The sequence below is a fragment of the Rana temporaria genome, chromosome 8 (assembly GCF_905171775.1).
Source record: "Rana temporaria chromosome 8, aRanTem1.1, whole genome shotgun sequence".
Taxonomy (NCBI): domain Eukaryota; kingdom Metazoa; phylum Chordata; class Amphibia; order Anura; family Ranidae; genus Rana; species Rana temporaria.
Genome location: NC_053496.1, coordinates 153,476,015 through 153,548,103, shown reverse-complemented (window position 1 = coordinate 153,548,103; position 72,089 = coordinate 153,476,015). Strand labels below are relative to the sequence as shown.

The 72,089-nt window shown below is 44.6% G+C and overlaps 1 protein-coding gene across 1 annotated transcript; it reads left to right on the top strand.

Moving 5' to 3' along the window:
- Positions 1–42,319: 42,319 nt before the first annotated feature.
- On the top strand, positions 42,320–51,581 carry CCDC86 (coiled-coil domain containing 86). Its single transcript, XM_040320896.1, has 4 exons — positions 42,320–42,932; positions 45,174–45,303; positions 46,034–46,108; positions 51,150–51,581. The coding sequence occupies exons 1-4, from the start codon at positions 42,448–42,450 to the stop codon at positions 51,306–51,308; spliced, it is 849 nt and encodes a 282-aa protein (XP_040176830.1). The 5' UTR covers positions 42,320–42,447; the 3' UTR covers positions 51,309–51,581.
- The last annotated feature ends 20,508 nt before the right edge of the window (positions 51,582–72,089 follow it).

The window sequence follows — 72,089 nt, the reverse complement described above, 5'->3', positions numbered from 1 at the left end:
GGCCGAACTCAGAGATACGACGGCATATCAGGAGATACGCCGTCGTATCTCTTTCTGAATCCGGCCCAATATTTTCACAAAAAATATACTAAAATAATTATTAGCAGACACAAACATAAAATAGAACCTGTGTGAATTAACCCTTTTTTAATTGTTTTCTTAATTTTTTTTTTATTTAAATGCATTTTTTTTTTTTAAATGTATACAATTAAAAAATGTTTTATTATTATTATTTTTACAATTTATTTATTTACAAGACATGGAAGCTGGCAGTGCCATGGGAGGGGGGGCAGCACAGTGACAGTGGGGCATACTGGGGGGGGGGGATCAGAAGTGAGCAGAACATTGATGGGGATTGGTGCGGGGGAAGCAATTGCAGGAACGATGCCCTGTGTCTGTGTCTCTCTCTGTAGCAGCTGAAACTGGAACTGCTGCAGAGAGCCGCACATGGCATATTTCTGTAATTGGCCCTCCACCCAACCACACCGATTTCTACTGCTCTTGGGCCCCCCGTGTGCTCGGGCCCCCTACAGGAGGGCTGGTGGTCCCCCCCTATCAGTGGCCCTAGTAGTCAGAACACCCCTAACATTATTAGTCAAGGGGGATAACAGTCTGTGGAACAGTACCGGCAGCAAACCCATAGCACCTATCTTGAGACCTAGGGTACATACTCTACATGCAGGGATCTAGCCACACCCCTGGAGTGGGGCAGGGTTAGAGGTTCTGTCATCTTTTATCGCTGTCTGTGACCTCACGGTGCTGATTTTGCCTTTTTATTCCTGTGGCTATCCCTGTTTACTGTGAAATTAAAGTACAGACAAATAAAGAAACCCCACGGATTTCCTAACCCTTCCCCACGCCAAATACCAACCTACAAGCAACATTTTTTTTTTGTTGCTGTGTTGTCATTGAAGAAATCTACAATCACATCCTTGACTAATGGATATGCAGATGACCGAGGCTCCGAATTTCCCCAAAAGGTTACAAGCAACAAAAAAAACCCATCCTTAAACTCTAAAAATTGACCACTCAACACACACTCCTTTTTGGAGTCGAATGGCCATAGCAGCCATTTGTTTATTACAAAACAACAATACAATACAAACATTTTCACATACAATTTAATGCATATCATACATCTTACATAAACCGTTACAACAAAAATAAACTGAGTTTTTAAACCATCCTGGTCTAGAGATCTTTGAAGGACAATTATTTACATAAATAGTTGTATCTGTACACCCCATTAACCAAAGGCCCCACGCCGTATATTAACCACTTAAGCCCCGGACCATTTTGCAGCTAAATGCCCAGGCCAGGTTTTGCGATTCGGCACTGCGTTGCTTTAACAGACAATTGCGCGGTCGTGCGACGTGGCTCCCAAACAAAGTTGGCGTCCTTTTTTACCCACAAATAGAGCTTTTTTTTGGTGGTATTTGATCACCTCTGCGGTTTTTATTTTTTGCGCTATAAACAAAAATAGAGCGACAATTTTGAAAAAAATTCAATATTTTTTACTTTTTGCTATAATAAATATCCCCCAAAAACATATATACATTTTTTTTTCCTCAGTTTAGGCCGATACGTAGTCTTCTACCTATTTTTGGTAAAAAAAATCGCAATAAGCGTTTATCGATTGGTTTGCGCAAAATGTATAGCGTTTACAAAATAGGGGATCGTTTTATTGCATTTTTATAAAAAAAATTTTTTTACTACTAATGGCGGCGATCAGCGATTTTTTTCATGACTGCGACATTATGGCGGACACTTCGGACAATTTTGACACATTTTTGGGACCATTGTAATTTTCACAGCAAAAAATGCATTTAAATTGCATTGTTTATTGTGAAAATTACAGTTGCAGTTTGGGAGTTAACCACAGGGGGCGCTGTAGGAGTTAGGGTTCACCTAGTGTGTGTTTACAACTCTAGGGGGGTGTGGCTGTAGGACTGACGTCATCGATCGAGTCTCCCTTATAAAAAGGATCACTCGATCGATACGCCGCCACAGTGAAGCACGGGGAAGCCGTGTTTACATACGGCTCTCCCCGTTCTTCAGCTTCGGGGAGCGATCGCGACGGATCGGCTATAAACGAATAGCTGCGCCGTCGTCCCGGATCACTCCCCGAGGCAATCCGCCCGCCGCACGCAGCGGGGGGGTCCTGATCGGACCCCCCACCCGCTAGAAGGCAGGGACGTATATATACGGCTATCTGCCTGTCCGTGCCATTTTGCGGATGTATATAGTCGTGCGGCGGGCGTTAAGGCAGCTCAGGGACAATTACAATTTACCTCCTTCAGATACAACCACCTACCGAAAAACCATTGTTCCCATTGTCTGGTTAGTAAGGGAAGGGACACCCATACCTCCAGATGGGCCCAACCCCCCTAAACCTCCATTATTTTCTCGACACCGCCTTCAAAGACCCCATAGACCTCCCGCTGCTACGACTTAAGAACGCAAGAAACGAAAATTCCACCCATACCAATAGCATAAACCCCGGAAACCCAAAACCACAAAAAAGGCACAAAGAAGTAAAACAATAACTGAAAACCAAAAAAGGGGAGGGTGGGCGGCAAATTTGTTGTTCCCTCTTCGGCCACAAGCTCCGACTGCCCTAACCCAAAACAACATGTCCCAGCAACTAAGAAAAAACTCCCCCTACACCATAATTCTACCTACTCCGCCTCACTGCCCCCCTTAGTCATGCCGGCCCTCCTCCTAGTTGCACTTCTGCTACGGGCCTTTCTTGACTAATGGATGTGCAGATTACCGAGGCTCCGAATTTCCCCAAAAGGTTACAAGCAACAAAAAAAAACATCCTTAAACTCTAAAAATTGACCAATCGACACACACTCCTTTTTGGAGTCGAATGGCCAATAGCAGCCATTTGTTTATTACAAAACAACAATACAATACAAACATTTTCACATACAATTTAATGCATACCATACATCTTACATAAACCGTTACAAAAAAAATAAACAGAGTTTTTAAACCATCCTGGTCTAGAGATCTTTGAAGGACAATTATTTACATAAATAGTTGTATCTGTACACCCCATTAACCAAAGGCCCCACGCCGTATATTACGCCAGCTCAGGGACAATTACAATTGACCTCCTTCAGATACAACCACCTACGGAAAAAACATTGTTCCCATTGTCTGGTTTGTAAGGGAAGGGACACCCATAACTCCAGATTGGCCCAACCCCCCTAAACCTCCATTATTTTCTCGACACCGCCTTCAAAGACCCCATAGACCTCCCGCCACAGCACACGAACGTGACACTTTACGGACGTGTCGCCCCCCAAAGACGGAGGGCCCGCTGAATACCATCCTGTAAGCCTAGCTGCCACAGGTCAATGCCTATGGCATTCAGATGAACGCCATCCGGACGCAAAAAAACGCCACGTCTCCTCCAAATCCCGATGACGCACGGCTAAGCCCCCATTACGAATGAAAAATTTGGCCACCGCCTTGTTGACCTTGACCCTGGCCCTGTTGATACCCTCCGCCGAGCGAGCCAAACGCCATTCCGACCTGGCCACTATATCGGACCAAATAAAAATGGTGTCCAGGAAAAACAACTGAAGGCGCAACAAGTCAAACTTGATGAGAATACCCCAGCATTAGTAGTCAGAACACCCCTAACATTATTAGTCAAGGGGGATAACGGTCTGTGGAACAGTACCGGCAGCAAACCCACAGCACCTATCTTGAGACCTAGGGTACATACTCTACATGCAGGGATCTAGCAACACCCCTGGAGTGGGGCAGGGTTAGAGGTTTATCGCTGTCTGTGACCTCACTGTGCTGATTTTACCTTTTTATTCCTGTGGCTATCCCTGTTTACTGTGAAATTAAAGTACAGACAAATAAAGAAACCCCACAGATTTCCTAACCCTTCCCCACGCCAAATACCAACCTACAAGAAACATTTATTTTTTTTGCTGTGTTGTCATTGAAGAAATCTACAATCACATCCTGTCCCACTGACTAACAGTCACCGGGACAGAAAGTAAGGGTAAATGTCCCAATTAAGGTAATAAAAATGGTAAAAATGTCAATGGCTGTGCCCTTTCCTCCACTCTATCCAAAGCGAAATAAAAAACGTTTTGGCTAGTGCTGGGCTTTGATACTATTTTAGTTACAGTAGGTGTGGTGGAGCGAAAGTAAAGTTCCTGTTTGGCGTCAGCATTATGCTCACTATACACATCAACCTTTAGGCAAATTTATAAGAAGAACATATGTACTGAAGAAATAATGTATATTATTGTACTTTTACATTGTATTTGTTATATAATAATCTTGTATAATAAAGGCCTTATACCAAAGTTTGGTATATTTTTATGTCCTGCAAAAAGTGTGATCCATGTCATTGCCATCCCTGTACAATAGGAGCTTGTTCACACAGAACCAAATGCAAACCCCAGACTGACCAATTCAGAGTCATCTTGTAATGGTTTGATGTCAGTAAAGTTTATTCTGATTGGTTGCTGTGGATCATTATTTGGTACACATAACACTTGTGTCTATTCAAGCTTTTAATAAGGCCACAGGTACATTTTTGGGTGTTGTTGTTTTTTTCATTAAGGCCCTGTACACACGAGGAGACATGTCCGATGAAATTGGTCCGCGGACCATTTCATCGGACATGTCTCCTGGGATATTTTGGTCTGATGTGTGTACACACCATCAGACCAAAATCCCCGTGGACAGAGAACGCGGTGACGTGACGGTGATGCGGCGACGTGCGCAAACCAGGAAGTTCAATGCTTCCACGCATGCGTCGAATCAATTCGACTCATGCGCGGGATTTTGGTCCGCTGGTTAGACGTACTAACCAGCGGACATGTCCAACGGACAGGTTTCCAGCGGACAAGTTTCTAAGCATGCTAAGAAACTTTTGTGCGCTGGAAAACGGTCCGATAGGCCATACAAACGACCGAACATGGCTTCCGCGGACCAGTTTCATCGGACATGTTTGGTCGTGTGTACGGGACCTTAGAGTTTCCACTTTGTCAGTCTTGCACTGGGTGGTAAAAATGGAAATTGTTGCTGATGTCATTATTAGGAAATAGATCATAAGGTTGGTGTATTCTCCCTAAACAATTGACTGCCTTATTACCAGTGCAAAGAATTTGTTTGCACATACCATACTGGTGACCCCACAATGGGGATAAAACTTTGTTGCGGAAGGGAGTTTAACAAGACACGTGGTCACGCATCAAAATGAGAAGAAAAGAGGTTTAACCTTAAACTACGTAGAGGGTTCTTTACTGTAAGAGTGACAAGGATGTGAAATTCCCTTCCACAGGCAGTGGTCTCAGCAGGGTGGCATCGATAGTTTCAAGAAACTATTAGGTAAGCACCTGAACGACCACAACATACAGGGTTATACAATGTAATACTAACATATAATCACACACATAGGTTGGACTTGATGGACTTGTGTATTTTTTCGACCTCACCTACTTTGTAAATATGTAATATGTAACATAAAATTCCATTCTTCCCATAAAGGTGTTGCAGTGTATTAAAAAAAAAAGTTCTGCATGTTGAATATTTAGTGTGCTTTCCCATTCAAGTCAATAGTCATTGACAATGTATATTAAATGCATCTAAATATGTGATAAATTAAAGCAGAAGGAAAGGCTAATGTTAACCAATATCTCCTCGCACTTCCAACTCTGTTTAGTCTCTTGCTTAACCTCCCTGGCGGTATGATTCTTTCAGATTTTAGGTGCTGTCATAGAATTATTAATAACGCACGTACATAATTAAAAATCAGCGATTCATCGAAATATTAATATCGCACGTAAATAATTAAAATAAGCAATGATAACCTTTTTGTCTATATAAAATTAAAAACAAAGAATAGCGCTGCGAAAAAGAGAAAAATATTACATTTATTGATACAGAGAAGAAACTGGTATTACTACAATATTTACAAGCATAACATAACCTATAACACCTTTAAAACCAAGATGATATCCAAGGCACACAATTATACAAACATGGCTAAACTGGATACATCAGTAAGAAATGACAAGTCATAGGAAAGGAAAAGTTACAGAGATTAAGCTTAGGAAGTGAGAGATAGAGAGAGGGGGGAGAGAGAGAGAGAGAGAGAGAGAGAGAGAGAGGGGCATAGAGATAGATAGATAGATAGATATATAGATAGATAGATAGATAGATAGATAGATAGATAGATAGATAGATAGATAGATAGATAGATAGATAGATAGATAGATAGAAAGATAGATAGATAGATAGATAGATAGATAGATAGATAGATAGATAGATAGATAGATAGATAGATAGATAGATAGATAGATAGAGAGGGAGGGAGAGGGCGAATGAGAGAGAGGGAGGGAGAGGGGGAAGGAGAGAGGATACGTCACCAGTCTGTTAGGTCCACATGTTCAGGGCAAGAGAGAGCTCTGAGAGCTTTCTCTCTGACCTTTAAGGTCCCCTGGCCTCCTCTACCCCCCTTCCTCCAGGCTTCAAAATCCTTAGGATGCTATTGGTGTAAAATTACTTACAACCAGATTGGTTGAATCTCAAACTCAGAAATTCATTGGTCCCGAGTATCAATCAGTATCGGATTGGTTGCATTTTCAAGCCTTAAAGAAATGTTTCTAGTATGCCAAAAACCTCTGTTTGATGTGTCAAGCCAACCTTTGATGTGTAGTCACACCAGTAAGCAAAGGGCTCCTGCTGTGAGCCTGTCCAGCTTCAAAAGGACCATTTGGCTAATGTAAAGGACAGCTGAGCCCTTCCATTTTGTCAGATCACAAACTTGAAGTCCAGTAAAACATACATTCATCTTTTGCACTGGTATAAAATATGAAGTTCAAACTTTCCACCACAGTCCCCCCTGAAGTTCATTCTTGAACTTATGTCCTCCTTCAAGGATCCGGTACCCCCTCACAACGGTCCAGAATCCCTGACCCTTCCCCCACCACCACTGCGGCTTCTTCATTTCTTGAACTCGCCGTAACTCATCAATGTAGACTTGAGACAGTCCTGGTGCCTTTGAGACTTCAGATCCGAACCATGAGTGTGTGTACTGCAATGTTTCATCACCCCTCTGCATTGGAGGAGTGGAACTCCAACATTGATGGCGGGATCCTTACATATTTAGTCCTGTATCCTGGAAATATGGTGTTATGATTGTCACAATTGGATCGGACCGCGAGACAGTACTTTTTCAGCATGATAAAGGAAAGTTCAGGAGAGTCTTCTTCGTGGCAAGTTTGTCTCAAAAAGAATGACTTGGTTGTTGTTGCTTCTTCAGGTGATGGTTGAGTGGGCCTCCGGACAGTCATGTATGAATATAAAAGGAGAAAGGAGAACTTCAGTGTACAGTTACTGGAGGAATGTCAGACAGGAGCAGTGGGTGGCTTTTATGACTATAAAGCCGTAGGTAGACTAGGGGAGGTAGAATTACTTTAAGACATGAAAACCTGGATGTCCAGGGATACTTTGGTCAAATGGGTGTACTATATGGCACTGGCGGGCAGGAATGCTCACGCGCCTTAAAAACAAAATGATATGTCTGATGTCCTAGTTACATTATCCTGAGAAGATGTATGGTAGAAGCCAAAAATAAAAACTTAATGAGCATAATATTAAAGGAGGAAAGGAAGAGAGGTGAGTAATGAAGAAGAATAAGGAAAATAGAAAAAAAAATAATAAACATAAAAAAATAAAAACTACAGATTCAATGCTGCTCCAACCAAGATCTCCAGTTTACATTCCACTTTAGATTGTTAAAGAGCATTGAATCGGTATCCAAAAAAAACTAATACCTAGTTGCCCTGCCAGCTTTAGCTGACAGCAAGAAGAAAAAAAAATATATATATATATATATATATATATATATATATATATATATATATATATATATATTGGCCCAGATTCAAGTAGAATCGCGCAATATTTGCGTGGGCAAAGAGCAAATTTTTTTTTCTGCGCCCACGCAAATATTGCGCTTTGCCCGCGATTCACGGAGCAGTTGCTCCGTAAATTGCGCGGGCAATATGCTAAGCAGCCGGGCGCAAGGCTGCCTAATGTAAATGATCCCGCCGGGGGCGGGAATCATTTAAATTAGGCGCGCTCCCGCGCCGAGCGAACAACGCATGCTCCGTCGGGAAACTTTCCCGACGTGCATTGCGGCAAATGACGTCGCAAGGACGTCATTTGCTTGTAAGTGAACGTGAATGGCGTCCAGCGCCATTCACGGTTCACTTACGTAAACGACGTGAAATTTAAACGTCGCGAGCGGGAGGTGCAGCTATACTTTAGCATTGGCTGCGCCTGCTATTAGCAGGAGCAACCTTATGCTAAAGGCGCCGTACGGAAACTCCGTACCTTGCGTACGCAGGGCCCGCGCAACTTTTGTGAATCAGTGGTAGTATGCAATTTGCATACTACACGCCGATCACAAAGGCCGCGCCCCCTAGCGGCCAACGCAAGAATGCAGCCTGGGATGTGAAGGCATAAGGAGGCTTATGTTTGTCACATCCTAGGCTGCATTCGGTGTAACGAGGTTCCTGAATCAGGAGCACTCGTTACACCGGAGCAAGTAAGCACTTGCGCCGCGCAACTATGGTTGCGCGGGCGCAAGTGCTTCTTGAATCTGGGCCACTGTTCTGTTAAAAACTACTCCTCTCTCCTACTAGTAATTGGTGGTATTTTTGCTGGTCAGGTACAATAACGAGAGAGAGATGATTTAAATTTGTAGAATTTGGGTAAACCTGACCGCACTTTATTATTACAAATTGAAGAGGCTTATTCCTAGATCAACAGGAAAAAATATAGTTCTAGGGTCCTCTCTTAAAAAAAAAAAAAAAATAGACTCTTCTGCCCTATTGGTGATCAACAGGTGAACATGATCATGGTCACTTAACAATGTACAAGTCGAATGCATTATTTATTTTTTCCTTCCAGGTCTATGCACTACTCCCCCCTTCAGGTGGACAAAGTTCAAAGCTTTTGGAACTTTTCTCACCTGAATGGAATGAGAGAGAAAAAAATAATAATAATGAAAAAAACTTAAAAAAAATTAAAAGTAAAAAAATTATAACCATAACACTTCAGGGAGAAAAATGAGAGAAAAAAAATAAAAAAGAATAAAAAATAAAACTGACAAAAATAAAAAAATGAGAAATGAGAAAATTGATTAAAAAAATTAATAATAATTTAAATAAAACCGAGAGAGAAAAAAATGAATAAAAAATAACTTTTACAAAAATTTTAAAAACGTATAAAAAGGAACAGTGAAAAAAAAATGAATAAAAAATGGAAATAAAAAATGACAAAAAAAAATTACACGAACTTGATAAAAATTTAAACTAGGAGTATTAAAACCGGTACATTGGTATTGGTCTGGATTGGAACAGGCTTCTTCAGAAATTTGTTTCTGAGTTAGTGGCTTTTCTGTTCCTTGAGAGAAGATACCTCGTTGAGGTGCACATTCTCATAGTTTTGGCGTTCATTCTCCTGATAGTAATGCACAGTAATGCATCAGGGAGAGCAATAAAGCTACACAGATTAGAACAACAACAGGGCGGAGCAAAATGTTTAGGAAAGCTGAAGCATTAGGACTATACCCAAATATACTCTCCCACCATGAAATCCTAGCGTCTGCCTCTAAAGCGTGGGATACTTGGATCAACTTATTTTGATCATGGGTGAGTCGTATAGTGGCTTCTTTCTCAGCATCTCTCAGCACATTTAATATTTCATCCTGTTGTTCAAAATCTACCAGCCAAGCCTTTAACTCAGCCCCAAATCCCAGAGGAAGTTTCTGTAGATGTATGGGGGTGTCAGGTTTGATATCAAGCCTTTTCTCTGGGGTAACAGGGGTACGTCCTTGTGTCTCGGCTATATCTATTCCCAGGACTGGGGAAGATGTACAGTAGACTCCCTGAGGTAATGTACCCCGTTGAGTACAGTTCAACCCGTATGCAGAATATAGAGCATCATTGGACATTTGATACCAGCACCAATACCCTTGCCCCAAGTATTTTACATAAGGTTGGGACAATTCCTCGGCACCCCTGAGACATGACCCTTCCTTGTGCCAGCATTGTTGTCTCATGATCCTATCCTGTTTCCCTTGACATAACACCACCCCTTCCTTTCTCCAGCACCCACCAGTATCAATCATTTGAGGTTGTTCAGACTCAAAAACCATCAGATTATGATGGACTCGGGGGTGTAACACGGTGGCCCGTTATCAGTCCGGTGAACTTCTGTCTCATTATCTCAGACAATGAGGCAGTAGCATCAATATGAGCATGTTGTAGATTTTCAAGAATATGATTCACATCTAGCTGCACCTCAACCCCTTCCCCAACCTGCTGTGCCAACCTACCTAGCTTGTTTGAAAGCGGTACCATTATTTTGCATGGAAAAATTTGGCATTTTAGATTGCAGGCCTGCAATTCTTAGGAATAACCAGGGCCTTTTTTCAGGGGGAACTTGGCGGAACTCAGTTCCCCCACCTCTGGCTCAGACCCTTTGGTGCCTGCTCACCACAATCACTTGTAAACACAGAAGTCTGGTTTCTGTATTTACAAGTGACAGCTCTACACTGTGTGTAACCCCCTAAACTCTAAATTCTGTATGTAATGCAATCCTGGTATTTAATGCCCCTTTAAGACCCTTCTACTGTTTGTGAAAACTGAATAGGGTCGTGGTTGAGTTCCTGAGAAAAAAAGCTATGGGAATAACTCACCTATCTTAACAAATAATATATTCAGAAAACTCTGATTTTATGGGGGGTCAAACAAGGGTGCAAAATCATTATTCAGTAAACGTCTCGGGTATGAAAATTTTTAAAGCAAGGTACAGCGCAAAGTCCAACGTCGCAGTCGGGACAATAGAAACGCGTTTCTTTACGGATTTTTCTTCCGTTGTCGTTGCGTTTGGAGCAGCAAACCACACACATCCTTGTGGGTGCTGTTTTTTTTTCAGTGGGTGGAATGTGGTCCAAAAAATGACGACCAGTCAGTCGTTCAGGGTTCACAACACCAGCAGCCCGACGTCCAGATCGGTTTACCGCCGTTGGCGTTTGGTGCTTCAGAAAGATTAGTTCTGCCACCTTCCACACAAAGTCCGCATGGACCATAGACCTGTCACTTTTTTTTTCATCAGAATTAAGGAATTCCAGAGGCATTGTTCGAAAAGATGTCGGAATTTTTTTTTATAGTACTTTTTCTGCTGCTTCCTCATCGCTGGGTAAAAGGTCATGGTCTGGTCAGCTCTGTCCACACCTCCCATCGTGTGGTTGTAGTCCAACACAACCTGTGGCTTCATAACATCCTTTCCACCTTTGGTATGTACCATGACGGTCGAGGTGTTATGGGCTGTGCTCATAAGGGACACGTCTTTTTTGTCCCGCCACTTCAGTGCCAACATTTTCCCTTTTTGCCATGCAGCTACTTCAAAGCTTTTTGTTGGAAAATGCTGACGGCATGTCACGCCGGTTAGGCCTCACGGTCCCATAAGCGTCCGTCTTATTTTGGATAAGGAACTCGTACAGTTCTGGGGAGGTATAAAAATTGTCTGTGGTGGCACAGTAGCCCTGGTTCAGCAAGGGTTCTATCAAGGAAATAACTGAAGTGGTTGCCATCCCAAAACCGCTGAATCGCTGGCAGAATTTGGTCCCTTTTTTTTAGTGTACAGGACTGAGTTCCAGATATATCCAGAGCTGGATTCACATAGCATAAATGATTGTATGCCAAAGCGAGCACGCTTTGATGCGATGAACTGTATCCAGCTGAGCCTATCTTTGTAGGCCATGAGACTTCCATCGATGGTAATGTCTCGCTCAGGAATATAGGTCCGCTGGAAATTCTGCAAAATAATCTGGTAAACCTCCCAAATTTTTTTCAGCTTTGGAGCTGGATGAGAACTCTCATCAAAGTCCTCATTATTTTCAAAGTGCAAATACTTCATGATCAATGAAAAGCTGTACTCTGACATGACTGTTTAAAAAAAAGGTGTGGCCAATAATTTATTGGTTGTCCAATACCATTTTTGCAGGGGTTTCCCCACCACTCCCTGTAAAATTATGAGGCCCATAAACTTCCAGATGTCGTCGCTGGTTACAGGCTCCCATTTTCTGCACCTTGAAAATCGCTGATGGGTAGCAGCTTGTTGTTCCTGGTAGCGATTCGTCTCCAAAACTATTTTGGCAATCACTTCAGCGGTCAAAAAAAGTTGGAGGTATTCCAAGGGATTGTCATCCTCAACGTCCACTTTTATCCGCGGTGCTCCTGTAAATGGAAATCTTGGGGGCGCTACGTGCTCTGTACCGCAATCAATTGCGCACCAAGTCCGTGCATCGCTGGGCACAGTCGCAGGATCGTCGCTCAACTCACTTTCTGCGTCTGATGATGAACTTTCCCACGCGTCGCTGTCACTCAGCTCCTCCGCAAGTGATTCCGTATCGCTGTCGCTGTTTTGCAGCAGGTCGCATAGCGATTTTGATGTAGAGTCGCGCCTTGCTATGATCGCTGTGCAGTTTACAGACACAGGTACAGTAAATCCGCTACGCTCACAGGGAAGGGAATCAGGGGAACACAGTGCATCGGGCGGACATCCGGCTGCCGTGCACTGGGGAAATACATCGCTGGATCGCAGGGAAAGGTAAGTAACCTCTTTCTGCATCCAGCGAGGCAAACCCGAGTGTGGTTCAGGGTTACTGATCATAGCATAAAAATCTCACCCCGAGCCACACTCAGGAATACCGCCAGGAGGGTTAAAGCCCAAATGTACCTAAAAAAACATAAAAATCATCACAAAGGACATAATTTACAGTCAGTAGGGTGTGTCCCTTGTGCTGATTCCTCTTCTGTGAAAATCCCCATCCGTGCATGCTACACCTTGCATGCTACTTTTTTTTTTTTTTTCATTTAATTAATCCATCCATCAATCATATGAGCTCCAACGAATCCATTCAAAATTAACAGCATCACTCCTATCTTAAAGTGGGGGTTCACCCTAAAAACTAATTTCTAACATTACATCCAGCTCACTACCGACATTGTCAGTATGCCGATTTTTTTTTTTTTTGCTGTACATACCTTGTAAAGCTATTTTCTTAGCCGGCTTCCGGGTAGTGAATCCCGCGGGAGTGGGCGTTCCTATGCAGCAGTTAGTGATTGACATGATGACAAACACTACCCCCCGTCGCATAAGGAGCGTCACGAGTTGCCGAAAGAATGCCGAACGACGGTGCGCAGGCGCCGTATAGCGCTGACTCGACGTTCGGCTTCTTTCGGCAACTCGTGGCGCTCCTTATGCGACGGGGGGGGGGTTAGTGTTTGTCATCATGTCAATCACTAACTGCGGCATAGGAACGCCCACTCCCGCGGGAGGCACTACCCGGAAGCCGGCTAAGAAAATAGCTTGTACATGTGTACAGCAAAAAAAAACGGCATACTGACAATGTCGGTAGTGAGCTGGATGTAATGTTAGAATTTTTTTTTTAGGGTGAACCCCCGCTTTAAATACATCCACAGAAAAAACAATAACTAGTTATTTGGGATAGTCCCCATTCTGTCTTCCATTAAACCTGCTTCTATTGTATGCCCTGACAACATACTTTACTAAGGCCCCGTACACACGGTCGGACCGAACCGATGAGAATGAACCGAAGTTCAGTTTCATCGGACCAAACCGACCGTGTGTATAGGCCTGTTTTCCTTCGGTCCAAAATTTTAAAACGTGCTTCAAAACCGAACCGATGGACCACTGCCCGATCGGACCAAACCGAAGGTTAGTACAGAAAAGCATCGGTTCAAAACCCGCGCATGCTCAGAATCAAGTCGACGCATGCTTGGAAGCATTGAACTTCGTTTTTTTCAGCACGTCGTGTGTTTTACGTCACCGCGTTCTGACCCGATCGGATTTTGAACTGATGGTGTGTACACACATCAGACCATCAGGCCACTACAGCGGTGAACCGCTGAAAACGAGAAAAATCTCGACATATGAAGAGGAAGAAGGATAAAGTAAAAAGCCACATGAGGGAAAGAATTCCTAAAAAAAAGAAAAAAGAGAGAGAAAAATTATAGAAAGAGAAAAGGAGAAGAAAAAAAAGACCCTGATAGGGTACGGGGAGTCGGAGTTGAAGGGGAAATGTACTGAGGTAAAGGTGAGTTTACTATTTCATTATCCAGAGAAGTGAGGGCACCCCTAAGGGCCCCCCACTCCTCTCTTTTTCAAATACTCTCAGGAGCAAAGAGGGAACTCCCTTCCTCCGAGAATTTAAATGTATTCCATTGTCCCCAAGTTTCAAAATATGTCTCCTTTCGATTTTGAGCCGATAATAACAAACACTCCATCCTATTAACCTCTTCAATTCGTGTGTGTGACCCATGTAAGAATTGTGGGGGGGCTTGTATCTCTCCACTGCTGTACGATACATGATCTAGCACAGTGCTTTAAGTGGGCCAAAAGAGGTGCCGGTACTCTATTAGGCGCCGGTGCTCCCCCCCCCCCCAATACTGAACATGAAAATATATATATTTTACAAACCCTCTCTTAGACGAAACATGTCAGAAACTAAAAAAAGAGAAGATAAAATGGGCACAAAGCATGACAAGGGACAGACACCACAGAAAATAGATAGGAGAAGTGTATACATATCAGTCTGTGAGCTTGCACATGGACTGCTCAGAGTGACTGATGAATAACATCCATTATTCTATCTATTTTCTGTGGTGTCTGTCCCTTGTCATGCTTTGTGCCCATTTTATCTTCTCTTTTTTTAGTTTCTGACATCATCAGCTGGTTTATGTAATTTTAGCAGAAAATGCACCAATATATTGCAAACCATAGCAGCTATGGTTTGCAATATATTGGTGCATTTTCTGCTAAAATTACATAAACCAGCTGATGATGTCAGAAACTAAAAAAAGAGAAGATACAATGGACACAAAGCATGACAAGGGACAGACACCACAGAAAATAGATAGGAGAAGTGTATACATATCAGTCTGTGAGCTTGCACATGGACTGCTCAGAGTGACTGATGAATAACATCCATTATTCTATCTATTTTCTGTGGTGTCTGTCCCTTGTCATGCTTTGTGCCCATTTTATCTTCTCTTTTTTTAGTTTCTGACATCATCAGATGGTTTATGTAGTTTTAGCAGAAAATGCACCAATATATTGCAAACCATAGCAGCTATAGATAGATAGAATAATGGATGTTATTCATCAGTCACTCTGAGCAGTCCATGTGCAAGCTTGCAACAATAATCATACAATGAACATCTTCCTACTTTTCAAGACGGTTTAAAATAAACATAAAAGGAAAATAACAGGGCAAGTCTGCATGGCTGTCTGAAACGAGCCATGATAAATTGATAGGAGAAGTGTATACATATCAGTCTGTGAGCAGCCATAGGTAGCAACAAAACACTCACCAGTACTCTGTACTTCAGAAGTTCAGATCCAAAGCAAAGTCCGGTGTTTTTCACTTTGCTGCACCGTCCTGACTCCTAGGAGGGCCAGTCACCCGCTCACATTCACCACGCCGCACTGATCGCTCCTCACAGGCGCGCGGAAAGGAGTTGACGTCACCTAACGTGAGGTCAACTCCCTGCCTGCGCCTGCACGTACGGCTCAAGCCGTACTCTGCACACGGCCCGCCCCCCTCCACTAGCTGATGGCCGGCCCAGCCAATGACATTATGGAGGAGAGAGACGGTGCGCGATGTAATTCGCCCAGCGCCGGCCAGCCACTACAATGCTGTAGCTAGCTCTCCGCTGCGTTCCGGTACCGGAAACCCACGTACTGGGCGCACGGAGAGGTGCTGGTACTCTCCAGGGCCATTTTTGGAAGTGGCGGTACTGAGTACCGCCGCGTTCCGGCCCACTTAAAGCACTGATCTAGCAGTATTGATAAGATGGCGCAAAATGTATTTACTATATGTTTTCCCCGGGTATGTTTGAGACATGTAACAAAAATAAGGCTGGATCTTCTGGGAGGTTATACTCAGTAAATTTCTGTGCTACCTGCCGTACCTCCCTCTAGAAGTATTTCAGTTTTGGGCAAGACCAAAAAACGTGGAGTAGAGTCCCTCTTTCCTCCTGACACCTCCAACATTAAAATTCATTTTGAAAGCGTTAATCTGAGTCGTAGTCATATACAGTGTTGCCAACCTACCAGATTGAAATTTACTGGCACGACACCCGAAATTTACTGGCGCAGCCACGTTTTTACTGGCATTTCACAAAAGTTACTAAATTACATTTTTAGGTGCAAATTTCAGTATTTAGGCTACAAACAAGTACACTAGGCAAATAGCAATGTGATTTAAGGTAGATATTAAGGTAGAAAAACATATTTTTGTTATTTTCGATATAATAAGGGCAAATTATTTAGTCACATCACCCCCTCTGCCACCAACACCCCCTGCTTCCATCCCCCTCTGCGGTGCCACAATCTCCCCCGTCTCCAATCTCCCCCTGCCTCCAATCTCCCCCTGCCTCCAATCCCCCTGCCTCCAATCTCCCTCTGCCTCCAATCTCCCCTGTCTCCAATCTCCCTCTGCCTTCAATCACCCCCTGCCTCCAATCACCCCCTGCCTCCATTTAGGGTGACCACATTTCCAAACTGCCATTCAGGGACACCCGCCCCGGCCCCCCCGCACCCATGTCCACCCCCCAAAAAATATGATTTTTGATTTTTTTTTTTTTAATTAAGTCTCTTAGTGACAGTGGCGTACTTTGTACTTACGCTGGCAAGTTCATTGCATCGAAGTTATGCTTGAGATTGCTATAAACATAACTGCCTGTGCATTGTTCAGTAATTTGTGATTGTGTCCTGCACACAATCACTGGCTACCTAAAACAGGTCATATTTTTAATGTGTTAGACATCTCTTAAGAAAATAGAAATAAGAAATAGAAAAAACAAACAGAACAAGTTGCAATAAATTAACAGATTTTTTTATTGTTTTTTTTTTTTTTTAATGAGCAAGAACTTTTAGAAACTAGGTATAAACTAGTAACCATATATAAAAAAAACACAAACAAATCCACATATTTCTTAATGTGTAAAAAACAGATATATTACTATAAATATATTCTTGAAAATATATTATTAACAAAACAGTCAACTATAGTAGTAAATACTGTATAATATTTCTGAAATATTAATGCTAATGTGTCTAATTCAGCTCACATGGCAATATGACCATAACCAAATCTTTCCATGTTGGACACCAGCTCAGTATCTTTTGTTTTCAACACTGTCTAAAAGTGTATTTCTTATAACTTCTTGCACATTGCAAGAGTTTTTTATTTATTTTTTTACGAAGCTGTAAAAAGATTGACAGCCCATGTCAAAATTGATTTTAACCTGAAGTTCAGATTTTATTAGATCAATGCTGCATCTGTTTCTTGTGTCAGACCAGCACATTCCCATCATGCTGAAGACCCTTTCAACTGCTGCATTTGAGCAAGGGATGCTAATGATGAATGAAACCACTTTCAAGAGGTTTGGCAGTTTTTCAGGTCCAGCCTTCATGAATATTGTTGACCATTTAACATCTGTGTTCAGATCATTATCCGCTTCAGTACTGGTCAAAAACTTTTGAAAGTGTGGACAAACACAAGTATATTCTTCATAAAGGTCGTCTATTGAAACAGAGTCTAAATTCAGAGCTTCAACTGATGCCACCAGATTGTCAAATGTAAGGTTCTCCTTCAAATTCAAGCATTGAATTTTAGACAAATTGGGCCAGATCCTCAGCCAGCGGTGCAAATTTAGTTTGTCCTAACTTATGTCATTTAAGTTACGTTGCCCTAAGTTGGTGTCGTAAGTGCCGTATCCACAGCGCATTTGCGTCTAAATTTGCGCCAGCGTAACTTAAATTCAGAGGCGTAAGGCGGGGTTTTTGCAAGTGGGAAGGAAGTGAGCGTGCTTCATTGTAATGAGCCGTGACCCCATGCAAATGAGGCGCCGGCCGTACTGCGCATGCGCGCACGAATCGGGACCTCACTGGGCATGTGCAGAACTGGTCTCGGCGCAATCAGTGAGATAGGTAAAAGGCCAAGTGTACTTAGTTTGAGGATCGCCCTGTGTGTAAAAAGCACCACACACACACACTTCCCTTGCAAAAGTATATCCCATTGTTCCCCTTCCATGAGCAATTTGCTTCTGCTCTGTTTGTTTGTGTGTTGGTAAGTTGTGTTTGTGAGAAAAGTGTTTGAGGAGTTGGAGAGTCTAGTTGTTGTTTGTTTTTGCGAAGTGTCTTTATTTAATTTGTTTATTAGTGTTTTTGCTGATTGTTTTTTGGTTTTTGTTTTTTGTTTGTTTGTTGGTGCGTGTTTGTTTTTGAATTACTATTAGCTGTGTCCTTGTGTGTTTAGATTTTGGTTAGTTTTTTGTGGTATATATTTTTGTCAGGTTTTTGGGTGTGTATTGTAGATTGTTTGTCGGGTGTGTTTGTTGTTGCTGGGTGGTGTATGTGATGCCCCCCAAACGCAGGAAGCTTAATTTCACCCTGGGAGAGAAGCAAATTCTTGCTCGGGGCATTGTGAAATATGGGCGATTTCTGCATGGCCCTGAGAGCCAGAACACCACCCCGGCCAGGAGGAGGCAGCTTATAAAAAAAATCACCGACCAGATCAATGCGGCGGGGGGGGGAGACCAGGACCCCCGCTGGCATACAGAAAAAAATAAATGATCTGAGGAGCGTCGTCCGGAATAAGATGGCAAGGATCGACGCCCATACCAGGGGCACTGGAGGAGGGGGACCCTGCCCAGTCAGACTGACGGAGGAGGAATGGGCAGTGGCCCAGTGTTTCCACCCACAGCAGGTGGTGGGCCTGCCTGGCTATACGTCAGATGTTCCTAGGAGGACAGGTACGTTTTTTTGTTTATTCTCTGTTGATTAGCATGTGTGGGTGGGGGAAGGGAAGATGTGCCAAGTGTGTGGTTCCTCAAACATGTGATTGTTTTGTGTCCTCCACAGATGGCCAGGAGGTTGCAGGCCAGGAGGTTACACGCCAGGAGGTTGCACGCCAGGAGGTTGCAGGCCAGGAGGTTGCAGGCCCATCGGGCCAGGCTGCAGCACCACCCCCAAGACAGGCTGATGATGAGTCCCAAGAAGGGCAGGATTCCCCAGGGGAGGGGATTGGCCAAACCTCCACTCATGAGGAGGTTGAGGGGGAGGAGGTTGAGGGGGAGGAGGATGAGTGGGAGGAGGATGATGAGGGGGAGGAGGAAGAAAATATGCAGATTGGCCGGGAAGTCCTCCTGGCCACTGATATGATGACCTTTGAGTCTTCCCCTGAGGCTACCCCTGAGGCTGGCACCAGTCAGGCCACCATCAGGGGTAGCCCCTCCCACTTCTCCCCCAACAGGCCTCCAGTCACCAGGGTCACTCTCTCCCCTCCTCCAGGCCCGCAAGACTCAGCGGCAGCCAGGGGGCCAACCCAGGAGACCGTGGCTGTGGGCGAGCGTCTGTCGGCCAGTGTGGTGAAGGACAATGCCCGGCAGACCCGCACGCTTGGGAAAATACTCACAAATTACGCAGATGGAGCACAGCCAGGGTGAAATGATGGAGGCACTCGGTGATGTGGCCACCAACTCAACGGCGGTCATTACATGTTTGAACGACATACAGACTGCCACAACACGCGTGGCCCATGAGCTGAGTGCCCTGACCCAGGCTGTGCAGGACAATACTAGGTCTGGCCAGGCCAATGCGGCTGCTCCTCCTTCCCCAGCTCACCCCCCCCCAGGAGGCTCCTCCTTCCCCAGCTCACCCCCCCCAGGAGGCTCCTCCTTCCCCAGCTCACCCCCCCCAATGGACATCCTCCGCGACGGCGTGGCCGTGGCCGTGCCCCTGCCCGTGCCCCTGCCCGTGCCCCTGCCCAGCCAAGGCGTAGCAATCGCCGCCGCTAATTAATTTGCTGGGATACTTTTGTTTTTTTGTTTATGCATTTTTTTTTTTTTATTATTTAATTTGGTCTTCTGTACTTATGATTTGATTTATGTGTGTGAATGATGTGTGAATGTGGGGGGGTGGCATTCCTGAGAAATTAAGGGTGTCACCCTCAGTTTTGGTGGAGTAGGGATCCCCAGGACCAGGGAGAAGTGCAATCCCAGGTTCCTGAATGGTGTATGAATGCACAGTGACATAATTGGAGCCGTGGCGTGGCGTTACTGCTCCCAAGTCCCAAAGGGGGGGGGGACTTGTATCTAATCCAATTCGATGTGCATGTGATGTGTCTGTGCTAGGAACCACAGTGGTGTGCATTCATGCATTATCATTGTGACTTTATTGATGTGCATTTACAGGGAAAAGATACATTCTTATTGTGACATTAATCATGTACGTTTACTGGGAAAAAATGCCTTCTGCAAGGCGTCTCCTGGCTGCTGTGCCCTCAGCAGACCGGGTAGAGTTGGTTGGGGGGGTATTGCCTGGGTCAGGGGTCAGGTCATCACATAAGTCAATATGCAGTCCCCTTCTGAGGGCAAAGTTGTGGAGTATACAACATGCCCCAATTATTTGGCACACAAAGTCAGGGGAATACAGCAGTGTACCCCCAGACTTATCCAGGCATCTGAAGCGGGACTTCATAAGCCCAAATGTACGTTCAACCACTCCCCGGGTAGGTATGTGCGCCTGGTTGTAGCGTTGCTCTCCTGTGGTTTGGGGGTTCCTGAATGGGGTCATCATGTGAGGTCCCAAGGCATATCCTGAGTCACCTGTAAGGGAAAAGACAGGAGGATATTAGTCATGCATGTGCCCCTTGTGATGTCAGCATCATGGGGGGGACATACCTGACACACATGTCACTCACCAATCAGCCAGCTGTCTCCATACATGTTCTGGTCCAAATCTCTGGAGATCTGGGTCTGCCGGTAAATATAACTATCATGGCAGGATCCCGGAAATTTAGCACAGACGTGCCAGATGAGGCCATGGGCATCTACGATCACTTGCACATTTATGGAATGCCAGCCTTTACGATTCCGGAACATGTGCTCAGTATCATGGGGTGGTTGTAGTGCCACATGGGTACAATCAATGGCCCCGATGGTGCGTGGAAATCTGGCAATGTGATAGAAGTCTGTCATGGTCTTTAAACGCTGGTCCTCCTGGGTGGGTTTTTGAAACTGATTTCCCATGCGCCACAGGATTGCAGGGACCACTTGGTGCACACACCTGCTGATGGAGGATTGTGCCATCCCAGCCACGCCTCCACTTGTGCGTTGGAATGAGCCAGTGGCAAGAAAATGCAAAGTTGCCAGTACTTTGGTGAGTGGCTGCAGTGCATGGGAGCGTTGTGTTGGGCTGGTAAGATCATCCTGAAGTATTGTTGTTAATTCCAGGATGGCCTCACGGGTAAATCTGTAGTTGCGGAATACTTCAGAAGCAGGCATGCCAAACAAATCTTGGCGTGGGCGGTATACCCTCTCCTGTGCCCTCCTCCTCCTCCTCTGTGCCCTCCTCCTTCTTTGTGCCTCTATAGACACTAATGCAGCTAGGATCATTGATGGTCCTGGCATTTTGGCAGACAGATTTTAGTCCTGAAAGTGTGTGTGTGCTGAGCTCTTCAGCAATGGTGTTGCTTCAGCAGACATTCAGACGGCATGTGTAAAATTAGGGCTGCTTTTATAAAGTGTAAATTCCCACCGGGAAACTAACAGGTGCGCACAGGGCGTAATCTACGGCGCACACACTTAATTCTGTGGATCGCCCTATCTCCCTCATTTGCATCTTTGCCTATCAAATAAAGCGGCGTGCCTAGCGTAATTTGCGCCCGAGAATGCGCCGGTGTAATTATTATAGGTAGGACGGAAAAGCCGGAATTTCAGGCGCTTCTCGTTTTGAGGATCGGGCGCAAAGATACACGCCGTGTAAAATTAGAAAAATCTAGTTAAGTTGGCGTATCTCTTTTGTGGATCTGGCCCATAGTTTTTGTCTGAAAAATCAAACCACTGTTCTAAATACTGAACAGCTCTTTGATAAAATTTTAGGAATTCGGATTCAATTTTTTTTGCTTGCAGATGAGGTAGTTTTTTCAAAGATTTCCCAACTAGATATCCAAAAAAATGATCTATCTGTCGTTGGCTTAGTTTGTTCTTGACTGATGTCATGATCTCATATACATCAACTGCAATCAAGTAATTTCTCTCCAGTTTTAATATGGCTGTGTGAAAAATAGGCAAGCAGTTATGTAAAAAATGCAGATATAACTCAGGAACTGATGGCGTGTCCAGTTCTGTGGTCTCACCGTCTTCATCCACAATAAATTGCCATATTACTTTAGGTGTTTTGTCCTCACCAATACTTTGGAAGCAAGCTTTTACAGCTGGCCAATTTTTTAAAACTCTCTCGATTGCTGGATAAAGAGACAACCATCTTGTTGGTACATGGCGAAGAAGTTCCGACCACTCAAGGTCAACAAAGTCAAACATTTCTTTTAGTGTGGCAACTCTCTTGGCTGATATTGAAAAATAATTGTATAATTTCAAAATTAGACTTTCCACATCAAAATTTAAGACATCTGAAGCTTTTTTAGCTGTATTGTGAAGTATGTGAGCAGGGCAGCCAGCTGGCAATATCCGCTGATTTGCAGCATGAAGCTTCTGGTACACACCGTTATGCTTACCAAAGTTCACACTTGCATTGTCAGCAGAATATGCAGACAACATATCCACAGATAAGCCATTTGTTGTAATCACATGTAAAATTTTCTCTGAAATTGCAGCAGCACTTTCCTCACCTTCATAAAAATCCAACAAGCTTGTTACAACTCCTTTGGAGGGCTGAAAGTAACGCAGAACTAAGGGGAAAAGTTTGGTGTGTCCATGGTTAGATGCATCTGATCCAACACTAAAATAAGCATAATTGTTTTTTAAATCTTTGACTACCATTTCCACACTGTAAGGAGCCAGCACATTTGTTACAATGGCTTCAGCTTTTGTACGACCACATGACATCTTAGTGGCTTTAGCAGAATCCTGAAATATAACAGGAAGTAGTTTCATGGTGCAGTCCAAAGATCTATATGAATGACTGTGGCACACGGAATGGTAAACCATTGATATTTCAGCTGCTATTATGTCATCTTGCATTGCCATATCCTTAGAGGGAATCATGAATTTGGAAAGCATCCCACTTTGTTTTGCAGCCCGATTGGCATTTTTGTGACTTTCGCTAGATATGTGGTTTTTGATATCACCTTCACCACCATTACCTATTCCAAACTCCCGCCTACACAGAGTACAATATGCTCTATGATAGTTACCAGTCACTGCTGTAATGCATGAATACGTAGTTTTCCATAAGTCTCGAAAACGGCACAATCGCTTTATCTTCTTTGATTTAGAAGTCGATGGCCCCTGTTCATCCCCACTGCTATCCATCTTAGCACCAGTTGCACGATGTGTGAATTATCCTATAGTAATGTATGAAATGGGCAAGCCAACTTGTAATACAAAGTATTTATCAACATGCCACAGAGCTCCACAGCCATAAAACTCTACAAGCTAGTCTTTCATTGAAAATTGATCTCACCTGATGTACTGATGGCCTATCTCATTTCTTGAGACACTAATGGCACACAAAGAAAATCGCCAAAATTTCTCGTATGGGAACAGAATGGACCATTTTCGCATGAGAAATAGCAGATACAAAAGACTGCGCATGATCAGAAACAACAAATAACACGAGAATTTCCATGCATTATTTCTATCCTCGGTTCCGACTTGCTGTAAAACATTGATGAAAACCGGCCGATCGTTTGTCAGATTTTTTCATAGTGTGTATAAGGCTTAACAAGCCAGGACTGTACAAATACCCCCCACATGACCCCTTTTTGGAAAGTAGACATTACAAGGTATTTAGTAAGAGGCACGGTCAGTTTTTTCAAGTTGTCATTTTTTGATTGCAAAATAAAGATTTTTTTTGTTTTCACCCAATTGTCATATTCACGGGTTATTTCTCTAACACAGCATATGCATACTTGCAACTACACCTCAAAATACATTCTGCTACTTGTCCTGAGTATGGCGATATCACATATATGAGACTTTTACACAGCCTGGCCACATAAAGAGGCCCAACATGCAGGGAGCACCTAATTTCCTAACTACCTATTACACTTTGGAAGGCCCTGGAGCACCAGGACAATGGAAATGCCCACAAAAAAAAAAAAACATTTTGAAAAGAAAACACCCCAACATATATTCTATGAGACATGACGAGTCTTTTGAACATGTCATTTTTTTTCACACGTTTTTGGAAAATGTGGAAAGAAACTTTTTAACCATGAGGCATCAGTGCAGTTATGTGTAGCCCACAGTGACAGTAATGCTGAAATGTTCATCTTTACACTACAAATATTATGTGACGCAGGATCTGACAGTAAGGCCCCATACACACGGGAGGATTTATCCGCGGATACGGTCCAGCGGACCGTTTCCGCGGATAAATCCTCTCGAGGATTTCAGCAGATTTTAATGCGATGGAGTGTACTCACCATCGCATTGAAATCCGCGCCGAAATACTCTGGCGATGACGTGTCGCGCCGTCGCCGCGATTATGACGCGGCGACGTGCGCGACGCTGTCATATAAGGAATTCCACGCATGCGTCGAATCATTACGACGCATGCGGGGGATCCCTTCGGACGGATGGATCCGGTGAGTCTATACAGACCAGCGGATCCATCCGTTGGGATGGATTCCAGCAGATGGATTTGTTTGGCATGTCAGCAAATATTCGATCTGCTGGAATCCATCCCAGGGGAGAAATATCCGCGGAAACAGATCCGCTGGAGTGTACACACCATAGGATCTATCCGCTGAAACCCATTTGCTGGGATTTTTCAGCGGATGGATTCTATCGTGTGTACGGGGCCTGACAGTTATTTAATGGATAGTAAAATCTCATGGACAAGAAAATATTTTAAACATAATTTTTAACAGGAATTTTTATAAGAAGAAAAAAAAGTCAAAATGTTTTTCAACAACTGAAATTTTTCAGCATGCTCTTAAAGTGGTTGTAAACCCATTTTTATAACTTTATGCTACATGTAAGCCTATATTAAGGCTTACATGTAGCTACCCTGGATATCTCCTAAACCTGTACAGTTTAGGAGCTATCCCCCTGTGTGTGCATGTGCCAAAGTGATCGGCATATGCACACTGAAGCAATGGCACGTTGTGCTGTTGCTTCAGTTAGATGTGCTGTTACCGGCGGCTCACTTTAAATAATTTGACAAATAGGTCAGTTTTCCATCGCCAATAATGGTAATATGTTTTTTTTTTTTTTTTTAACAAGAGACATGGCAATATGTTTAATTGCCAATTACCTGTACTGACCTGTAGATAAGCAGATAACACACGACCACCCCAGGTGGAATATTGGCAATTGCTCCTGTCGACCGAAATCTCCTCTGTACTTATCTGCCAGCTGGTAAGATCTTCTCGAGAGACATATATAAAGAGAGAGAAATACGGAAGGTGCTCAGTCTTTTATAAAATTGTCATGAGAGAAACACATGGTCTGCCATTGCTGACCTCTCCTCCTGAAAAAGCTGTTAGTCTAGCATGGTGATTCTCTGGCCTTGAAACATTCAGGCACTGACAAGTATGCAACAAATAAAGCAATAACAAAGTAAATAGGATGAAAACGGGGTAAGGGAAATTTAGAAGAAAGAATGGGGGAATGGAGTGAAAGGGAGGAAATCAGCCAATGAGGCTCAAAGGGATTACTTTAGGCAACACTGTAGTGATCAATGGTAAGGACAAAGATACATTTTAATAAATTTATTTGTATCAAAAATATGAAAAATAGGCGTTAAATGTTACAAGTTACATAATGGGTACTAGGTTGCCATAAAGATAAATTGAATGTGGCTACCTTAAAAATTCAGATAAACACTAAAAATTAATGGACAAGACAGAGACAAACATTTAACAAGAAACGTGATCCGGACACGTGGTGTTCAGACCGATCATGTATTGGCACTCAAAAGTATATGAATTTTAGTGCAGTAATCAAATAGTAGGATAGAAGCAGAAATGCAATGTTTATCCACTCTGCAAGATCAATAAAGTGTCAATAATAAATGATGGGGCTGAACACTGGCATGGTGGAGGACAGGAGGTGGGAGGGTTAGGTGAGTTGGGGTGGATATGCACGAATCATGCACATATTGTTGGTCGACTTTGCGCTTGATGGTTTGTTAGTTCACAAAGAGTTCAGTATTCAGAAGTTTTGACAATAATTGAAATTAAATTATAATAATTAGTGAAAAAAGAATTGTATTGAACAACTGGATATTGATCATTTGTCAATGTGACATTTAGGAGAGCACTGATGAATTGCCTAGTATTGGTTAGTATATGTAAACAAACCCGTGGTTGGTCCAGAGAAATGAACATGTACTAGGCAATAGAAATTGGTGTGCCAGCAGAGGAGAAACGGGATCATTCATGCACAGAAAGAAGTCCAACCCGTATTAATGTAGTTAACCAAACACCAGACTCAAAAATAGCAGCTGGTAAGAGTGTTGAGAAATGACATGACTGGCCGTCCCAGGGAAGGGAGGCATATACATTACCAGTCCGCTGCTTGTGGAGTTAGTGGGATAAGTCCATCCATGAGATGCGGCCTTTTGTCAGATCCACTCTGGTGCTCTACTTATTGCTGGCTGGTTAGTTGCGATGTGCAGTTGTCACATCAGTGACATGCCGTACCAGGTTCTGTGAGGTGCGTTCATCCCTTGATAGTAATCCACTTCAGGTCTCCTCTGTGCCGTTTGACGGCTCCCGACATCAGGCGCCACTTACAGGTCGACCAAGACCATCCATCCGATGCGGATGCCCGTAGGCTTCCGTCCTCCGTCCGGCCGGACAAACTTCCGGGGTCACGTGATCACGTTGTTTAGGTGACGTCAACGCGTTTCGCCATGCGCACTGGCGTAGCTTCGTCTTGGACGTGTTAGGCGCAGGCAGCGGTGCTTTAATTTATGCAAACCGCTTGTCAACGCCCATCACCAATCGGGAAAAAAGGGAAGTACAGCTGTCCTGTTGCAGCCGTGGTGGGCAGCTTGTGTTGCTCTTCGGGGCCATTTATTGAGATTTCTTTTCTCTTTTCTGTAACTTGTTCCGGAGGGAAAAGGCCATCATTCTAAATGAAGAGATACATCTCCAGATCAGTCCATTTTGGCTATGTTTCTCATCTATGGATGGTTGGAGAAAAAGAAAAAGAAAAAGACATAGGGAAGGGGTAGGGGAACATACACTGGGATAGACAAAAAAATGAGGGAGGGGAGAGGGGAAGGGAAGACATAACAAGGGAAGAAAAATTATAAAATACAAAGGAAAGGGAACATCCTTATAGTGAAAAAAGCATATATGGCTTATTGCGATGATAGTTTTTCATTTTTCAGAAAACCCAAAGTCAGCAGTCCAGAAGAATATATATTGGGATACTTGTTGTTGGGTTTGCATAAAGAATGGATGTAGAGGTCAGGAGTGGAAATAAATAAATAGATTATATACAATGAATATAGGAAGGGGTGGGTGAGCATGTTCAGAGGGGCATATTTTACAGTGATTTAAGTTGGGGTCCATTATCAACAGTGGTGTGGAGCCACCGTCGGTTAGGGATGGAATTCATTAATCAGGGGTCTAGGAAGACCTGCAAGTTGAGTTCTGTGTTTAATCCTACGGGCACCAAGGATTTTAAATAGTATACCCACCATTTCTCTTTTTGTAATAGGACACGATCAAAGTCGCCTCGACGGTTAGAAAGTTTAAGGGCATATATGCCTTTAACCGTCAGGCCATCCGAGCACCTATTGTGGCACTGTGCAAAGTGCCTGGCGAGAGGTTTTTCAGGTTCTTTCACTTTTTCGTTTATTTCCCTTAGGTGTTCACCCAGACGTACACGCAAGGGTCGTTTAGTTTTTCCCACATAGATTTTGGGACATGGGCATGTAATGAGATAAATGACACGCGCTGTCGAGCAGTTTATTAAGCTCCTGATTTCATACGATCCTTTACCATGGGCATCAGTAAAACTTGATGTTCTGTCCACGTAGGGACAAACCTGGCATCGGTTACAGGGGAACATACCGAGTGACCTTGGATAATTAGATAACCATGTGGTTTCAGGTTCTTTAGTAAATTCTGATCGTATTAATATGTCTCCGATACTTTTGGCCCGGCGGGCAACTAGTTTTGGAGATTCACCGACAAAATCTGTCAGGACGGGAGCATTTCGTAAGATACCCCAATGTTTTTCGAGGACCTTACGGACATTGTCCCATTGGGACCCGTATGTGGTAATGATTCTGATAGGCTCTACCGTCTCATGGGAGATTTTGTCGATGGTTCTCTTTTTGGTAAGGAGGTCCAGGCGGTCTCGTATCGCCGCCCTTTTTCGAGCTTTTTTAATTTGTCCGTGGGAATATCCACGTTCACGAAAACGTGAATATAATTCTTGACTTTCGCGCCTGTAGTCCTCTGGATTTGAGCAATTCCTTTTGATACGGAGAAACTGACCCACCGGGATCCCATTTTTCAGCCAATTAGGATGGTGGCTAGTGGCATAAAGTAAGTTGTTTGCTGCAGTATCTTTACGATAAGTGCATGTATGTAATTTTTTATTTTTTAGTGTTATTTGTAGATCCAGGAAGGACAGTTTCTCCGCATCATAGGTATATGTTAAATGTATATTGCGTGTATTAGTGTTTAGTTTCAGCAAAAAAAGTTCCAAAAGTTCAACTGATCCCTGCCAGATCATCAAGACGTCGTCGATGTACCGCCACCACGTGCGTACGTGCCGGCGGTACATCTCGGACGTGTAGACCTCTTCCTTTTCCCAGTGGCCTAAGTGAAGGCAGGCGTAGGCTGGTGCCCAGGCTGCTCCCATTGATGTCCCTCTTATTTGATGGTAATAAGAGTTCAAAAATTGAAAGTTATTGTTATGCAATGCAAAATGGAGTAATTCCACAATAAATTCGTTTTGGTGTCCTGAGGCTGGGTATGCAGATTCGAGGAAGGTTTCAACCGCTTTGATACCAATTTCATGCGGGATAGAGGTATATAGGGACTCTACATCTATACCCACGAGCAATATATCATCTGTTTCCTGAAACTTGTCGAGCTCATTTAATTTCGCTAGTACATGCTGTGTGTCTTGAACGAATGACTCTAAATCAGTGACCAATTCCTTGAGGAGTAGGTCCAGGTATTTGCCTACTCTCTCAAGGGGTCCATGACAGGCAGACACGATAGGTCTGCCTGGGGGATTATTCAGGCTTTTATGGACTTTTGGTATGATATAGAACGTGGGTATATTGTAGTCGGTTACTATGAGGTAGTTGTATTCTTTCATGGTAAGTAGCCCCTCATCTTTAGCTAGCTTCAATTTGTGGTTCAGTGTGTCAACTATCCTTGGTAAGGGATTTACGTCCAGTTTTTTATAGGTTGAAGCGTCGCTTAGCAGACGTTTGGCCTCACATTCATATTGATCCAATTTAAGAAGGACGACATTGCCCCCCTTGTCGCTGTTTTTTATTACGATACTGTTGTTGTTCTGGAGTTCTCTTAGTGCCGTGCGCTCGCTACTAGTAAGATTGTCCTTAGTCTTGTGTGACCAGTCTATTTTTTCCAGGTCCACTTGGACCATGTCCAAAAAGAGGTGTAACCACCTATTTTTAGAGATGGGGGGCATTTTAAGTGACTTTATTTTAAGGTTAGCCCGTCGTACTGTAGCCAGTGGTTCAGTATTTGGGGTCGAATTCTCTTCTAAGAGAGAATTCAAAATGTCAAGGATACGTTGATCTTCCGAACTGAGAATTTCAGTAGTTCTTTCCGTCAGATCATTTCTAATATACAATGATCGAAAGAAGACTTTTCGTAAGAACAAGGCAATGTCTTTGAAAACGGTGAACTCGTCCATATTGGACACCGGAGAAAAAGACATGCCCTTCTGAAGCAGGCTAAGATGGTCTGTAGTCAGGTTAAAATCTGTGAAGTTAATAACCTTAAGATCAACCAAGTTTTCCCCCGATTGTTGGGAGGAGTCTGATATCAGTTTTTCTTTTGACTCCTGGTGTAGGTACGTTCCTGTGATGTTTTTAGGGGGCGAGATTTCCTGGGAACTGATTTTGGGGAGAGGTTTGGAGCAGTGTCCTGTGCCCCTCCCTCTGGATCTAAAAAAATAACCGATTTTATGGGGTCGTCTTCAGGGTCGCCGTGTGTTTTATTACGGCGTTGCCTTGATTGTGGTCGTGAAGTTCGTCCTCGTGACTTACTTCTTCCACGGGGGATAGTGAGATCAAAGATCTCGTTTTTTTCGAAATCTGTAAGGTCACGCTTGTATTTCCCCTGTTTTGTTATTTTTAAATTGAGTTGGGCTTTGTCTATGTCTTTTTTAAGTTGAGTGTTTTGTTTTTCAAATTCTTCCTGATCTTTTAGTGCCTCTAAACCTTCAGCACTGGCCGTGATGTCCCGTTGTATTATCTCTAACTGTAATTTTTCCTCTTCAACTATTAATCCCATTAGTTTGAGACCATGCTCAATACAGAGTTCCTTCCATTTAGGAAGGAAGGTTTCTGTGTGTAGATGTTCAGCTGGGATTACTCGCTCTCTTAGACCTCTTGGAATAATCCGTTGGGATATGTATGTTTCGAGGGAGGTTACGTCCCATTTCCTATTTAAATGTTTAAGTAGCAATTTTTTGTGGTCTTTAAATTTGTTTTTTATTTCCTCGTTTTGATCGAGGGTTTGTGGCGTTTCGCTATTGAAAGCTGTTTGGATCTCCTGATCTATCTCATCACCTAACACAAAGGCCATATCCAATCCAGGAGAAAAAATGGAAAGAAATTTGTTGGTTAATGCCTATATTGAAAGTTTTGTGGATTTGCTAGAAAAGACCATAGGGGTCAAATAACATAATGTATGAAAAAAAGGGGGAAAGGACTGGGAAGGGATGAGTGCAAAATATCCACTAATATGTATAGAGAATAATGTAGATTCTCTAAACTGATCTAATACCCAAATGGGTTGTGTTGCTGTAATCAATAACTGTAATAACAAAGTAAATAGGATGAAAACGGGGTAAGGGAAATTTAGAAGAAAGAATGGGGGAATGGAGTGAAAGGGAGGAAATCAGCCAATGAGGCTCAAAGGGATTACTTTAGGCAACACTGTAGTGATCAATGGTAAGGACAAAGATACATTTTAATAAATTTATTGGTATCAAAAATATGAAAAATAGGCGTTAAATGTTACAAGTTACATAATGGGTACTAGGTTGCCATAAAGATAAATTGAATGTGGCTACCTTAAAAATTCAGATAAACACTAAAAATTAATGGACAAGACAGAGACAAACATTTAACAAGAAACGTGATCCGGACACGTGGTGTTCAGACCGATCATGTATTGGCACTCAAAAGTATATGAATTTTAGTGCAGTAATCAAATAGCAGGATAGAAGCAGAAATGCAATGTTTATCCACTCTGCAAGATCAATAAAGTGTCAATAATAAATGATGGGGCTGAACACTGGCATGGTGGAGGACAGGAGGTGGGAGGGTTAGGTGAGTTGGGGTGGATATGCACGAATCATGCACATATTGTTGGTCGACTTTGCGCTTGATGGTTTGTTAGTTCACAAAGAGTTCAGTATTCAGAAGTTTTGACAATAATTGAAATTAAATTATAATAATTAGTGAAAAAAGAATTGTATTGAACAACTGGATATTGATCATTTGTCAATGTGACATTTAGGAGAGCACTGATGAATTGCCTAGTATTGGTTAGTATATGTAAACAAACCCGTGGTTGGTCCAGAGAAATGAACATGTACTAGGCAATAGAAATTGGTGTGCCAGCAGAGGAGAAACGGGATCATTCATGCACAGAAAGAAGTCCAACCCGTATTAATGTAGTTAACCAAACACCAGACTCAAAAATAGCAGCTGGTAAGAGTGTTGAGAAATGACATGACTGGCCGTCCCAGGGAAGGGAGGCATATACATTACCAGTCCGCTGCTTGTGGAGTTAGTGGGATAAGTCCATCCATGAGATGCGGCCTTTTGTCAGATCCACTCTGGTGCTCTACTTATTGCTGGCTGGTTAGTTGCGATGTGCAGTTGTCACATCAGTGACATGCCGTACCAGGTTCTGTGAGGTGCGTTCATCCCTTGATAGTAATCCACTTCAGGTCTCCTCTGTGCCGTTTGATGGCTCCCGACATCAGGCGCCACTTACAGGTCGACCAAGACCATCCATCCGATGCGGATGCCCGTAGGCTTCCGTCCTCCGTCCGGCCGGACAAACTTCCGGGGTCACGTGATCACGTTGTTTAGGTGACGTCAACGCGTTTCGCCATGCGCACTGGCGTAGCTTCGTCTTGGACGTGTTAGGCGCAGGCAGCGGTGCTTTAATTTATGCAAACCGCTTGTCAACGCCCATCACCAATCGGGAAAAAAGGGAAGTACAGCTGTCCTGTTGCAGCCGTGGTGGGCAGCTTGTGTTGCTCTTCGGGGCCATTTATTGAGATTTCTTTTCTCTTTTCTGTAACTTGTTCCGGAGGGAAAAGGCCATCATTCTAAATGAAGAGATACATCTCCAGATCAGTCCATTTTGGCTATGTTTCTCATCTATGGATGGTTGGAGAAAAAGAAAAAGAAAAAGACATAGGGAAGGGGTAGGGGAACATACACTGGGATAGACAAAAAAATGAGGGAGGGGAGAGGGGAAGGGAAGACATAACAAGGGAAGAAAAATTATAAAATACAAAGGAAAGGGAACATCCTTATAGTGAAAAAAAGCATATATGGCTTATTGCGATGATAGTTTTTCATTTTTCAGAAAACCCAAAGTCAGCAGTCCAGAAGAATATATATTGGGATACTTGTTGTTGGGTTTGCATAAAGAATGGATGTAGAGGTCAGGAGTGGAAATAAATAAATAGATTATATACAATGAATATAGGAAGGGGTGGGTGAGCATGTTCAGAGGGGCATATTTTACAGTGATTTAAGTTGGGGTCCATTATCAACAGTGGTGTGGAGCCACCGTCGGTTAGGGATGGAATTCATTAATCAGGGGTCTAGGAAGACCTGCAAGTTGAGTTCTGTGTTTAATCCTACGGGCACCAAGGATTTTAAATGGTATACCCACCATTTCTCTTTTTGTAATAGGACACGATCAAAGTCGCCTCGACGGTTAGAAAGTTTAAGGGCATATATGCCTTTAACCGTCAGGCCATCCGAGCACCTATTGTGGCACTGTGCAAAGTGCCTGGCGAGAGGTTTTTCAGGTTCTTTCACTTTTTCGTTTATTTCCCTTAGGTGTTCGCCCAGACGTACACGCAAGGGTCGTTTAGTTTTTCCCACATAGATTTTGGGACATGGGCATGTAATGAGATAAATGACACGCGCTGTCGAGCAGTTTATTAAGCTCCTGATTTCATACGATCCTTTACCATGGGCATCAGTAAAACTTGATGTTCTGTCCACGTAGGGACAAACCTGGCATCGGTTACAGGGGAACATACCGAGTGACCTTGGATAATTAGATAACCATGTGGTTTCAGGTTCTTTAGTAAATTCTGATCGTATTAATATGTCTCCGATACTTTTGGCCCGGCGGGCAACTAGTTTTGGAGATTCACCGACGAAATCTGTCAGGACGGGAGCATAAAGCAATAAAGCAAGCATTTTTATCTGCGTATGTGTTTTGTGTGAGTGATTTATAAAGTAGTTTAAGCATCAAGCTTAACATGACAGCCAGGCTGCTAGCACTCTCAAAATGAGGTCAGCATTGTCATGCTTGGTATTTGAATTTAAATTTGATTTAATCTAAAACAAATTCACCCTGTTTAGTGTCCCCTCAGTTCTCTGTGTGTCTCCTTTATTAGTGTCCCCTCAGGTGTCTCTGTCTCCTTCATCAATGTCCTCTCAGTTCCATGTGTGTCACCTTTATTAGCGTCCCCTCTGTTCCCTGTGTCACCTTCATTACTGTTCTCTTAGGCCCCTTTCACATTGAGGAGTTTTTCAGGCGGTACAGCGCTAAAAATAGCGCTGCTATACCGCCTGAAAAACTCCTGCCCAGCAACCTCAATGTGAAAGCCGGAGGGCTTTCACACTGAGGCGATGCGCTGGCAGCATCTTTGGAGCGGTGAGAGGAGTGGCGTGTATACGCTCCTTCACCACTCCTTCCTATTGAAATCAATGGGAAACCGCGGCAATACCGCCTGCAATGCGCCTCTATTGAGGCGCATTGCGGGCGGTATTAACCCTTTATCGGCCGCTAGCGGGGATTAATACCGCACCGCTAGTGGCCGATTCCCGCGACAATCCCGGCGGTATAGCGCCGCTATTTTTAGCGTCGATATACCACCACTGCGGCTTCCGCTCAGATGAAAGGGGCCTTAGTTGTTCCCCTGTGTTACCTTCATATCCCCTCACTTGTTAGCTTCATTACTGTCCCCTGCTTGTGTCACCTTCTCCTTCATTACTGTCCCCAACTTGTGTCACCTTCTCCTTCATCACTGTCCCCAACTTGTGTCATCTTCTTCATTACTGTCCCCAACATGTGTCACCTTCTTTATTACTGTCCCCCACGTGTGTCACCTTCTTTTTCTTCATTACTGCCCCCCACTTGTGTCACCTTCATTACTGTCCCCAACTTGTGTCACCTTCTCCTTCATTACTGTCCCCTGCTTGTGTCACCTTCTCCTTCATTACTGTCCCCAACTTGTGTCACCTTCTCCTTCATTACTGTCCCCAACTTGTGTCACCTTCTCCTTCATTACTGTCCCCAACTTGTGTCATCTTCTTCATTACTGTCCCCAACATGTGTCACCTTCTTTATTACTGTCCCCCACGTGTGTCACCTTCTTCTTCTTCTTCATTACTGCCCCCCACTTGTGTCACCTTCATTACTGTCCCCAACTTGTGTCACCTTCTCCTTCATTACTGTCCCCTGCTTGTGTCACCTTCTCCTTCATTACTGTCCCCAACTTGTGTCACCTTCTTTATTACTGTCCCCAACATGTGTCACCTCCTTCATTACTGTCCCCTGCTTGTGTCACCTTCGCCTTCATTACTGTCCCCAACTTGTGTCACCTTCTTTATTACTGTCCCCAACATGTGTCACCTTCTTTATTACTGTCCCCCACGTGTGTCACCTTCTTCTTCTTCTTCTTCTTCTTCTTCATTACTGCCCCCCACTTGTGTCACCTTCATTACTGTCCCCAACTTGTGTCACCTTCTCCTTCATTACTGTCCCCTGCTTCTGTCACCTTCATTACTGTCCCCAACTTGTGTCACCTTCTTTATTACTGTCCCCAACATGTGTCACCTTCTTTATTACTGTCCCCAACATGTGTCACCTTCTTTATTACTGTCCCCAACGTGTGTCATCTTCTTCTTCTTCTTCATTACTGCCCCCCACTTGTGTCACCTTCATTACTGTCCCCAACTTGTGTCACCTTCTCCTTCATTACTGTCCCCTGCTTGTGTCACCTTCATTACTGTCCCCAACTTGTGTCACCTTCTTTATTACTGTCCCCAACATGTGTCACCTTCTTTATTACTGTCCCCCACGTGTGTCACCTTCTTCTTCTTCATTACTGCCCCCCACTTGTGTCACCTTCATTACTGTCCCCAACTTGTGTCACCTTCTCCTTCATTACTGTCCCCTGCTTGTGTCACCTTCATTACTGTCCCCAACTTGTGTCACCTTCTTTATTACTGTCCCCAACATGTGTCACCTTCTTTATTACTGTCCCCCACGTGTGTCACCTTCTTCTTCTTCATTACTGCCCCCCACTTGTGTCACCTTCATTACTGTCCCCTGCTTGTGTCACCTTCTCCTTCATTACTGTCCCCTGCTTGTGTCACCTTCTCCTTCATTACTGTCCCCAACTTGTGTCATCTTCTTCATTACTGTCCCCAACATGTGTCACCTTCTTCATTACTGTCCCCAACATGTGTCACCTTCTTCATTACTGTCCCCAACATGTGTCACCTTCTTCATTACTGTCCCCCACGTGTGTCACCTTCTTCTTCACTACTGCCCCCCACTTGTGTCACCTTCTTCATTACTGTCCCCAACATATGTCACCTTCTTCATTACTGTCCCCAACATGTGTCACCTTCTTCATTACTGTCCCCAACATGTGTCACCTTCTTCATTACTGTCCCCAACTTGTGTCACCTTCTTCTTCATTACTGCCCCCCACTTGTGTCACCTTCATTACTGTCCCCAACTTGTGTCACCTTCTTCATTACTGTCCCCAACATGTGTCACCTTCTTTATTACTGTCCCCCACGTGTGTCACCTTCTTTATTACTGTCCCCCACGTGTGTCACCTTCTTCTTCTTCTTCATTACTGCCCCCCACTTGTGTCACCTTCATTACTGTCCCCAACTTGTGTCACCTTCTCCTTCATTACTGTCCCCCCCTTGTGTCACCTTCTTCTTTATTACTGTCCCCTCAGTTGTTGTTCCCCTGTATCACCTTAAAATTTCCCACTTGTCAGCTACATGTATTACTGTCCTCCCGACCCCCACTTGTCAGCTTCATGTATTACTGTGACAGTAATACATGAATCTGACAACAAATGGGGGAAAGCAATACATGGGGCTGACAAGTGGGGGACAGCAGTGGCGGCTGGTGCTCAAATTTTTTTTTGGGGGGGGAGGGGGGTGTAAACAAACGTAAAAAAAATCAATTGCAGCCACTGTGCCATCAAACACAGCCAACTGTACCCATCAATTGCTGACACTGTGCTGATCAATTGCCGCCAGTGTGCCCCATAAGATGCTGCAAGTGTGCCGATCAATTGATGCTACTGTGCCCCATCAGATGCTGCCAGTGTGCCCATGAATTGTCGCAAACTGTGCCTCATCAGATGCTGCCAGTGTGCCTATCAATTGCCGCTACTGTGCCCATCAGATCAGATGCTGCCAGTGTGCCCATGAATTGTCGCTACTGTGCCCCCATCAGATGCTGCCAGTGTGCCCATGAATTGTCGCTATTGTGCCCCATCAAATGCCAGTGTGCCCATGAATTGTCGCTACTGTGCCCCCATCAGATGCTGCCAGTGTGCCCATGAATTGTCGCTATTGTGCCCCATCAAATGCCAGTGTGCCCATGAATTGTCGCTACTGTGCCCCATCAAATGCCAGTGTCCCCATAAATTGTCGCTACTGTGCCCCATCAAATGCCAGTGTGCCCATGAATTGTCGCTACTGTGCCCCCATCAGATGCTGCCAGCGTGCCCATGAATTGTCGCTATTGTGCCCCATTAAATGCCAGTGTGCCCATGAATTGTCGCTACTGTGCCTCCATCAGATGCTGCCAGTGTGCCCATGAATTGTCGCTATTGTGCCTCAAATGCCAGTGTGCCCATAAATTGTCGCTACTGTGCCCCCATCAGATGCTGCCAGTGTGCCCATGAATTGTCGCTATTGTGCCCCATCAAATGCCAGTGTGCCCATGAATTGTCGCTATTGTGCCCCATCAAATGCCAGTGTCCCCATAAATTGTCGCTACTGTGCCCCATCAAATGCCAGTGTGCCCATGAATTGTCGCTACTGTGCCCCCATCAGATGCTGCCAGCGTGCCCATGAATTGTCGCTATTGTGCCCCATTAAATGCCAGTGTGCCCATGAATTGTCGCTACTGTGCCCCCATCAGATGCTGCCAGTGTGCCCATGAATTGTCGCTATTGTGCCTCAAATGCCAGTGTGCCCATAAATTGTCGCTACTGTGCCCCCATCAGATGCTGCCAGTGTGCCCATGAATTGTCGCTATTGTGCCCCATCAAATGCCAGTGTGCCCATGAATTGTCGCTATTGTGCCCCCATCAGATGCTGCCAGTGTGCCCATGAATTGTCGCTATTGTGCCTCAAATGCCAGTGTGCCCATGAATTGTCGCTATTGTGCCCCATCAAATGCCAGTGTGCTCATGAATTGTCGCTACTGTGCCCCCATCAGATGCTGCCAGTGTGCCCATGAATTGTCGCTATTGTGCCTCAAATGCCAGTGTGCCCATGAATTGTCGCTACTGTGCCCCATCAAATGCCAGTGTGCCCATAAATTGTCGCTACTGTGCCCCATCAGATGCTGGCAGCCAGTGTCACTGTTAATTGCCCCTATTTGCTCACCTTTTGATATCATATAATGGAGATGGAGTGGTAGTGGTGGAGCAGGGTAGTCTTCAGCCAGCGTCTTCTATTTTGGTTCCAATCTCAGTCAGGAGTCAGGACTTGAGGAGGCAGTGAATAGGGCCGCTCGGGCGGGAGCCGGGAGAAGCCTGTCTGGGCCCTGGTCCTGCTGGAGGAGGTCAGACCGGCAGATGTGCAAGACTGCAAGTGTGACGGAGAGAGATGATCCAGGCAGTGGGCGGGAGTCGGGACTTGCGGCCGGGAGCCGGTCGGACTCGGTCACGGACAGCGGATCGAGTCCAGCAGCTGCAGCAGCTGAGCAACCGAGGCCTGGAGCGGGGGAGGAGGAGGTCTTGGTCGGTGACGGTGAGTGACTCACTGTCTCTGCCAGTGCCTGCCCTAACTATGCTGCTGCTCTCTCTGCTGCAAGAACCGCGGCTGGCCGCTGGAGGAGGAGGAGGTGGGGGTGGAGTCGGAGCGTCAGGGAGAGCGGGACACGGGTGACGTCACTGGTTGCTACACGCCAAGCGGGGCGTCCCTAGCAACCAGTGATTTAGAATGATTGCGGCACTGTGGCAGCAGCGGCAGTGAGTGTGGCACTGTGGCAGACTGGCAGGCAGTTGATTCCGGGACCCTCTATTGTCCCGGTTTGAAGGCTCCCGGGACACGGGACAAAAATGTAAATTGCGGGACGATCCCGGGCAAACCGGGACACGTGGTCACCCTAGTCCCCTGCCTCTATCCCCCTCTGCGGTGCCACCAACAACCCCTGTCTCAATTCCCCACCCTCTGCGGTGCCACCATCCCCCTCTGCAGTGCCACCAACACCCCCTGCCCCCAATCACCCCCTTCCACTAACACCCCCTGCCTCCAATCTCCCCCTGCCTCCATCCCCCTCTGTGGTGCCACCGCAGCCACCATCACCCCCTGCCTCTAATCACCCCCTGCCTCCAATCTCCATGTGCAGTTCCAAGCCGAACCGATCTCTGCTATTTTTACTGGCACATTTACGCAACAACGGACATTTACGAACGGGGGGAAAAAGTGCCCGTTTTTACGAACTGTCCGTAAAAATACTGACGGTTGGCAACACTGGTCATAAATACACCCATTGCCTCTGACTTGGACATGTTAATTTTTAAATTGGACAATGCACCATATTGGTCCAATTTTCTTAGTAGGTTCAGCATAGATATAACAGGTTTAGTAAGGCAGAATAAAATATCATCCGCGTATGAGGATACTTTATGATGTAAATATCCGGTTATTAATCCCTTAATATCCGGATTTTGCCTGACCTTACAAAGAAATGGCTCTAAGGGGATAGCAAAAAGGAGTGGTACCCTTGACGGTGCCGTTAGAGATAGAGAAATGTTCAGATAGAACTCCATTTGCTTTTATTTGTGCCTCCGGCCTTGTGTATATGCTTGATATCCACCCTACCATCCTCTCCCCTACCCCCACATACCATAGGACTGAAAACATAAAGGACCAATTTACCCAATCGAATGCCTTTTCGGCATTTGTTCCCAGCAACACAGTAGATGTTTTAGAATGACCGGCTGAGTGGACTAGATTCAACATTTTAATGGTATTATCACGGGCCTCCCGCGTTGGAATGAAGCCTACCTGGTCTGGGTGTACTAATGTAGTCAAATGTGGTTGTATATGTGTGGCTAGTATTTTTGTAAATAACTTAAGATCTACATTCAATAATGAAATGGGGCGATAGCTGCCACATATTGATGGGTCCCTATCCTCCTTCGGAATAATGGTAATATGTGCTTTCAGGGTTTCTGGAGTAAATCCTGTCCCATTGCATTAAGCTACACCCACCTTTGCCACCGTAATCTTCTGACGTGGTGGAGTTAAAGGGGTTGTAAAGGTTTTTTAAATAAGAAAAATACCATACCTCCACTGTGCAGTTTGTTTTGCACAGAGTGGCCTCGGTCCTCATCTTCTGGGGTCCCTTGGCAGCTGTCTTGGCTCCTCCCCGCAAGAGCTAACCCCCCCTCTGGGAAGCACTCTCCCAAGGGGGTTAGCTTGTGGGCGTGCTCCCGTGTGATAGTGTATCACTCAGCCCAGCCCCCCACCGCGCCGCATCATTGTGTGATTTACAGCAGGGGGAGCCAATGGCTGCGCTGCTATCAATTATCCAATGAAGAGCTGGGGGAAAGCAACGCGGGATCGTGCCCACAGAGATTCGGGGCTTAGGTAAGTAAAATGGGGGCAGAGAGTGCAAGGTGTTTTTTCACCTTAATGCATAGGATGCATTAAAGCGGAGGTTCACCCAAAAGTGAATCTCCGCTTTCAGAACCCCCCCTCCGGTGTCACATTTGGCACCTTTCAGGGGGGAGCAGATATTTGCTCTTCGCGTCACCCCCCCATTGTGTTCTGGGAAACACACGGCTCCCAGAACACAGCAGGGACCAGTGAGGATGGCGCAGCACAACTTGCGCATGCGCAGTAGGGAACCCAGGCAGTGAACCCCACAGCGCTTCACTTCCCAACCCCCTTACGGAGGATGGCAGCGGGGGAAGCCAAGAGCCGAGCGGTAGCTCGGCTTCGACTGTCGACGTCGCAGGCGACCTGGTCAGGTAAGTGTCCATTTTTTAAAAGTCAGCAGCTGCAGTATTTGTAGCTGCTGGCTTTAAAAAAAAAATTCCGGTGAACCTCCACTTTAACCACTTGCTTACTGGGCACATATTCCCCCCTCCTGCCCAGCGACGTGGCTCCCAAACAAAATTGACGTCCTTTTTTCCCCACAAGTAGAGATTTCTTTTGGTGGTATTTGATCACCTCTGCGGTTTTTATTTTTTGCGCTATAAACAAAAAAGAGCGACAATTTTGAAAAAAAAAATACAATATTTTTTACTTGTTGCAATTAATAAATAGCCCAATTTAAAAAAAAAAAAAAAAAAACATATTTTGTTTCTCAGTCTAGGCCGATACGTATTCTTCTACATATTTCTGATAAAAAAAAAAATTGCAATAAGCGACTGGTTGGCGCAAAAGTTATAGCACCTACAAAATAGGGAACAGATTTATTATTATTATTATTATTTTTTTTTACTAATAATGGCGGCGATCTGTGATTTTTATTGGGACTGCGACATTATGGCGGACACATCGGACACTTTTGACATATTTTTGGCACCATTCACATTTATACCGCGATCAGTGCTATAAATATGCACTAATTACTGTATAAATGTGACTGGCATTGAATGGGTTAACACTAGGGGGAGAGGAAGGGGTTAAATGTGTACCCTGAATAGTGTTCTAACTGTGGGGGAAGGGGACTGACTGGGGGAGGTGACCGATCTGTGTCGCTATGTAGAAGGGACACAGATCGGTCTCCTCTCTCCCTGACAGGACGCTGTCTCTGTGTGAGCCGCCAATGAGAGATGATCTCATATGTTTACATTTGAGATCATCTCTCATTGGCCACACAGATCGCATACCAAACGGCCACTCCGATTGGCCGTTCACGGCGATCTGTGATTGGCTGTGTCCAAAGGACACGGCCAGCACAGAATTTCCCCCCTGTGCGCTCGGGAGTGCGCGCGGGGAACGAGTAAAGGGGAGGACGTCAAATGACGTCCTCCTGGATTTTCAGGTCCGCGCTGAAGCCGTCTTTCGGCTATAGCGCAGGCCTCAAGTAGTTAAGGTGAAAAAACACGAAGCTTTACAACCCCTTAATTGAATTGAGTCACAGGATATAATCAAGAGCGCCCAGTCCTGGTGGCTACCAATTGTTAGTGTGAACTAAAAGTTGTTTCTGACAGCTCAGTCTCTGTGCTGGGAGGGCACTCTCAGCATAAAAGCACTAGTTGCCCATTGACACATAAGAGTGGTGTGTGGGTTTAGTTCCACTTAAAAAAAAAAAAAAAAGATTGATATATATACACACACACACACAATAAAATACTGTTGAACGTTCTACATGTCTCGAGCCCCTTGTAAAAGGCAAAGCTCACTTTTATCAGCCTGATCCACTAATCCTAGGAACCCAAGTAAAAACAAATCAGAACACAAGCTTCGCATAAAGTGACTTCCGGGTGTACCAATATGGCGCTCAGAAAGCGCCCATCGTTTCCTAGGAGGCGACGCTCTATCCCGTTTCGTACGTGTCTTGGCGTCATTACCTCGCGCCGCTAGAGGCACATGTCTAATAACCACGTGTAGCTGCTGTAGTTTACGGCGAGCGCAGAGGGACAAGTGAGCGGAAAAGTCTTTACTGCAATGGAGGGGACGTGTAAAGCTACAGCTACTCCTTCGAGGAGAAGTAGAAGAAGGGGAACCCATCAGGAGGAAGACAAAGCAGAAGAACATGGCGGGGCAGAGGTGGAGGGGATAGAAGATGAGAACAAGGTAGAGAAGACGAGGAAGTCTGAGGAGGGAGTGGAGGAGAAGGACAAGGTGGAGAAGATAAGGAAGTCTCAGGAGGGAGTGGAGAAGAAGGACAAGGTGGAGAATGTTGAGCAGATGGAGGAAGAGCTGAATGGGAATCATTGTGAGAAGAAACTGGAAGGGATAGATAACAAGACCTCAGATGACCAGAAGGGGGTTTCCTCTTGCCGCACAATCCTATCTGAGGCAGAGACACCAGTGAAGGTCCAGACCAGACAAAACAAGTTGAAGGTTGCCCCCAAAATTAAAAGAATCGCTAATACTATCCCCCGGGGCAAGCCAAAATCTGGACGTGTGTGGAAGGAAAACAAGAAGAGGTGAGAGCAGTGTCTATTATTGAACCCACACTTAAAACTATTATTTCTCACCCCTCCTACTCCAACCCATCCTCAGAGTTTTCCCCCCTTACCTTTGAAGCCAGATGTAATCCCCCTAAGTGCCCCACCACCATCTAATATCCGGATTTTGCCTGACCTTACAAAGAAATGGCTCTAAGGTGATAGCAAAAAGGAGTGGTGATAAAAGGCACCCTTGACAGGTGCCGATAGAGATGCGGATTGTCACTTTTGCCATGTCGCCTGCCTTCAAATGCAGCTTGTGCTACCAGGTGTGGATTGTCACTTGCCACGTTGCCTGCTCCCAGATGTGAACGGTCACTGCATTGGTGGTAGCACTGGTCCATTGAGCACAGAGGCAGGCCTCCATGCAGCAGTGGGTTCCAAATGAGGGCAGGAGAGCGGTTATGCAGGGCGGGCAGTGAGAGATGTCCCCTTTCTGCTCCCTGCCACACATCTGACCGTGCAGCCTTCGCGGCCTGGCTGCAGAAAGGCCACGGCCTGGGGGTTGTGGACCCCTGCAATAAGTGACATCTGGTGCTCAAGTGACTTCCCCCTCTGTGCACTAAACATAGTGCTCACTTCTGCACCTCCCCTTCTCTGACAGGCTGCACTGATAATTGGGGCACTGATCTGTGCCCTGATTATCAGTGTGGATTTGCTGAATATTTGCTCTCGCTGACATTGCGTGAGGAGAGGACAGTTGATAACCAGCAAACACTGTAGTCAGCTGTGATTGGACACAGCTGGTCACATGGTAAAGAGCCACTGTGATTGGCTCTTTACCCAAATTAGTGATCAGCTGTGTCCGGAGGACACAGCAATCAGATGTCTGCCATTGCATGCCGCAGGGGGCACACAGGCAGTGTGATCATAGGAAGACGTCCTCCCGACAATGTGAGTCTGCGCTGTAGCCATCTTTTGGCTATAGAGGGGGCGGGAGGTGATTAAAGTAATAGAGTTCATCTTTAAATATGCAGCTTTCAGTAAAACACCCAGTGAGCCTGCCATGAAGGCCTATGTCCAGGCTCTTCCTGTTAGTGTGACAGCACTCTTTTTCTGTTGTGCTCCATTGTTATCACCCTGTCACATGCAACCCCGATGGAGGCTGCAAGCGGCAATACTGTCACACATTGCACAAGCATGTTCTAGTGTTGTCACTACCAAGAAGCTAATTCAAAGCAATGATTTGTAGTGGATGCTGGAGTGAGTTTTTACATAGGAAGCTGCTACAGGAGGTCAGAAGTGCTGAGGATGGAAAAAGAAAACAATATTTTATGGAAAAAAACATGGCAATTGTTTATGATGCACAGTGCTTTAACAACCTAAATAAGATTCATTTAGGGTCAGATATACATTAGGGATTTTGGCTGGATGTTATAGCCACAATGTCTCAAGTCTCTGTGGACAACTGCCACCAACTTTATCCATAAGGCCCCTTTCACTCGGGGACCAATCGGATCCACCTGTTAGTCTTTCAGGCGGACCCGATCGGACCATCCATTGCCCTCTATAAAACGCATCGCTTACACCTGCCAACATCGGATGCAGTCTGATGTAAATGGGCAGGGTGGTCCCTTTTACATCCAATCGTCTATAGAGGTAAGTGGACTGTGTCCACTCTGCATAAGCAGAGTGGACATGGACCTTTCATCTGCCTGCTCAGTGGGGATCAGTGGACAGATTCCCTGCTGAGCAGTCCAATCCGCTGGTGGAGTCCGCCTGTGTGAAAGAGCCCTAAGTCTTCTGCAGGCGTTTTAAACGACAGGATTTCCACAACCCATTCACAGAATGTGCTGCATTGTGGGAGAATGCAGTTTTGCAGAGAGGCAGGTGAGCGACTCGGCTTCTGAGGCCGGGTTTACATATGTGCGCCTGCCCTTTCCAGCATGGGGTCTGGTGCGTTTCGGTCCAAATTTTTTCCTGAATTCGCACCTGAACCAGACCCAAAAACGCACAGGACCCTTTTGTAATTCGCCCCGTACATGTGTGAAATGGTTCCATTGAGAGCCGGTCACACTCTTATGTCATGTGAATTGGATGCAATGAAAACTGCATCCAATTCACACATATGTGAACCGCGCCTCAGACTAGCATTAGCGGCTGTTAACTCTCATCTCACATCTAAGTGAATGTGTTTGATGCTGTCTTATAAGTCCTAACCTGAAGCAAATTACATTATTTTTGTCATTTGTTGTAAAGCATTTCTTTGTTATTACCTAGGTTCTCTGAAATGGTAAAAGACCGCCCCCTCCGCACATCCTGGGAGCTGAAAATGAAAGATCGTCAGGAAAAGAAGTTGCTCAAAAGTTTAGCCCAACAGTTAAAAGATGAAAAAAAACAAGCAAAAGAAGTAAGTCCTTCTCTTCTGATTAATACATTTCTTACAAGAAAAATGGGGGTTTTTAGGGGAAAACCATGCACTGAACTTTCTATGCAAACAGACTTTATGAAAGCCTGAGAATAGTCATCTACTGCCTTTCTTTGGGTTGACTTCAGCACTGTGGACAGGGTGTCTGAGTTCTAATACAGGGAAGAGATTATCCGTATTAGATCTGGTGTGTCTGTTATAAAAGGGGTTACTGTGGTGAGGGGGGGTCTGTGTTCTAATACAGTGAAGAAAATGTGCATGTTTAGAGAATTCAAGGGACTTTCGGATTAAAAGACAGCAGTTGTATGTTTTTATCCCGGCATCTCATGATTCTTCCATAGGTAGCTTTTGTTTTTTAATTTTCTTTTTTTACTTTGATATCAGTGGCCCCTCACTTCCATCATTCTCTCCCAGATGAGAAATCACCCAACCTCTTGGGATGCTCCCATAATTTCATCGGGGTCTGGCTATCTCTAAATGGTACTTGCAGATGACGCCGCGCATCATTGAGGATAGCGGGTGCTGCAAGAACCAGGAAGGGACGGCAGCAGAGAAATATCAAGTCTCTTGATATAGTCCCAAAACTGGATAAATAGAAATACAATCCGTTGGCAGGTTAAACGGCTCCCATATATGTATTTGACCTGTGTGTTTAGTGGTTTACCTGAAGTTGAGTTTTTGGGTGGTTGACACTTCTCTTGTTTTTGTGCAGGATAAAAGGATGAGGCGAGAGGAGAATTTGAGACGCCGTCAGGAAAATGAACGCAAAGCAGAAATTGTGCAAGTGGTAAGTCTTTTTGGTGGAAAGCTGCATTTGCATAACACTTTTGTAGCTTACAGGTGCAGAAGATGGCTGAGCAGGACTGAAACAAAAAAAAGTTTTAATCGTTTGACACTTTTTAGCTTCGCACCCAGTTAGAATGAGATAAAGAAAGGGGCAAACACCGAACACTGTACACGCAACAACAAAATAAGTCCTCCAAAGTATAAAGCTTTTTTTCTGTTGCTTTTAATGGCCTGGCTGTTCAAATGTTATATACAAAAAGAAGGTACAGCGCTAATTAATATGTGAAATTTCAAAAATGTGTGAACAAAATGAAAAGATGAATACCAAAAAAATGAATATTCAATATAATGAAGTGATAAAAATGAAAGTGATAATAAAAATATATATAACAGTCCATAAAGTGTCCAATAGTGAAAAAACGAAGTTGATAATCTTCCACCAAAAGAAAACACCAGTGTGGTAAAAATCCAATCTGCTTACCAGATCCACTGACCGTTTGTTACAGCGGTCAGTTGAGCCCAGAGAAATTTATAGTCCTCTCAAGCAGACTAATATCCAGCAGGTGAAAAGGAGGGGAGAATCAAATCGGCAGCTTCAAACTCCAATGAATGAGAAATGAACGCTCATATGATTAGGAAAAAAAAAAGGGAAGAACAAAGATGCTCCATGGTGAAGTACTTTCAGGCTCTGAAGAAAGGGGTGCGCCCCAGAAACGTCAGCCGTTCCGCCACGAAAGGGTACCATTGGATCCTCGGTATCATCAGGTCTTGTTGGCAGGAACCAAGAGACCGGTCTGATTATTTGACAAAGCTGTATTAAAGCTCTATTAAAATGTAGTCGGTAGCACAGAAGAGTTTCCTCCAAAAGTACTCCAGGAGCAGGCAGAGTGCTGTAATGATCTAGATCTTCAACCTGGCAGGCTCCTCCATGCGCACATGGAGGAGCCTGCCAGGTTGAAGATCTAGATCATTACAGCACTCTGCCTGCTCCTGGAGTACTTTTGGAGGAAACTCTTCTGTGCTACCGACTACATTTTAATAGTGTGTCCCAAATTTGTCAGGCATCTTCTGAGAGAGAGGATATCCACCTGCTGCCACAGATCCACACAGCTACTTACCAGAAATTCTCGCCTCAAATGTAGAGAAGTCTAACAACACTTTAGGGACAAATGCCAACTGGATAGATGGTAACCACACTAAATCCAGGATAGCAAAAATGGCATAGCACTCTTTTTTTGGTGTCACAGTGTCACTCTCACAAAAAAGAGAAGAGCAAAGGAGAATACCAATAATGAAGTATGTTCCAATATGATTTAGTAATGGTTAAAGGGTCACTAAAGGAAACATTTTTTTTTTGCTGAAATGACTGTTTACAGGGTATAGAAACATACAAGTTAACGGATTCCTTTTAAAAATAGATTAAATTCAATCATATAATGTGCCTACAGTTTCTCTTTCGTTTTTAAACTGGTTTCATGTTTCTGTGAAGTAAAGAGACCCACAGAACAAAAACAAAAATCCAGGGCAGTGTTTTGTTTTTAAAATTAATCTGATTGGTTCTGTTAAGTTTTAGACACACAGTAATGACAGCTTAGACCATCGTGAAAAGCTCCCAGTACTGTGGTTATAAGGAAACAGGCAACCAGGAAGTGTGGAGATCAGAGCAGTTTTACAGCAACATCAAAGCAAAAACGAGCAATGAGGACGTGAAACCAGTACTGCAGTAAGGTAAAGGAAGCTATTTGGCTAAAAAAAAAAAAAATTCCTTTAGTGATCCTTTAAAGCGGTGGTTCCCCCTTAAAAACAACTTTTTTTTTAATTCCACTGCCCCCCCACATTCCATCACAATTAAGGCTCTTAATATTTTTTCCTGCTGTACATACCTTAGTACAGCATATTCACCCGTGCATCCGGGTTGCCAGTCCCGCGGGAGTGGGCGTTCCTCACAGGCTGTTGATTGACGTTTTGCCCAAAAACGAGCTCTCCCCCGTCGCGTAAGCCGCATCACGATTGGCGAAAGGAGCCGAACGGCAATGCGCATGCGCAGTATAGCGCCGACTCGCCGTTCGGCTCCTTTCGCCAACCGTGACGCGGCTTACGCGACGGGGGGAGAGCTTGTTTTTGGGGAAAACGTCAATCAACAGCATGTGAGGAATGCCCACTCCCGCGGGACTCGCAACCCGGATGCACGGGTGAATATGCTGTACTAAGGTATGTACAGCAGGAAAAAAATATTAAGAGCCTTAATCGTGATGGAATGTGGGGGGGCAGTGGAATAAAAAAAAGTTGTTTTTAAGGGGGAACCACCGCTTTAAGGCATATACTCAAATACAAAGACAAGATAAAAGCATATAACAGATAATCGCCCCCTCAGCTCTACCCTGCGTATTTCATCCAACGTGTCCCTGCAATGTCTTAAAGGATTGGTGTACTCTAATGCTAAAATCTCTACATCCACAATCTAACACTAACCTATCTAACGCTGTAAAGAAGAAATCGGTACACATTTTTTTTAAGCCAATCGGACTCAATCCCATGCTGAGCTGTCAGTTGGCTTCGTTGTGGAGGTGGGTGTAGAGGACACAGCCGACAACGGTTTGGAAATAAATGGGGAGTGATGTCACCCACAGACTTGCCACAGGCCTTCCGTTGGTCTGTGGGTGACATCACTCCCCATTTATTTCCAAACCGTTGTCGGCTGTGTCCTCTGCAGAGCTCCTGCCGCTGGAGACCTGATCGGCTTCAGGAAAGGTATGTATATTGATTTCTTCTTTACAGGGCTATATAGGTTAGGCTTATATCATGGATGTCTGTAGATGTAGCGATTTTTTTTTTTTATTATTTTTTTTTTATTTATTTTTTTGGTTTTTTTTTAGCGTTGGGGTGGACTTATCCTTTTAATTTTCGAAGAGTACAATTTATTCCCCCAGAGTTTATCAGATTGCCAGGCTGTGTCTGTGCCTAACATTGATGGTGTTTGCACGTTGAGGAGGATTCAGGGGGGGTGTCAGTCATGTTTTTGTTGAGTCATTTGGATAGTATTGACAGTCCCATGAATAGATTATATGTGCTGCGATTGCTTTTATTAACCCTCAAACACTTAGAAAAAAATTCTCTGCATCTGGGAAATGTCAATTCATTTTGTTCAGGGTCCTAATTTTGAGATTGAAATGTTTGAGAGCCACAGGTTTCACACTAACAGCTCGTGGTTCCTGATCATCTAATCGCTGTGAGCGATATAATTATGTTAAGGGGTACATTCACCTCTCATAAAATGAGGATGAACTAGCTTGAAAAGCCTCCCTGCCCCCTAGGTCTGCTACACTTGGGTGGTTCCAGGGCCACTTTACCTGCACCACTGCTCACCATTGTTTTTATTATGATGCTACACAGAATTTTCTGAGTTTGTGGCTCATTTAAATGACTGACTGGGTTGTGGTAGCTTGAACTTGGCTAAGGGGAGGAGGGGGCTAGGGGTAGTTTTTGGAGTTCACCTTTGGATTCTGCTAGAAATCTGTTGAGTTTGTAAAATCCTGTACGCACGGACTGTTAAGTTAGCATTGTTCCTAGTTCTCTACAGAAGCCCCCCTCTGGAAATTTAATATAGGGGAAAATGTTCTGTAGTCATAACACATTTTCTGTCCTTGGGTGGCAGTGCTGCTCATCCAAAGATACAGTACAAAGAGTGTTGTCACTCCAGGTCAGAGTGTTATTTGCAGAATCAATAAGTGAAAGAACAAAAAGCCTGAAAGAAAATCTATAATACAGCTACCACATCCAATAACTGGTAAGATGCAATATATTCCGGCCCCTCTGCGTCAACACCCCTCCCCCCGTTGTGTTCTGGGAAACACTCGGCTCCCAGAACACAACGGGGACTAGTGGGAACAGCGCAGCACGACTCGCACATGCTTAGTAGAGAACCGGGCAGTGAAGTCGCAGCGCTTCACTTCCCGTTTCCCTCACCAAGGATGGCGGCGGGGGAAGCCGAACTTCGGCGGGCGACCTGGACAGGTAAGTGTCCATTTTTTAAAAGTCAGCAGCTGCTGTATTTGTAGCTGCTGGCTTTTTTTTTTTTTTTTTTCCAGGTGAACCACCGCTTTAATTGAGTAATTGAAAACGGCACTTGGTTATGTTTTCTTTATAGTACTGGTGTCTTCACAATATGATAAATTATGCTGCCACATTCAGGTGATTGGACACTGGGAAAAAATAGGCAGTCATTCACTGCCCAGGCATGACCCCTTCCAGCTAGGACTAGCTTCAGTGTGTGTTTTTTTTTATTTTTTTTGGCTAGTGTCTTAGGTGATCATTTCTGTGCAGTTTCTGTAAAAATAATGTTTAGCTAGTGTCTCAAGATTTCCATCTGAGAGTAGGGGGTCTGGCTTAATCTGGATCTGTTGGCTATGGCTAGCCACCAAGAGGAATAGATATTGGGCTTTTTATCTTTACACAGAGGTGAGCAGGAAATGTATCTGATAGAGGGTTGACACCGTTTCTTTCACTAGTCACGGGATAGAGTGCTGAACTATTCAGAGAATTTATTCTGACTTTTTGCATCATATTTTATTTAAAATTCTTTTTTTCACTAGTTTGATTTAGATGGTGACTTTTTTTGCTGCGCTACACTGATTTATGCTATTTATTTCCCCCCCCCCCCCGCAAGGACTCAACACCTTCATGCGAGCAAGCTCACATGGTGTTGAGTTATTGCGGGCGCGCTCCCTGATACAGCGGCGGCCATAGCTGCCGAATGTATCCCTCGGCGCCGTGTCATTGGATGTGATTGACCGCAGCGCCAGCCAATGGCTGCTCTGCTTTCAATCCATCCACTGTAGTCAATCAACAGCGAAGAGGATGTCGAGGGCGAGCACGGGACTTTCGAAGGGTCAGGTAAGTATAACAGGGGGGGGGGGGGCGTTATTGTTGATGTTTTTTCACCTTAATGCATAGAATGCATTAAGGTGAGAAAACCTTTACCTTTACAACCCCTTTAACTACTGCTTATTAAAGACAAATGATTTTTCTTCTTTACCATTCAGATACGCAACCCAGCGAAGCTGAAGCGAGCCCGCAAGAAGCAGTTACGAAATATTGAGAAGAGAGACACTCTTATGATGTCCCAGGCTGGAAAGAAGCTGTCACAGAAAAAATCGGCACCTTCAAAGGCTGCAGGAAAAAAGACATCTGCTACCAGCTGAGAGAGACTTCAATGGTCTTTGGACTCCAAATCCTTTAAAAGCCTTAAAATGGTCACATGCTGACTCATCAGGATCGCATATGCAGATAAATCCAAGACCGGTTTGCAGTCTTCACGTCTCTGCATTGGAGAGGAAGAACTCCAAGCGGAATTCCATGTTCTGTGATGTTTTAAAATTATATTCTAGTACCTCGCCTGGCAGATTTTAGTTTATATGTTTTTGCTAAGTGAAGCTGTAAGGAAATATACAATGAATTACACACAACTTGTTTGATGTTTGTCTGCAGCCTTGTTACTGTTCAGCCTGTCCCTGCCCCTTCAGTGACTTGAACCTGTATGTTTTTTTAGCTGCCGACTGATAAATTACTGGCTACAGCATACCAAAAGGTGGGAGGTCTCCTGAAAGTCCAGGATATATGTCCCAGGCTTAATTTACTTATTCATGGCCAACATAAACAGGAGCTTTTATGAAGCATTCTAACACGAATGCTGCAGGGGTTGACTGGCTGATTCTTTTAGTTGCTGGACAAATGTGTATAGCTGAAAACCTTTTTAAGTGATTTCCTTATTTGAAATACAAAAAATATGATTCCCATTGCATTTGTATTATGCCAGGGAACATGGTAAATACAAAATTAAAGCTGAACTCCAGGTACTGCTGTGCAGGGGGTTATGGGCGACTGATGTCAAAAGTCCAATACTTAAAAGGTGCTTTTATATAGCTGCCTACAGCTTTGCTAGTAAGAACCTGTAAGTGGTGAATTTTTCACTTCTGGTTTCTGCTGTCACTTTCCCTGGCCGCTGTGGTCAAGGAAAATGATAATGGAGTGCAAACTGAGCTCTGTCAGCTTTGGTGGCATGCAGGGGAGACATCAGGGCCCAAAAGATCCCTGATGTCTCATTTAAAGTGAACATTTTGGGTACCTAAGTTTCATGGGCATGCAATTTAAAGGTATGACATGTTGGGTATCTATTTATACAATGCCACCTGATCTTTTATATTTTACCAAAAATTGCATTTGTGTGCACTGCAGTTAATGTTAGTGTATTAATCAAAAATTGCACTTGATAAATCTGTTATAGCGTGCCAAAAAATCGTCAGGTTCTCCTGCTTTCATAAAATGCAGGATATACTCATTGGGGGATTTGACTAATCCTCAGGCCTAAAATTATTACTTTATTGTGTGCAAAAATGGCTCTGGCAGTGAAAAGGGGTTGACTCATCTAGTTTAAATCCCAGAATCTGTCCCAGGGTGGATTTGATGTAAATCGTTGATTTAAATCGACTTGATTAAATCAATTTATTTTTTCCCTTTTTTTTTTTTTTTAAGAAGCTTCTCTGGCCAGTTTACTCACCAACGGTCACATTCACTTTAATGGGGACTGCTGGTGATGCGGATATGACACAACAAGTTGAGGGACATTTTAGGCCCGAGGATTAGTCAAATCCCCCAATGAGTATATCCTGCATTTTATGAAAGCAGGAGAACCTGAAGATTTTTTGGCACGTCATAACAGATTTATCAAGTGCAATGCAGCAGGTGAGTGGATGCCCGCTGACAGGCGTTGCCATGATGGATCTGAAATGACAGGTGCTCTTTCAATGTAAAGACTTCTTTCTGGTACTTAGAATCCTTTTAATATTTGCAAACAAAATAAAGGTTTCCTATTTAGAATAATAAGCTGTCGGGTTAGTAAAATGGCAATATCGGAACCGATTCAATTATACTGTTTGTACATAGATTTTCAAAACAATAGGCTAAAGGAATATTCCTGAACTTTTATCTCATGGTCACTGTGATGTGTGAATGCATCAATGTAGTGCATGTTATCTCAGCTTGGATTAATTAATTGAGTTAAGCAAAAATTTAAATATTGCAGAATATACAGCCTCATGCTACATTACTAAGCTCAATTTCATGCTGAATAAACTACATTATTAATGTGTCTTAAATAGAAAACTATCTTTAGCTAGATTTTTACTGCAAAAGCATTTTATTAAAATTAAATTTGATAAAAGTTAATTATTTTTTTTAATCGATGATTTATATCTACCCCATCTGTCCCTACATGAGAAGAAAAGTAACCGCTCAGATGAACCAAGGAACTTTTACTCACTGGATCCAAACCGTGGGTACCGGCAATGCAATTAATGCAAAATTGAAGAGAAGAAGCTGGGACAGCCGCACTCCAAAAACGTTCCTTTTTATTAAAACTGGTCACACAACATCACATGCCACAGCAAACAATCAGGAAAAGGCTAACGTGTTTCGCACTGTGCTTCAGTGCTTATTCATAGCTTGAATAAGCACTGAAGCACAGTGCGAAACGCGTTAGCCTTTTCCTGATTGTTTGCTGTGGCGTGTGATGTTCTGTGACCAGTTTTAATAAAATAATGTTTTTGGAGTGTGGCTGTCCCAGCCTCTTCTCTTCAATTTTCTAATCTGTCCCTACCTTAACTTCCTCAGTTCCCCTGCACAGCAGCACTGTGGAAAGGGGAGGACTAGTAGTCAGAGCCATACATTTACGCTGTACATTCTGTTTAGATCATACATGCAGGAGGGTGATGCCGTTTATTCACTGTTCAATCAGCAGGTAGGGGAAGGAGCAGTGATTATAACAGCCAAATGGTCAGCAGGCATCTTTTGTTGAATTGCTTATGTGGTAAATATTTCCCGTTATTAAAAAATAAAAGTGTACAATTGTGTTACAAATAATAGCAGTTCAACATCACTAACCAAATCAATCACTGGTGTTTGGTATAAATTTTTACATAGCAAATAATTTACTAGTAAAGTAATGGGAAAACCAACAGTCATGAAATGCATGCTGCTGATTCTGTGTAATTAAATCATAAATCTAAAGGGGTGTTCAAAATTATAGTTGTGTGAACTTCAATTAGTGAGGTCATTCAGTCTGTGAAATAACAGGTGTCGCACAAGTGGCCTTTATTTAACCACTTCCTTCCCCACCCATAGTCATATGACGTCCATAGACGGGATCTCCCATCCTGGGCAGGCATCATATGACGTCCTCGGGTGTTTAGGGGGCTCGTGGCAGCTGCGTCGCCGATGCGCGTGCCCGGCGGCTGCGAAGTCCACCAGGCACCCGTGATTGCTTGTGACAGAGCAGAAATGTGGATTTGTGTGTGAACGCACAGATTCACTTCCTGTCAGGGGAGAGGAGACAGATCGTGTGTTCCTAGTATATAGGAACACCTATCAGTCCCTTCCCCCCACAGTTAGAATCACTCTCTAGGTAACACATTTAACTCATTGATCGCCCCAGTTATACAGTAATTAGTGCATATTTATAGCACTGATCACTGTCGGTGGTCCCAAAATCAGGGCTGTGGAGTCGGTAGATAAATGTTCCGACTCCTCAGTTTTATGTGACTCCGACTCCTCTGTATTAATATGCGAATGTATTTTATACATTCCTTGAGGGAAAGAAACGCAGCCTACCACAGGACTACTGGCTGGGAAGCCAACAGTCTACTGTATTGCACAGTTTAAGCAAAAGACAAACACAATGAAAACAATCAAGTGACTGGATAGTAGCAGCAGGCATAAACATCAGGAACAGGATCTTTACCAGTTCAAAAATACAAACCACATTATTTGGTTGTTTTAGAACAAAAACAAAGCTTATCTATAATGAACCAAAAACAAAATCTGCAAAACCTAGAAATGGTTTATATTAATCTTGAAATGTAGTTATAGGCGTAGCAAATGCAAATCAATTCAATGTAGAGTTCTAAGGAAGAGAATTACCTCTGCCAGATCCTCTTTCATAGAGGCTCTTAAGTCAGACTTTATTATTTTTAGGGCTGAAAATAATCTTTCGACACTGACTTAGGTGGGTGGCATTGCAGTAACTATTCTGGCCACATCACTAACGATCTCTGGATAAACAAGGGTGGCTTCTTCAACAGTAAGTTTTGATGAGCGATCATACTTTTCAACTTCTTTTAGTGCTTTATAAAACTCCTGTTGGAATTTTTTTATTTGGACACTTACTGGTTCTCTAACATGCGTTCCCTGTAAAAGCAGAACACAACACTATGGAAAGTATAAGTATTGCAGCTCCTAATTGTGCGTTGCGTGCCATATAGTGAAGCACATGAAAAGCATGCTTCTTCACGGTCACTTAACGTGTTCGTTTTGCGGTTACGTGAGGCACTGCATGCATTGGTCTTTATTCTTACAGTAGAGAAGTCATTAATTATAACTTTTTGTGAATTGGGACATTTAAACTTGCTTTTTTTTTTTTTTAATTCCAATCTAAATTTAGTCGGAGTCGGTGCATTGTTTGCCGACTCCGACTCCAGGTACCCAAAATTTCCCCCGACCTCGACTCCGACTCCACAGCCCTGCCCAAAATAGTGTCATATGTGTCCGCCACAATGTCAATCATGATAAAAATCATAGATCACTGCTATTACTAGTAGTAAAGAATAAAAAATGCCATAAATCCAATAACCTTTTTTGTAGGCGCTATAACTTTTGCGCAATATACGCTTATTTTTTTACCAAAAATATGTTGAACACATCTGCCTTAACTGAGAAATAAAATGTTATTGATATTTATTATAGCAAAAAGTAAAAAATATTGTTTTTTTTATTTATAGCACAAAAAAATAAACAGCAGAGGTGCTCAAATACCACCAAAAAAAAGCTCTATTTGTGGGGATTTTTTTTTAATTTGGGTACAGTGTTGCATGATCCCCGCAATTTGTCATTCAAATGTTACAGCGCTAAAAACTGGCCTGGGCAGGAAGGGGGTGAAAATGCCCAGTATTGAAATAGTTAAGGAAGAGGGCAGCAAATGTTGTACATGCTAGGTATGGTGCATTTCTCTTTGAAAATCTAAGTGAAATGGGTCATTCCAGACATTGTTCAGAAGAGCAGCGTACTTTTGATATTTTGAAAAAGTTGATTGGAGGGGGGAAAACATATATGTTCAGAAACTGATAGGCTGCTCTGCTAAAATGCTTTCAAATGGCAACCAAAACCAGAAAGATGTGAAAGAAAATGGAAAACTACCATTCGAATAGATTGAAGACTAGCCAAAATGGCAAAGAAGGTCTGAAGTTACCTTTGTACTGTAACAATTAGAAGATGCCTATGTAAAGCCAACCTATCGGCAAGAAGCCCCTGCAAAGTCCCGTTGTGCTGATGAGGTTACAATTTCCCAATGAACACATTGACTTGCCTAAAGTGAAATGGCGCAACATTTTGTGGACTAATGAAAGCAAGATTGTTATTTTTGGGTCTAGGGGCCACAGACCTTTTTATCAGATGACACCCAAACACTGAATTCAAGCCACAGTTCTCTGTGAAGCATGGTGGCACAAGCATTGTAATATATGGGGATGTTTCTCATACTATGGTGTTGGGCCTATTTATTGCATACCAGGGATCCTGGATCAGTTTGAATACTTGAATTATGCCGAAGAGGAAATGCCCTGGAAATAGTTTTTTCAACAAGACACCGACCCCACATACACTAGTAAGTGAGCAGCATCTTGGTTCTAGACCAACAAGGTTAACGTTCTTGAATGGCAGCCAAATCCCCGGACCTTTAATCCAATAGAAAACTTGTGGGATGACATCAAAAATGCTGTTTCTGAGGTAAAATCAAGAAATGCAAAGGACTTGCGGAATGTAGTTCAATCGTCCTTGGCTGGAATACCTGTTCACAGGTGCCAGAAGTTGGTCGACTCCATACAGATATGGAGACAACACAGATATGAACATGGGCGTCCGCTGAAATTTTTCCAGGGGGGGGCATCATTTTGTGATCACCTATGCTCCGCTTCTTTGACAATGTCAGGGAGGGGAGGGGCTTAGTCATTATCCTATAAAGCGCAGGCATGTACCCATGATATGCAGCCTCACTGTGCTGATCAAATGTACAGTACAGAGGGTGTACAGTATATGTATATAGAAGGGGTGGATGGTATTGGTATATAAAGGAAGGTGGGTATATACAACTCTATATACAGGACAGATGTATATCTGCATTTAGTGATGATGGAGGAATACAGGAAGAAAGATGGGTGTATATAGCTGTATACAGGGCATATGATATGATCTTTCCTATATCTGGCACCCCCCCCTTCACTGATCATACCTGTATGCACTCAGCTGCCCCCCCTCATCTGTATATATGTCAGTCCCCCCCTGTACACAAACAGCCTCCTCCCTTCACTTGTACTCACAGCCCCCACTTGTAAGGTCACGGTGGTCTTCCTTCTCCCAAGTCCTGTTTCCACATGTCCATTTGAAAATACATTACAGGCAGCAAAGCAAACACGAGGGCGCACATACAGGAAACGGCCAGAGGTGTCAGTAAAGAGCTCTGTAAGCTCTGTGACACTGTGGAGCCGACTCACACAAACACAGGGAGAGTCAGATGCAGCTACAGATGCAAGCATGGCAGACCCTTGTCGATTCCAGGGGGGTCACTCGCCCCCCCTTAACCCTATGAGCGGACGCCCATGGATATGAAGCAGTTCTCAGAAACGGTGCTTATACAACTAAATATTAATTCAGTGATTCACAGGGAAGCTACATTTTCAAGCATTTTTTAGGTTATACAGTAAATACTCCAAAGACATGCTGGTAGGTTAATTGGCTTCTGCCTAAATTGGCCCTAGTATATGAATGTGAGTTAGGGACTTTAGATTGTAAGCTCCTTGAGGGTAGGGACTGATGTGAATGTACATTTAAAAACGCTGCGTAAATTGATGGCACTATATAAGTGCCTTAATAATAATAATAATGTTTGAGTTGATAAAGAAAAATGCAGACACTTTTTCTCCCTTCGCCTTTCAGGACAGCACCTTGGAGAGAGCGTAGCTCCACCTCTTCACAGGAAACACTGCTTTCACCATGCCTTCAGTTTTTAGTGTTTTCTCCGCCATGGTGGAAGCAATGCTGGGGAACCAGAAGGACTGCGCTCTCTCCAGGAGGGGGTTTTGGCAGTACCTTCATCTGTTTTTCTTCCAGACCAACCCAGCTCCTTCCCCCCACGTGAGGGGGACGCTCCGGTGTCTCTTCCTTCGCCCGCTCATAAGAGTAATGGTCGGCTGGGGGTCATCCGCCCAGGGTGTTCGGGGGACCGTGGTTGTGCTCACTGAGCGTCCATGCCAGGTCTCTGCATGGCGGCGCCAAATCACGGATGGCGGGTGACGTCAGTTCCGGTGGGCGGAGACTTCCGGTGGGGCATAGCAGCGATTGGTTCCAGCTGCTGGAACGCAGGAAGAAGAGGCGGGTCATCTGGCCGGGACTTCCTTCCACTCATAGGAGGAGCTGAGCAGAGGAAAGGAAGATATTTAAAAACCCAATGGCGGCAGTCCATAATAGAGGAAGCTGAACCGTCAGCAGCGATGGCGGATGCAGGCGCCCAGGTTCCTGTCCAGGTAGGAACGGTACAGTGGTGCCTCTTTCCTTTTTTTCACTGGGTGTTTATTTTGTGTGTGTGTAGTTAAAACCTTCAGCTGTCTGCTATAGTGTTAATGCTCTAAAAGCAGTTCAGCAAGGAGTGAGACTCTGGGACACATAGGGTGTATGCTAAGGGTACTGTTTGTTCTCTTATTAGGTGATTTATTTAACCCTAAAAATAAGACCTCTGGATTTTTCCGTTTACTGTTGTTTCAGAAAACCACAGCTAAGTTCGAGAGTACAGAGGGATTCCAAAACCACTGTGCAGATCTTGCATTGCGGATTGAGTAGGAGGAGGAGGAGGAGGAAGAAGAGGCGAAATCCTCTAGGTACAAACTTTCACTAGAAGAGGTGGACGAATTGCTTAAAGCCATATATACCACTCTGGAAATTCAAGAGGAAAAATCCCAGTTGTCGGTACATGACAAAATGTATCGGGGCTGGAGGAAGTTCGACATAGTCTTTCCAGTCCACAAGATTCTTACAGATACCATTAAAGAGTGGAGGGAGCCACAAAAAGGACAGTTTTTCTCCAAAGCCCTCAAAAGAAGATTTCCTTTTGAGGAAAAAAAAGAGTTGGTTTGGAACAAAAAAAAAAAACAAAATAGATGCCGCCTTCTCCCAAGTATCTAGAAAGACTGATCTAGCTTTCGAGGATATGGGCGTCCTTAAGGATGCTATGGACAAATGGGCAGATGGACTACTGAATAAAGCTTGGTACTCGACACTATCCAATCTGAAACCCGCAATGGCTGCCACGGTTGTTGCCATGAACATGGAGTGTTGGTTGGAGCAACTTAAAAACCATGTGATAGCAGGCACTTCCAGGAAGGATCTACTGGAGTCCTTACCCACTTTGCTAAAAGCGGTCAAATATATGGCAGAAGCTTCAGCAGAATCCATCAGGATGACGGCCAGATCCTCAGCGCTGGTTAACTTAGCGAGAAGAGCCATCTGGCTAAAAACATGGTCAGGGGACTCTATTTTTTTCCAATAAAATTTTTATTAAATATTTTTTTCCAACAAAGACTTAACATACACAATCTTACATTTATAATTTGACATACATATAACAACACATACATACATGGTCTCCTAATAAACCTTATGTAAGTAACTCTCTGGTGGCCCTTATTTTTCAAACCTGAAGACAAGGTACTTCATCTTCTCCCGCTCCTTGGCCCTCTCTGGGGTACGTACTAATAAAATGTATATAGGTAGAAAGGGTGGGAGGAAGGGTAATGGAGAAGGGAGAGAGAGAAGAGAGAGAGAGATAGAAGGAGGAGAAAAAAAAAAAAGGGGGGACACACCTCATCCCCTTCCTAACTGTGACTATATAATCAGACCCACCCAAGTGCACTGTTTATTTCTATTATAATTTATATTTCTAGGTAGTGACTCCCTTTCGAGGGCTAAAGTGAGTTTAAAGGACTTCATCCTCCCACTCCTCCCTTTCCCATTAAAAAGAAATCAAGGAGTAAATGAGTGGCAAAAAAAAAAAAAAAAAAGTGGGATAAAGAATTTTTCATAATGACCTTCCTATTTTAAACTTGAAGGATTCTATTATATTGTGACCTCCACCACACAACACCGAGGGAGGCAATTAAACCTTCCCATCATATTTATATTTGTGCTAGACTTTCTTAACTCTAAGGGGGCTATACTTGCCCCTTACCTCCAACCTTTGTGATAAAAAAATAAAAGAATAAAAAAAAAAGGAAGAAAGGGGAAAGGAAAAAGATAAACTTCCCCTTATATATATATAACTCTCCTGAGAGTCCATCTGCTCCCTACATCATCTCTTAGTGGTAATAAAAAAAAAAGAAAAACAAAACACAGTTAACCTCCACCTCAAACCACTGAAGGCAGTCAGACCTACCCACTGTGTATATGTAAGTGCTAGACCTTCTTAACTCTAGGGGGGGGGGGGATACGCCTTCTCCTAACCACCTCCCCCCGTGAGAAAGAAAAAAAAAAAAGAAAATATTAAAGATAGGTGGGGAAGGGGGAGGGTAATCAGGGGGTATCTCCTATATCTACGCCCCCAACTCCTCCCTCCCCCCCTTCCTAAACCTCCTCCATCCCTCCCACATCTCCTCCTGTCCCCTCCTAAAGTTACCATGAAATGCCCACATTTCCTCCATCCTTCTAATTCTGTCTATTTCACGGAACCATTCCTCTATAGTTGGTACCTCTTTTTTCTTCCAGCTCCTAGGAATAAGTATCTTAGCTCCGTTTAGTAAATGCGGGACTATAGACCCTCTATATTTTTTTTTGGTCATTTCCGAATTATGGAAAAGGCATTCCCAGGGATCTTGTTTCACCTCATATCCACTGATCTCCTTTATCTGCGCCAGTACCTCCTTCCAGTATTCCTGGATCAGGGGGCACTGCCACCATATATGAGCGTGAGACCCTTCCCTCCCGCACTCTCTCCAGCAGAGGGGTGATATCCCTCTGTCTATCTTGTGCATTTTTGTTGGAACATAGTACCATTTACAGAGAAGTCTATAATTCATTTCCTTGATCTTAGCGTCCATTGACGTAGAATAGACATATTCAAGTATCTTCCTTTTTTTTTTTATACAGATTGTCTGGTTCAATTCTGCTTCCCATTTTTCAACCATTTTGAATGCCTCCAGCTTACCATTAGGTGTCAGGATCTTATAGATGTTAGAAAGTCCCTGCTTTCCAATTCCTCCCCTGAGAGTACATTTTTCCCATTGGTTTAAATCACTTGGGGCTCGTAATGGTTTCGGCAGGGTATTTAAAAAATGTTTAATTTGCCTATATCTCCAAGTGTCTCCTGAGAATACTCCATATCTTTCCCGTAGTTCTGACAGGGAACATAGACCCTCACCTTTCATCACATCCATCAATTTTAATGTTTCTGAAGTTCCCCACTTCAGATATATCCCTCCTTCTCTGCCTGGCTCAAAGTACTCTGTCCCCGTGAGAGGCATCAATGGACTATTGTATGGCCATTCCTCCCTTTTACAAATTCTATCATAGATTTTATATGTTTCTTTTGTGATTATTGGAATATCTTGGGGCAGCCCCCTATACCGTTTCGGTACCCATATTCTTTCTCCTAGTTTATTAGTACTTAAACTTTCTTCTACTTCCACCCATTTCTTTTTCTCCCTTCCCTCACTCATGAACCAATCCGTCATCCTCCTCATTACTGAGGCCTCATAGTACCGTTTAAAATTGGGCAATAGGAGTCCTCCTTCCTGTCTGGGTCTGTTCAAAGTTTCTACCGCTATACGGGGTTTCCTCCCTCTCCATATGAATCCCCCAATTATCCTTCCTAAAATTCTAAAAAAAACTTCTGGGATTCCTATCGGGAGGGTTTGGAAAATATATAAAGCTTTAGGTAATATCATCATCTTTATTGTGTTTACCCTTCCTAACCAGGACACTCTACTTATGTTGTAACCTTTTAGCTCTGATCTTATTTTATTTAATAGGAGTATATAGTTATCTTCATATATGTACCTATCAATAGTAGATAGGAGTACCCCCAAGTATCTCATTCTCCTCTGCTTCCATCTAAATGGATATAGAGCTTCTAGATCTCTGCGTTCTCCGTGACCTACCATAATACTCAAAATCTCTGTTTTCTCTTGATTGATTCTTAAATTTGAGATCTCCCCGTATCTTTCATATTCGGCCATTATCCTTGGAAGTGTTTCCCTCGGGTTAGATACATACAACAGCATGTCATCCGCGAACGCAGAGATCTTATGCTCCTTCCCCCCCGCTTCTATCCCCTCTATTCCCTGATTCCTTCTTATTGTCTCCATCAACGGTTCCAATGTCAGGACAAATAAGAGAGGGGAAAGCGGGCATCCCTGACGGGTCCCGTTGTACAGTGGGAATTTATCTGACAGGGTGCCATTTACCCTGACCTGGGCCGAGGGACAGGAGTATAATGCCCCTATCCACCTAAGCATATTTGGGCCCATTCCGACATACGACAGGGTGGCTAGTAAAAATTCCCAGTCCACCCTGTCGAATGCCTTTTCGGCGTCCAATGACAAAAACAGTGTTGATTTCTTACTTTTTTTAGCCTTTTGTATCAAGAACAGGGCCCTCAGAATATTGTCCCTCGTTTCCCTCCCCGGTACAAATCCTGCCTGGTCATTCTCTATCAATTCAGGCAAGAGTGGTCTTATTCTCTCAGCCAGGATTTTTGAGTAAATTTTTATATCCACATTGATCAGGGATATGGGCCTATAACTTGCACATAGTGAGGGATCCTTATCTTCTTTTCCGATCAGGGTTATGTGAGCCCCTAGGGCCTCCTCCCGTATCCTCATACCTCCCCCGATGGAATTCATATACTTCTGGAAGAAGGGCCCCAGAGTCTCTTTAAATCTTTTATAATAGGCTGATGTATACCCATCTGGGCCAGGACTTTTTCCCATCTTAATGCTCTTTATAGTTTGACTTATTTCATCTTTTGTAATTTCCCCCTCTAAACCGCCAATTATTTTCATCCGATAGGCCCGGGAGCTTTACCTTTTCTAGATATTGTTTAATCTTCGTTCTCTTATTCTGGATGTCTATTATGCCCTGTTCTTGATTGACCTTAAATAAATTTTGGTAATACACCTGAAATATACTGGTTATTTCCTTCGTAGAGTGTCTCAGTTCTCCCTTTTTATCTTTTATTTTTAAAATAAAATTTTGTGAGTTTCGTGGCTTAATAGTCCTAGCCAGAAATCTCCCTGGTTTATTCCCCAAAGCGTAGAAATTATTGTTCATTTTATTAAATACCCATTTTGTTTCCAGCTCTAACAAGTTACATAGATCTTCTCTCTTCTTACTCAATATTATATAGACCTCGTCTGCCTGTGATTTTTTATGTAACTGTTCTAAGCTCCAAATTTCCTCTAGTAGCCCTTGCTTCTGTGCCTGCCTGATTTTTTTTCTTTTAACTTTTTCTGCAATCAGCCTCCCTCTCATGAAAACCTTGTGTGTTTCCCATAGGGTCGAGGGGGCAACGTTTTCTATGTCATTTTCCTGAAAGAATAGGCACATATCTCTTTCCAGATCATCAGCTATCTTGGTGTTATTTAGGAGAGATTCATCTATTTTCCATATTTTCTGCTCCAGCGGGACCTCCCCCACATCTAGAGACATCACCACTGGAGCATGATCTGACAACGTTATAGATTTTATATCTACACTTCTCAATCCCTCTAATGATCTAGAATGATATGGTCGATTCTTGAGTATGACTTATGAACTGATGAAAAATATGTAAAATCTTTCTCTCTTGGATGTAGAATTCTCCAGGCTTCAACTAATTGCATTTGATGGAATTTCTGTTTGATAGCCCTAAGGTATTTTCCCTCCGATCTCAGTGATACCGGTTGGGTATCCAAAAATGGATCAAAGACAAAATTAAAATCTCCCGAAAGGATCACCTTGCCCTCTCTAAATCCCTCTAATTTGTTCAGGATCTTCTTCAGAAACACTGCCGATCGCACATTAGGGCAGTACACATTTGCTAGTGTATATTTCAGATTGAACATAGAACCTTTTATAAATAGATATCTACCCTCAGGGTCCATTTCTATGGCTTCAGGGATAAAGTGTGTATTTCTATCAAACCCAATTGCAGTACCTTTTGATTTTTTATTTGGGGAATAACTATGATACCAAGTAGGGAAATCTTTTGATTTCAATCTTGTCTTGGATGTTATTTTTAAATGGGTTTCTTGTAGAAACACTATATTGATCGACAGTCTCTTCACCTCCTGCAGTATCTGATATCGCTTATTTGGGTTGTTCAGACCCCGCACATTGTACGTAGCAATTTTTAATGCCGCCATTTTCTATCTTTTCTTTTCATATCTTAAATCCGACTCCTGCAGGAAATAGAAGACACTCCCGATCAGTTCTAGGGCCACCAATACTAACCAACATAATCCAAAAGACCTAAAAAACATACTTTCTAGAGACCACATATACCACATATACCCCCCTCCCTCCTCCCTACCCAAACCCCGAACACATTGTACAACAATATTTAGGCTCCCTCGATCTACGCCCATCCAGGCGGCTTGCCGAGCGGGCCTTACTGGGGGCCTGTATCATGTCCCCCCCTCAACCGGTTTCAGCCCCCCAAATTAGGGGTATCCCCCAGGCCGAGGGGTGGAACATACTTACTCCGCACCCCCCCCCCCCCATAGGCCTGACCGGACCCATTCAACCCCTGGTCCCTCATACATGCCCGCCCCCCCCGCCAATCCCCCCCCCCCCCCCCCCCTTAGGAGGGGGGGGAGGGGGGAGCACAGGAGGGCAAGAACCCAGGGGAGAAACCCAGCATAGAGACATATAAGCTTACGCTAGAAGCTTACGCCAACCAAAGGAAAAAACAAAAAAAAACAAAAGGAGAAAAAAAAAAGTCAGCAAAAAGGACACACTCCAAAAAGAAAAAAGAGAATCAGCAGAAAGAGCACCCCCCAAAAAAAAACATCAGGGGAGAGCTGTCTCCCGGATTCCTCAGCCTCCTATGGTTCATGTCCCAATTCCTGAGCGCTACATTCTGTTCCAGTCTTGATCCTTCCACCTCTTCCACCCAGAGGGTCTTCTTTCCCAGTTATCCACCTTAATGTGCTGTATACAAAGTTTACCGCAGAATTCCTCTACATCCTCGGGGAATCGGATAATCGCCGACACCCCCTGATTTTTAGCTGACAAGCAAGCAGGGAACCCCCATCTATAGATAATATTTTTTTCCCGGAGCTGATTCGTCACTGGTTTTAGCGCCCTTTTACGAGCTAAAGTTTCAGGGGATAGATCTGAAAATATAAGTAACGGTGAGCCTTTATAGTCCAATGAAACTGAGTTTCTTGTACTTTGGGACACCAGCTCTTTCTGATCAAAGTCCTGAAATCTTACTATGGTGTCCCTTGGTAAGTCCCTCTGGGCCTTATACGGCCCTTGTATTCTATGGACCCTTACAAAATGCATCTGGGCAGTTGGCTCTCGTTTAAGCACTTTGTTAAATATCTCTCGCAATGTCCCGCCAAGTTCTCCATCCTTTACCTCTTCTGGGAGGCCCCTTACCCGCAAGTTCTTCCTCCTACTGCGGTTCTCTTGGTCTTCCAGTCTATATCGTGTGTTTCTAATCTCAATCCAATCATTATCTACACGGCCTCTCAGTTCATTAATTGCATTTTTATGCTCTTCCAGTTGCTCTTCTATTCCCTCTACCCTCTGTAACACACTCTGTATGTCTTTCCTTGTTGCGCCCATCTCCCCTTTTACTGTTCGTTCTAGGCTTAGTATCATCTCCATCATATCTGTCATATCCTGCTTGGTAGGGGCTTGTGACCCTTCAGGGGGGCAGTCAGATTGTTGCTGTTTCTCTGGGGATTTTTGGTCCTTGCTTGCCCCTTTGCCTCCCAGTGTTTTCCCGTTTTTACCCTTATCTTTATTCATTCCCGGAATCCCTTCCAGGGCGTGATGTACTTCTGGGTCAGTAGTATTTTTAACTGGGGAAGTTACAGTCCCTTTTTTCCTCGGGCTCTCCGCCCCCTGACCAGAACCTTCAGCCACTAGATAAGATGTAATTGTATTACCTTTAGGGGCCTTCTTCACCATTCTCCTTAACTGTATTGTTGCGGCAATTTAAACAGTTCAATACCGTCAGGTAACAGTCAATTGATTTGAGTGAATAGGGTATAAAAAAAATAGACTTTATCCGGGGGCTTCCTATGGTGCTCAGAGTACACCTCCCTTATGTACTGCTCCCCTTAATGTATACAGTCCCCTCCAGAAGAAAAATAAAGAATGAATCAGAGGGGGGCCAGATAGCCAATGTCCTCCACTTTCCTCTTCTGTGTTTGCTAAGTTCGGCCAAAGTTTTTTCCGCTTACTCTGCGCACAGATTACTTCAACTTAGCAGCACGCAGCTAACAGCATACATGGGAGGACATGGATAAATAAATTGAAACAGTCTTACTTAATGTCCTCCCCTTTCCTCTTCTGTGTTTGCTAAGTTCGGCAAAAGTTTTTTCCGCTTACTCTGCGCACAGATTACTTCAACTTAACAGCACGCAGCTAACAGCATACATGGGAGGACATGGATAAATAAATTGAAACAGTCTTACCAGCTTCTTTGCTGTTCACCTCTCTTGCTGTATTCTTTATAGCTGCTGTTATTACCGGTGGGCTCCTCCAGGTGTCACCACCGAGTCAATTTTCCTTCTCCAGTACTGTCCCTCCTGATGGCCCTTGATGACACTTGTTGGTCCCAGGCACCCCTCCGCAGCTCTCCACTCTCTGCAGCCCGAGATCCCGAGGCACCTGCTCTGCTGTCGGCTTAACGGTGTCCACTTCTGACGATCCCCGCCACTCACAGCACGCCACAGCACGGGAGAGCCGACCTCCTCCTCCACCTGGGGCCAAACGCCGGACACAGCTGGGTGCAGGTAAGGTCACCCCCCGCTCGGATATCCCGCTCGGGAATCAAATCAGCCAACAGCAGCCTCCCTCCCTTCGTCTCGCGCCGGCACAGGGCGCAAGACACCGCCAGCCCGACCGGGATCAGACAGGACAGGATCAGGCAAGCCAGAACGTGCCGCACACGGGATCCAGGAGCTGCACACCAGCAAACACCTTATTGCCGAACTGAGCGTAGATTAGTGAGAACCGTCCAGCTCCTTCATGGCTCCTTCTTAGCTTAGGTCAGCTTCGTTCATCCGGTCATAATCAGTCCCATGGGGAGAGCAGGAGAAGGACCGAGCACGCCGCTCTCCTACGGCGCCATGTTAGGTGACTCCGCCCCCGCAACCGGTCAGGGGACTCTAAAGTAAAATTGTGTGGAATTACCTTTTCAGTTCCTGGCCCAAACCTCATGTTTGGGCCAGGAACTAGAGTATGTCCTTGACAGAACAGCAGATAAGATAAAAGCTTTCCCACAGAAGAAGAAAGTGGTGCAGCACAAAGGAAAAATATTCGTCCTTTTCAGCAAACCCATAAGGAAAGAGACCAAGCACAGAAAAAGACCTGGAATACTCAGAGAAGAAGAGGCAGGGGAGGGGTGCTCTTTAGACCTCCCTAGCAAACTCCTAAAAAACAGTGACCATCTCCCAGTAGGCGGGAGACTACAGGACTTCCTTCCAGCTTGGGGGAAAAAACAACAAGAAGTCCTTTCGTTCTGAGCCTAATCAGACAGGGGTATCAACTAGAATTTTCACAGATACATCCAAATCGATTTTACATCACAAATCTACCAAGGGACCGGTAAAAAAAGCCCTGGAGATACTGGGCCATATTCTCAAAGAAGTTCCGCCGGCGTATATGGAGATGCGCGGCGTAAGTGTAAAGATGCGCCGTCCTATCTAAGCGCCGTAGTCACAGAACCAGATCCGCCAAAAACAAGGCTTCTCCCGTCCGTCTTAACTAGTTTAAGTTTCCGCTGATGGCATCCTACGCTGCCATAGAATTAATATTCAAATATGTAAATGATGTAGATGCGCTTATTCCCGAACCTACGCGCGATCGGCTTAGGCTACGCGCTGTGCACGTAAGACGAATGGCCGGCTGAAAGTTACCCCTCATAAAGCTCGGTTAACTTTGCTCCAGACCTGAGTAAGTCAGCTTGAAAGCAAATACAGCAGCACAATCCCGGACGAGCTGAGCAACCACACTTATAGGACAACACATTCGTATGCCAACATGCCAGGGGCAGGCGTGGTCTTAGCACTACTAGTGTGTGCAGAGGCAGAGGAAGAGGCGCGTAGAAGGAGGAGGGCACGTAGGAGGGCACATCAGAGGATATACCCACAGCGCATTAGCCTCTTTGGCATGGGTGATTTGGAGGTGTATTGCCGATTCAGATTCAGCCCTGATGCCATTCTGGAAATTACCAGAACCCTGCAGGATGACATCACCAGCCCAACACAACGCTCACATGCAGTGCAGCCACTGGTCAAGGTCCTGGCAACACTGCATTTCCTGGCCACTGGTTCTTTTCAAAGAACAAGTGGAGACGTGTCTGGGATATCACAAACCAGCATGAGCAGATGTGTGCACCAGGTTGTCCCTGCAATCCTGAGACGCATGTCCCACCACATCATCAGACCGACCCAGGAGGACCTGCGGCTACAGGCAATGACAGATTTCTGCCTAATTGACGGATTCCCACGCACCGTGGGGGCCATTGATTGTACCCATGTGGCACTACAGCCCCCCCATGAGACAGAGCACATATATCGCAACAGGAAGCATTGGCATTCCATCAATGTCCAGGTCATAGTGGATGCCCATGGCCTCATATGGCACGTCCGTGCCAAACACCCAGGATCCAGCCATGACAGCTTTATATTCCGTCAAAGCGACATCCCAAGACAATTTGAACAGAACGTGTATGGGGACAGCTGGCTGGTTGGTGAGTGACATGGGTGTCAGGTATGACTGTCCCCCCCCATGATGCAGACATCACGAGGGGCACATGCATGACTAACATCCTCCTGTCTTTTCCCTTCCAGGTGACTCGCATTATGCACTTGGACCCCATCTGATGACCCCATTCCGGAATCCACAAACCCCAGGAGAGAGAAGATATAATGAAGCACATGCACGTACCCGTGGAGTGGTGGAACGCACATTTGGCCTCCTTAAGTCCCGTTTTCGATGCCTGGATAAGACTGGGGGTACCCTGTTGTATTCCCCAAACTTTGTGTGCCAGATCATCGCTGCATGTTGCGTGCTGCACAACTTTGCAGTGAGAAAGGGCCTGCAGATTGACCTACGTGATGACCTGACCCCCGAACCCGACATTCCCCCCCTAACCGAGGGTACCCCATCTGCTGATGGTACAGCAGTCAGGAGATGTCTCGTGAACGAATCTTTGAACGTTAAAAACACACATTAAACATGGCAAATGAGAATGCACGCATGCACACCACTGTGGTCCCTAGCACACCCCCCCCCCACATGCACATCACATTGTATTAGACCGAAGTACACCGCACGGTACTAAGGAGCAGCAACGCCGCGTCAAGGCGTTGCTGCTCCATTCATACACCATTTATACGGACCTGGGGAGAACTTATCCCCAGCGCCCGAGGGTGACACCCCTTACTGGCAGGAGTGTCACCCCCCCACATTCACACACCATTCACACTGTACTCTGCACGACTGCCTGTGCGCAGCACCCAAAAAAAAATAAACTCTTAACCAGAGCACAAAAAAAATAAACTCTTAACCAGAGCACAAAAAAAATAAACTCTTAACCAGAGCAAATATAAAATCCAAAGAAAAATCACTTGCCCCGGCGTGGGCTACGCCTGGTGCCCAGTTTCCTGGCCCTCACTTGCCTGGGGGGAGCCGGGGCATCAGGTGGAGGAACATCCCCAGGTGGAGGAACATCCCCAGGTGGAGGAGCATCCCCAGGTGTTGGAGGAGCATCCCCAGGTCCCTGCCTGGCTGCCCTCCAAAGCCACCGCTATGCGGGTGAGCAGGGCCTCCTGGGAAGCACTCTGGGCCTGAACAGCCACTCGCAGGCACCTGACCTCCCCCACAAGTTCTGCCGTTGTATTCTGCAGCTCACCCAGGCTGGTGATTGTGGCTGCGCTGTTTCCAGCCACATCTTGTAGAGTATCTGGTACTGCTCCCGAGGAGGACAGACTGTTGGACAGGCGCCTCAACTCCACCACAATTTCCCCCATATGGCGGCTTTGCTGGTCCTGCTGCCTGGCCAGATTTTAATGCAGCATTTCTGCCACACCCCTTGTCCTGTGGGTCGCCCTCCTGGGGACAGGAGTGGCTGGGGCCCTTGCATAGGGGGAGGACCTTGAGGGGCTGGAGATGAGGGGGATGGGACGGGAGGGACTGGAGAGGGTGTTGGAGGACCCTGAGGGGCTGGAGATGCGGTGGCTTTGTGATGGTCCTGCCACCACATGCTCCTGGACGACCTGCCACCACCTCCTCCTGGACGACCTGCTCCTCAACCACCTCCTGCGCGGAGGACTGCCCACTCCCCTCCACCAAGGCCTGTTGGCTTCCCAGGGGGTCAGCCACAGAAGCAGGCTGCTCATGGGGTGATGGTGTGTGACGGCCACTGGCAGCATCAGATGGCCCAGCTACCTCCTGCACACCTGTGGATGACACAAAACATTCACATGTTGGTGGACCCACACACTTCTCACATGTCCCCCCCCCCCCAAACATGCTACACACCAGATAGAAGATAAAACACACTTACCTGTCCTCATGGGCGGCTCACTCCAGGCCCTTCAGGCCCTCCACCTGCTCCCTCCGAAGGCAGCGGGCAATGACTTCCTCCTCTTCTGAGAGCCTGATAGTACAGGGTGGCCCCCCTCCAGTGCCCCTGGCATGCTTAGCAATGGTGGCCATCTTATTCCTGACCACACCACGCAGGTCATTCATCTTTTTCATAATGTCCTGGGGGGTCCTGGCCTCATGGCCTAAGGCATTGACCTGGGCAGCAATTTTACGAAGGATCTCGTCCTTTTTGGTTTTGCTGGTGCTGCCACTGTCTGCACCATGGAGATGAGAATCATATCTCTCCATAGCAGAGACTATGATGGCCCTCTCATCTTGTGTGAAATTCTTCTTCCTTCTCTCCTTCCTGGGTCCAGGCATTGCAAAGTGAACGCTCCAAGATCTCACACCACCAACAGAAAGAAATGGAGTCACTTTGCACTCGTTGGGCGCATGTGGTGACACTTTTATGCACTGGGCCGGCCCAACTCAGCGGGCACGTCCGGTGCATGCTCCGTTCGGTCTGGACATCATTTGCATGGGGTCACGGTTCATTGGAATGCTTCACGCCCACATCCCTCCTACCGTCACTTGCGCCTGCTTCCGACGACACATTTAAGTTACGCGAGCGCATCGTAGGACGCATGTGGTCTGGGAATATGGGACAGCTCTGTCCAAGTTAAGCCGGCGTAGCGCATCTGAGATGCGCTACGCCTGGCTAAATATGCGCCGATCTACGAGAATATGGCCCGAAGTCTCTTTTGCAAGAAGCTGATGCAACAGGAAGTTATTTCCCAAGTGGGGAAAGGGTTTTATTCACAAATTTTTCTGGTCAAAAACCTTCCGGAAAGTTTTGCCTGATCCTTAATTTGAAGATTCTCAACCTGTCCATAAAATAAAAAAAATTCAGAATGAACGCGATTCTACTCACGCACGGCGGTGTCGGCAGCTCTTTCTTTGCACAGCTAGTGCGGGACAGGCAGCCAGATTAGCAGGCTTTCCTTGCTTGGTATGACTTTTACAGTCTTTTGTTTTTGTTTTTAATTGTGTATTGTACGGAAGACTCTCATTTGTTTGGGACTTCC

Excerpts from the sequence above, each read along its gene's own strand:
- CCDC86 (XM_040320896.1), top strand. The coding sequence starts at position 42,448 with ATGGAGGGGACGTGTAAAGCTACAGCTACTCCTTCGAGGAGAAGTAGA. Across the intron at positions 42,933-45,173 it reads TGGAAGGAAAACAAGAAGAG|GTTCTCTGAAATGGTAAAAG; the intron begins GTGAGAGCAGTG and ends GTTATTACCTAG. Across the intron at positions 45,304-46,033 it reads AAAAAAAACAAGCAAAAGAA|GATAAAAGGATGAGGCGAGA; the intron begins GTAAGTCCTTCT and ends GTTTTTGTGCAG.